Raw genomic sequence first — 72,089 nt, 5'->3', positions numbered from 1 at the left:
AAGACATTGTTTTCACTTTGAAGCCTGTTCTCATGACAGGATTTTTCTCTTTTTTCTCAAAAAAGGTCATTAAATCAGTCTTTCTTCCACCATGTATTTTAAATTTTACCTGGATAAGTAGCTCACCAATGAATTCTTTATAGGCTTCCTTTTCTGTAAAGTTGGATGTTCTAATTTTGCTTTGTTTGGTTGAGGCTTTTGATTTTCTGTTGAATTTATATTTAAGCATACAGGCTTCTTTTTTTGAGATTTTAAAGTGCTCAGTTCCCTAAGCCATCAGTAGATAACACTGCATTTCTCCATGGTCTGGTTTGCACAGATTGAGTTTTGTAGTTTGAAACTCCCTTATGCCTAAACAATCCCTGAATTTCACTTAACAGGCTATTAAAATTATCGCATAATTGTATAGAAGGGAACAATTTATCTATTTTTTTTGAAGAAAACAAACATCATTTGGAACTGTTTTTCTTTAAATTCAAGAGAACCTCTTGGTGGACAGAACAAAACAGTATAATTAAAGCAGTCCCTTTTCTTATGCAAATTCAATTTAGGGCTGGAACAAATATTCATCTTGGAAATATGCATTATGTATTAGGTATTCTAACACACAGCACTTCTTTTGTCCTAAGTAATTGCATCACACGTGTAATCTCTGGCAAATTTCTGGTTTGTGTGTTTTTTCAACTCTGCTATAGAAGTAAGATATCTCACAGGTTTTGTATTGCAGAAATAAGTTATCTGCCCTTCTCCCCAAAATCCTGAATAACACAGAAGGGATTCATCTTGTTCTTCCAGAGAAGACCTTTGTGGTCATACTGTGAAGTGCACCATATCTGTCTCCCACTGCCCATCTTTGCTCAGGCAGGAGATGCTGCTGGTGGCACTGGCTGTGTCTAAACAAGAGGATGCAGGTTTACCAGAGCCCAGATTTAGAAGCATATGTCACCTGTGTCCAAGATATGAGGTGGAAGCACTTCAGTTCTGTATACCACTGTTTCTATGGAACAGATACAGAGGCTGCATGGGAGTCTGTACATGCTTTAGCAAGTCTTCAGTCTGAATCACTGGCAAAACTCAACCTGAAGGTGCATACAGTAAAAGTTAGTAAAAATTCTGAGTTTCTGGTTCTTGTACATCAATTAGGACCGTGTTAGCATGACATTATTCTCAGCCAGGGCTTTGAGATCAATTTAGCTAAATTACCTGTCACAGGCTACTTCCCCACCAGGTACGGAAGCCTTTCCAGTTCAGCCAGATTCTGTTAAAAATTATTTAGGAAAATTCACCTTCTGAGGAAAATCAAAATCATTAGGTGAGACAGTAGAAATAAAAAATGTTCACACAGAATTCTTCTGCCAGCATTATCTTTGTGAGGAGATTGTAGCTTCATCAGTAGATTTATTGCAGGTTTGAGCTGAAACTCAATGGCCACTTTAGTCTGATGCCTGGGATGTCCGTAGTTTTCCTGGCTGAGACCTCCATGGCCTTTAATCCTCTTTTAATCTCCAACAACCTCTGACCACCAGAAATGCCCCTTGTCTGGACAGGTTCAGTTTGTTTCTTCTTGGGGGCGAGGAAGGGAGCTCCTTGGTAGGAAGGGAATGACTGGCAAAAGAGTACCTCTTTATTCAATTGCATATGCTAACTAAGTCCAAAGCAGTCAAGAGGCAGACTTGACATAGCCCTGCCCAGACAAGAACCCATTTCAGGAACTTAACTCTGTATGTATGCATTGCACTCTGTCATTTCCAAAAGGACTTTCCGTACCATCCAAAAATAAAAACTGTGGAGAAGATTAGGTTCAGAGTGAAAAAAAAACACAGCTAAATTAAATTATTTAGTTCATGGAGCCTTCTACATTAACCCAGCAATTTCAGTGGTCTGCCCCTCATGAATATGTGTGTGTCCCACAAGGATTTCTTCCATCATCCAGGGACAACGCTGTAACACAGCCTAATCTGCACTAACAATTCTATTTTCCAAGCCAGTTCAGAATCACAGGATCACAGAATGACTAAGGAAACAGAAAGTTTGTTCCCTGGAGTCACAATTCCATGCAGCACAAGGAAAAGCCTTCATAAAGATTTGCCTTCTTTTAGGTACTCTGGAGGCATAATCCACTTCTAATTATCCCAAGATTTAAGCTTTCTCAAAGCCAGAGATTAGGAAAAATAAATATTTAGCTTCTGGCCCAATGCAATTAAGATATGAAAGGCACACAGGTGCAAAATCAATTGAAGAAAACCTATTTCACAGATTTATTAGAGCTGAGTCACCATCCCTGGAGGTATTTAAAAGACATGCAAATATGGCACTTAGGAACATGCTTCAGTGGTGGACTTGGTAGTGTTCCAGTAAGGATTTTTTGAGGAATACATCTGGAGCAGATAGTTTGGTCTGCAAGCTGCAGCAGCCCCTGGGTGCAAGGCTGAGAGGAGAGGACATGATCCATCAGCCCTTTCCATAACAAGGGGCATGAAGACCAGTGTCACTGGCCAGCAATTGGACAGGTGAAGACATGGCAGGAGCTGAAGACCCAGGAAGAAGAGCAAGACTTGGGCATGCTTAGACTGTGAGGGTATAAAAGCCCGGAGGTTTCATTGATGGGGGTCCCTCCTTGGAGGACCCAGCTCGAGCAGTTTCTGTGTTACTGCACCCTGAATGAATTGCTTTATGGAACAAGATATCCAAGACTCCTCAGAGGGAAACCTGGCGCCAAACCAGTAAGGAAACCTTGTCCTTCCACGTGAGTGTGGGGGGTGTAGGGAGTCAAGCAGGGATTCTTTGTCTCCTTTAAGCTGCCCACTGCAAAGGGGCTTTTGTCCCAGCAATTTTGACTGCCATGACTCTCTGGGATGGCCAGAATGCAATTTCTTTAACAAACTGAGCTCAATTACCTTAGTGGCCTTCTCCAGCCTAAACTATTCCATTATTCTATTATTCTAGATACTGCAAAGGCTTCCAGATAAGGGACAGGAAGAGCCTGACCCATGTCTTAAAAGTAAGAATAGAGAAGAGGGCTATCTCTCTTGCAAACATTGAAGCGAAAGGGAATTTGCTAAGCTTTTCTCAGACTTGCCTCCAAAAAAATTAATTGTCTGAAAAGCAATACATTTAGAATTTTGAGCTTTATCAGGTTTAGTTTTTGGGGACTGGGGGGCATTTTTGTTTTGTTGTTTGGGGTTTTTTTCCACAGACATAAAAATACACGTATGACTGAGAAGACAAGGGGACAAATGGATAATACCAGGAATTGTGTACACAAGAATAGCTCTATTTACTCTGTCTTTGAAGAAACTACCTGAGCCCACAGCAGCATTTTCAACTTTCCTGTGCTCTTAGTTATGCTCTGAGTTTTATTCATTTATTGGTCCCCACTGTGGAAGCAAGGAACAAATATGAAGGGACAGTACAGCCTCAGGGCACCATGGAGAACTACAGACAGATGGAGACATAACTTCTCAAGTTTTACCCTAGCACCTGCTCAGCTTTCCAGCAGAGTTGGAATAATTGGCCAGTCAGGAATTCAAGAGAACTGACATTGCAATGAACAAAAAGCCAGCAGTGTTCTTGCATCCCTAAAGCTGACTATAAAATATTATTCTTATTAAAATATTTTCTATACCCATCCTAACACATTGCAACTGACATGAAAAGAAAGTGATCTCAGATAACACAAAGACAAAATACCGCAATCACCAGCTGTAATAGCACCTGTAATGGCATCATTTTGAAGAAGAACAATTGTACAGAAAGACATTATATTTCCTTCTAATGTTGGCTTTCCTCTTCAGACAATATATACCTTCGGCATGTTAAGTATGAATAGAGGAGCTATTGAGAAACATAAAGGTAGGTGACATGAATTGTTAATATCCAGTTTTGTTCATCTGCCAGGAAAAAAACTAATCTCCAAAAGTCTGAGAGAAGACCCTGGGTGCTAGTAATGACTTTTCCAGCACATACTTTTGGGATTTATTCCTTGGCTTTTTTATGAAGTCTGTAAAAGAGAAAGGATAGGGTTCCTTACGTATTTATTAAGGCTTTTCAACAACAGTGTAATTTCCAGAAGAGACTAAGCTGATTAACGACAAATATATTTGGTTACTACCAGCCCAAGCTAGACAAACAAGGGGGCAGCTGGCAGAAACTGATGCACAGAAGTTCCTCCTGAATATGAGGAAGAATTTCTTTACTGCACAGGTGACCAGGAAGTGGGACAGGTTACCCAGAGAGATTGTGGAGTCTCCATCACTGAAAATACACTGTAGGAGCAGGGAGCTTGGACCAGATGACCTACTATGGTCCCTTCCAACCTGACCCATTCCATCATGCTGTGGCAGTGCTCCCCAACGTCACAGAAAGAATTTCATTGCACTGTTTTAATACATCTAACACCCCAGTTTTAGAATGGCTTCTCAGTCAGAAAAAAAAATTCCAGTGTTTTCTAAGAGTTTTAAAGTGCACATTCTAAATAGAAATTTTGAAATAATAAAAAAGTCACAAAGGCAGATGATAATATAAAAGTTTGAAGAAAAGCATTTGTGTTCCTATCACAGTTAATGATCAAAACAGGATTGAATTCACACGTGTGAATAATAAAAGAGAGTTCAGCTTCTGAAAGAGCAGATGGTGCACCAGAAATGTGGCCATACTACGATACAAAATAAAAAAGTAGCTAAGTGGATCTAGTCTAGTGGACCCATATATACTGATCTCTTTAGGCTTTTTACTTGCTTTTCTTCTTGGAAAAACACAAAGTCATGGACTGGATGATACTCAAATTTTCAGATCGTCTCTAGTACAATTGTTTTGGAAACTACAAAACTTTCCTTAGAAAAAAATGAAGTTTCTTTAAGCAGTACTTTAATATAAATACAAATTTTGACTAAAATGTCTGCGAGGACAAAAAGTGAGCCATTTCCTTTCTGCATGGGATGAATCAAGAGAAAGCAAGAGAAGGGAATAGGACCTGCATGTCCTTTGCTAAAGGAGAGCACTCCTTTAGTCTCTTAAACTTTAAATCTCCTTGGTAAAAATCAACAAAGCTTCTGTAAGAAATAAATAAAAAAAAAAAAAAGGTATCTTAGAAGGTTTTGATGTTTTTCAGTGAAAATTGCGGGAAAGTCTCTGTGGAATGCAGATCTGATTTATGGAGTTCTACCTTCCTGAGATGGATTTTGTCTTTCACTCTGAAAGGATAAAATTTCCAAGCATAAACCCAAAAATTACTCTTATTCCATTCACTACGTGCTTATCCTTCTATTCAGTGTTTCCTGATTCCCAGTGTCCCAATTTTCTGTCACTTCTACTCTATCCACTACTTTCCCTTGTAGTTTCCAGAGGAGAAGGGAGAGTAAAACTTTTTTTGTGACTCCCATGCTTTCTCCAGAAATAAAAAACTCACAATTTTACCATCTGATCTCTCAGTCCCCTCCTGGGCTAGATTCATCATTATGGGAGAGAGTAGAGAGGGGAAATTTTAGCATTGACTTTCAGTCTTTGCAGCTCTTTATACAATCCATAAATAATGGATAGATTAATTAATACTGGGGAAAGATTCAGATACAGCAGTGATAAATGCTTGCAGAAAATCTTATTCATTAGAATGCATTCAGAGCCATTAATCCAACTTTGGAGAGCAAAGTCTGCCCTGAAAGACAAACAGGAACCAGAACATATTTCCACTGGAGTCAGACAAGGAGACAAAAAAAAAAAATAGGTTAAGTTTTTTGTCCTTTAAGCTTGCCTCAAAAGAAATTAGGTCAAGCATTAATATCAATAATTATTATATTATTAATTTATTTTTAATACATCTGGCACAAAAATAGTTATCTTACCACCATCAGAATTGTGATGGTTAAAAAAATATGGATTCAAGTGTGCTTCCAGTAGAATATTTTGAGCAATTTGCAGTTAGTTGATACTGTACCATTTTATTTATTGGATAGAATGCTAATCAGATGCATTGTACTTAAAGTCTAAAGATAACATAATTCATTGTGGGGATACATAAAATACATAAAATACAATTGAAATATTTATTATGAAATTTTCTCAGCTGCTGATTTTACAGTGAAATTTCTGAAACACCTTAGGAATCTGGGAAGAAAGCTGTCACTTTTGAAATATATGGTCAAGATGCAACTACAAGGCAAAGATTAACCACTTATAGAAGCTATAAATCAGCACATGGATATATATTTCTGAAGAAAGAACAGTCTGGGCATAATTAATGATCAAGCTGGTAAAATGTCACAGATTATTACAGGTCTAGATTTAGAATGTGTGAGCTTCTTATTCCTCTGTATTCCTCTATGCTTCTTCTAGATCCATTTTTTAAAGTATAAAAAATGTCTATTTCAACTGATATAATAGAAATTATTGTACAGTGATATAAACATATTTATTTGTGCTAGTGTTTATATGACTGGTTAATTAAGTGCAGATTGTAAAAACAAATTATGATTAAGATACAACTTTAAAACATCTACAGACAAGGGAATTTCTGAATAAACTCAGCCTTACGTTATATAACTATAGCACACTCAGTTTTATCTTAGGTGGCAAAAGTTATCCGAGTTCAAAATCAGAGCAGGGTTATTTTGAGTGCTTTATCTAGACAAATTACTTTTGCCAATATCAACATGGAAAGAGACCTGCTTAAACAGGTATACAACTGGATAATGAACAGTCTCCTTTCTCATGGCCAGCCTCACAGTGATACATGAAAAGTTAGAGAAATAAGAATGTAATAACTCTACCTGACTATGTATGACTTAGTGAAACAGAAAGGCATTGTGATATGAGTTGTTACAGAAGGATGGGTTTTCCTCACAAATCATAGTTTACTATCAATACAGAGTAGCTCACAGAGTACAGCCAGGTAATTGTAAAATCTTTCTTAAAAAGGTAAGGATTTGGGAGTGTTAGTGGAAACAAGCTAATCTTTAAGTTTTTTCCAAGGTCAAACCACAAAAGCATTCTTAGAGAAAAACTGCTTTCCAATTCTATGTAGTGTCATTGATTACCTTCAAAATAAACTGTGAGACAGTTTACTGCCAAACGTTTCTCTCTTTTCCTAAAAAGTAGATTTCTAACCACTGAAACACAAAAACCTGGGAGTGAGAAAAAGGCCCAGCTGACTACAGGATAAACATTTTGGGAACCATAGAAATACAATAATGCAAATACAGGAGAAGGTCCCAACGAGTGTCTGTCTGCGCCCTATGCAAGGAAACTGAGGTTTTAGCTCTTCTGCTGATTCATAGAGACACATGTTGGGTGTGTGCATCCTGCCAGCAGATTGGCAAGAAACGCTTTTTCCTCCTCATGCCTTCCCAGTTCTCTCTCCAAATGTGCACTTGAGCAAGTGCAGAGGGCGGGGGGCCAAGGTGAAGAGTTAGAGCTGCATGGGAAAGCTGCGCTGTGGAAAGGTCCTACTGCACAGGCTAATAGGGATGAACACCCTGCATCTGTAATTGTGCCTAGCGTTTCACTCTTTGGTTCACATTTGCCATTCACAACTGAAACATATTAGATGATAGAAAGCAAAATTTCCCCACAAAGCCAACCATTTTTCTTCTGAAAAAGAGATCACATTGAAGGACAAGGTTTAAAAAACCCTTTCTAAGAATCATGACTTCTGCTTTCTTGTTTCTTATTTTCTGTGTCATGCCTCTCTCAAGCCTTCATGGTTCACACTTTCCCTACCTCTGAGGATGTACCAGGAAAATGTGAATATTTAAATATCATCATCCCCACATCTGTCTTCCAAACTGAGTACTACCCTTGTTGGAGACAACTCGGTGCCATCTCTCACAATCACTGAAACCCCTGTGTTTAATGTTTTTCATCTGCTTGAATTTGTCTTTTGTTATTACACCTCTAAGTTTCAATTTTTTGGTTGAGGGAATTTTTGTTCTTATTAGCAATGCTACTATTTTGCTTCAATATAAGCATGAAAACAGCCTTCCTGCCAGCTTCCATGCTTTCAGTGAGAAGATTTTGCAACACTTGGGGGCTCAAAGGGAGATATTACTGCTGGCTGCGAGAAACTGGGGGGAAAAAGGTGTGATGCAGGAGCTTATTCCTTCATTGTCCTCCCTGTTCACAAATAACCCTTTCTGTAACAATGTGCAGTAATACTCTTACTGACTGGTTCAAGCTCCCAGAGTGCTCATGTTTCTGCCAAATCTGACAAAATGTCCCCTTTCTTACTCAGCATTTTTATCCACATTGTAACAATAGGAAATCTTTTTTCTCTGTGACTCCTTATTTTTGACTCCTTTCTTCCCTCCTTGCCCAAGGCCATGGGCCCATCCAAGCACCAGGAGAAGAGAACAGCCCTTTGCATGATGCTGTTCTGGTCTTTGCCTCAAAGGGTTTCAGGTTCTATGGATCAGGAACTGCATGGTTTTTGTGGTGCCACAGTCTGACATGCCAGACTGCCGTGCCCCAGGAATTCTTCCTGGACATTGCTGCAAAACAAGTGCCCTCAAGTAATAGAACAAATTTTGCTTCCTCATGCCTCTACCTGCATTCTTCTTAGTCAGGACAACGCAGGTTTTGTTCCACTTAGAGACCATTGTCTGGTTTCATGATTTGTACAACATTTCTAGGGCCTGAAGGTAGTGTTAATTTATTTAATTTATAAAATTTCCGATAAAACATAAATTCACTATGTTTGTGTAAAAAAAAATCTTTATACATGAAATAAATTAATTCATTAAAACAAAACAAAACAAAAAACCTGACTAGTGTTTCTTTAACCACGGAAACAGTAATTAATAAAATTATTAATTTTTTTAGATATTTCAAAATGGAGACTGCTTTCTGAAGGATTAGGCCTAGTATAAATATAAAGCTAAAAATAATATATAAGTAATGTGTTCCCTTACATAGACTGTACAAAGATTAAAGACTCTTAAGAATTAATTGATGGCGTGGATTTTCAAAAGGGCTCTGGCAAATATACTTTAAGACGTAGAGAATTAATATCTTATGTGTGATGCACTGCCTTTAATAGTGCCCAAGGTCTCAAAACAGCCAAACACCTGTAGTAAAGCAGAGTTTTAGCTCAGATTTACCTCAGACTTAAGGTAAAGCTGAAAATTTTATTTAAAGGCTTCAGGAACTTACACTCCATTCTTTGCAAAACCTGCTCAGCTTTTGGCATTTTGTGTGTCACTGTCCACACTTACAAAATGGTCAGGCATGTATATTTGAAGCAGTGCTGCTCCTGACCCTGACCCAGACTCAGGCCACATCCCTCTTCTACACCAGCATGTGACCCAGCCAAGGACCACCAAGTACTGCCTGACACAATTTCATGGAAGAGCAAACTAGAATGCACAAGGAAGGCAAAAGACATAATATTTGCCATCAAGTTCCAGGCCCACACAGCTGAAAACAGGAATTAATGACATATCATAAAATATGATATGTCATTAAACAAATCCAAAAGCATCTGTGGGTAGTCTCCTCAGTGGCAAGAGTCTAGACTAAAATTCATTTAAATATTTAAAACCATTTGACAATGTTATTCTAATTTAATTTTGAAAATAGTACTAGTAGTAGTAATAGTAATTTTGAAAAAACCAACTCACAGTCAAAGTCCTTTTATTCTTGCACACTTTTGATACATTCTTGAAAAAAAGCTGGAAACCACTATTATCTCCCCTTCCTGCTAACTGATCCCCATTTCTACTCCAACTGTTTATTCTCAGAGCGTGTTTTGGGGAATTAATAATTCCACTTCCTTAGTAATTTTTTTAATTTATTTAGAATTGACCAATGAATTTCAAAGTTCTGTCAGCCAGAGGTTTATATGTGTATGCATGCTTTTGTGAATGTGTATGTCAAGGGACCACATGAGCTTAATTAATTTAGGAAAAAAGTCTAACCTTTTTTTTTTAATAAACTGAAGACTTCAGGAACAGGCAGTTGGCTGTTCACTGTGAGGTTTTTTCCATATGATATTTAATCACAAAATTTAATTAACTTTAAATTTAAGTGATTTTGAAGTATTTGTGAAATATTGATTTAAAAGGAGATAAATGGCCAGTTTATCATCTATCAGTTGCATCCCTCCCCACCTTTAGTCTGCAAGTTCACTTTAAAGTGAGAGGTTAGATAGATCCCATTCCTTATACTAGTTCTTATTCCTCTTATGTTCTTGGCAGAGGAATAGAAATCAGCATATTTGGAGGAGCAGCTGCAAGATGCTGCTGTGGGAAATATCTGCTTAATTTGTTGCTGCAAGCAGATTCCATTATTTGATTAAAAATAAAGTGGTTATTCTTCATCCCCATGATTGACTGTTCTCTGTAGACATCCTTTTGGCCCAACTTGGTAAAACAGAGAGGAAGCTGAAAGCACTCTCATAGTGGAAACAAGTGTGGGAAACATTTACAAGCACTGCCCCTGTTTTTGGGGGGAGTTGGGGGTGTTTGTTTGTATAGATTACCTTAGCTTTTCCTATGGCACAGTTAGGTCACTGAATCTGCTTAAACTTACACTGTTGAATCATAAAGCCTTATGGAAAAGGCTGCAGGGGATGGAGCAGAAGCTGGGTTGGGGTGGAGCTGGTGCTTTAATCTGGGAATTTCTCAGGCATAATATCTTAGCTGGTGTAGGGATGATACTTTCATTTCTTAGTGATCAATCACACTCCAGGCAGCTAGCACCGAGTCAGAACTGATGATATCCCTTCACAGCATATTGTTCTCTGCAGCAAAATAGAACTCAGTTTTAAATTCTCCTCATCTTTTCATCCATCAGAAGACAAAAACAGGAGCTCAGGATGAAGCAGAGCTCAAGTAATTTTTACAGCGGAGCAGACATCAATACTTATAGACCTACTCATGGTTTACAAACACTGCACAGTAGGGCATCTCAAACAGAATTGGCTAAGGATCAAAACAGGTTATAAGACATAATTAGCCAGGAAAACCAATGTGTCTGGCAATATGGAATTACTCATAACATTAATCATTTTGAACACCAAGGGGGTACATAGGCCAGCTTTGGAAATAGAGACAGAAAAAAAGTCTCAGGAAGCAGCATGTGTAAACAGTCTCCTCTTACCACATCCCCTGCACTTGCTGGACAGTAATTCTGGCTACCAGTGCATGTCCATACATATGGCATTTTGTTGTGTTGGCTTTCCTGCATCAGCTCTCCCTCACCCTGGTAAAACCCAGGCAGCCTCCACAAAAGCCAGTACAGGCCACTGATGCCCAGCCCACACACAAAGGCAGGACGAAGAGCACAGACAAGAATGCGCAACATCAGCATTCATGCCACAGACCTACCACTTTGAGAAAATCTCCCTTTGCAGTTCTGTTTATACAGTAGCTAATGACAATAAATATACAGTCTGATACCACAATAGTATACTACTAAACCCACATGAGTGAGCAAAATTGTGCACAGCTCACCTTCTCAAGACCTGTGATTAACCAGAGGTGGAACACTAAACAGCACATACTCCTGTCTCTCCCATTTCTCCTACTCATTTGGAGCTTTTAGACTGCATTTTATCCTTGAATAGCAGCATAAGCCCACAGATACTTTATTGTAGGACTCCTACAATGCAGTGCCTTCTTTGGACCCACAGGTCACACACTATCAGTCTTCCCGTGCTTGACGGTGTCTTCAGATAGTGAGATCTGAAGACTGACACCGAAAATCATGGTAAGACTAGACTTATTTTAAATGCCAGTAATCACTGAATGGATTGTAGTTTTATGTCTTTATGTCTCTTTTCTTTAAGGGTTGTAGCACTGATTGACTAATAGAAGATAGACTATAATGGTAAAAGTAGCTATTGTAACTGAAGCAACAGCATATTTTATTGGAGCAGATGTTCTGCGAATGAGCAGGGAATAAGGAGAGCAGTCTTTTTTGATGCTGTTTAAAGGGCAAGAGTGCTGCCAATCATAATTACCATCTGCTATAGTACATAAAGTATCCATATGGTCTTTAGATGGCCCCAAAATTGATTTGAACTGCCACACTGAGATTTCTCATTTGAGGACACGATAGCTCTATATACCCTTATTAGCTCCTGACTGACAAGAGTCTTCTGAGCAGTTAAGAAAAATGTTTCAAAATCCTGGCTCAAGTAGTCACAGATTAAATTTAGAGCAGACCAACCTTTGTCATTCTTTCTTGGATCTTCTGCCATGATAACATTTACCATCTGAAGCCTAAGCATGCCAGGCAGCTGTTCAAAAACATAAACCAAATCTACAAATCCTCACTGCTGTACTCTGCAGGGTTTGCAACGTTTCTCATTGTTCTAAAAATGTCATGTTAGAGCCCACACTCTTCTGGGCATTGGCTCAGAAACCAACTATGTAGTTAACCTTCTGTCCCTCAGCTTCCAACTGAAAAGTGGGTTCTTTCAGCTGAGTGCATTTCCAGCAATATTTCACATAGTTAAAAGAAAGACCTCTCACATTTATCCAACATGCAGAGGAAAAAGTATTTTTAACCTTGCAAATCCATTGACTTCTTCATACTTTGCAAATCGCTTGTACATGAGCTTTCCAGCAAAATTTTATGTCAACTGAGTTACCAAATGTTATCACAAATCCAGGAAAGAAGTTTAAATTCATCTATAACAGGATACTAAAATGCTGTCTTAACTCAGACTCCATCTTAAATTTAGAACTATTTTCATTTGCACAGAAAATAAAAAAAACATATCAGCTATGGAGATACAGTGATCATCCATTCGTTCACACGTTTTTCCTACAGCAGTCCAAATAACAGATGTCTGAAAAAGTGGTGCCATACCCTATATAAAGTAACTAATTCAAATGATGTTTTGTTGCAAAGCACAGCCTGTTAGCAACAGGCTTGTTCTGCAAAGGAATTTAGTTTACATTTACCCCCTCTTCTGTTTTTTTACCAGACATGTTTTCTTTGTCATGTGATTGTCTAGTTTTGGAACCCACCTGTGATTTAGTTGGCAGCAAAACTTACAGAATGAGGTTAAGACATTTCACATCACTGGATTTAAACACACAATCACAGATCAGGGTATATCCTTGCTGCTATGTACATGATAAGGTGTGAAAAGGAAAATTTTTAGAGTGGTAGGGGGTTTCTGTCATTGTTTTGGGGTTTTTGTTGTTGTTGTTGTTTTTAATTTCTTCTTTTGAGGCTGAAAGCAACTTATGGTGTTTAGTTGTTTTTGAGATATGTTAACTCAGACTCAGGGTTTTAAGTGATCAGTTCAATGCCAGCATGCAAGAATCTGGGTAGGGTTCCTTCAATTTTTAATGACATCTGAGAGACTCCATTAAGGTTTTCCTGGCACAGACACATCCCTGTGTTCTTCAGGGACTATTATTGAAATGCCCTGGGGGGAAATAAAGCAGTTCCCTGGGTTTCTTCCTTTTCCCTTAATCCTTTATAAGGAGTTATCACAATTCCCCTTTCGTATTTTTATTTTAGTTATTTCCCTCTTAGGCATAAGGATGGACATTTCAAAGGGAAACAACTCTCTTTAAATTAGGGATAAAAGACATGTCACCATCTTCTACAAATAGCAGCAGAGTTACCATGCAACCTTCCACATTCTGCTCCAGTAGCAAAATGGCATAACTTTTAACATGAACATGCAGAAAAAATGAGTACACTAATAGAGATTGTGAGAGAGGAAATCTTACAAATATAACAGTAATATAAATACTATTACTCTCCTTCAGGAAAGGATGAGACAGAAAATTGTTCTCAGGTTATTCGTCACATTACATAATGCTAGAGGGCATTCAGCAACAATAGTGATCCAGTGATGAAGCTGGAAAAGAACTATTGCAGAGGGTGTGCTGGTGTTGTATGCATGCTTTGTGTTGAAAGTAGTAAAATCCTAAACAGAAAATGTCAAGATAACTGCTACTACAACTCTTGCAATGTGCAGCTCCTTTGTATGATCATTATACTTTGAAGGCACTCTATTTTCTTTAGTTTATTTTGCTTTACTAATCTGTGAGTAACAAGCTATAAATTTATGTGTGAGAAGTTTTACAGAGCCCATTTCATTTTATGTTAACATGTATGCCTGGTATTAGGATATTGCTCATTGCTAATTTTTATCTGCAATATGGTTTCCAAAAGCTTAACTAATATTTTTTGCTGGGCTGGAATATTACATTATATTGTTCTTTATGCCAAATGCACGGAATTTTATTTATAGCATAACTGTGACATAGAAGTTGTCTGTAAGACCTAAAAAGTAGTGAGAATACATTGATGATTTACATTAACATTCATTATCATTCTAAAAAGCAGCATAAAGATAGTTATGGGGTTCATAAAATTTCACTGTAATAATTTTAATTTACTGTAATTAAGATACTAAAAAAAAAAAATCAGTGAAAGAAAGTCATAACATCCTTTCTATACCAGTAAAAGAACCACACTCTTGCATTTATAAGCTGTTATTTACCCTGTCCTGAGTGAGCAGGACAAAGGCACAAAAGACACTCTGATATTAAGAAAATCATTTCCGTATTTGCATAGGTGTTCAGAGGAATAATATTTAAAATATATTTGTGTCCCTGCATTTTGTCCTTCTTCAAAGGTCATCACCAACATTAAAAGCGATGGTGTCAGAGATTGAATTGTTATGATGAATGGTTTAAACATTGCTATGAAGGAATTTTTCCCCATTATGGCAAACCTCTATAAAGAAGCTGCAACCACCAAGGCCCACCCCACCCTGAATGTGCCTCCTGAGGGAGCTTTGGTGAGTTAAGCCACCTAAGGGAACTCGAGGTAAGACAAAGATGACACTATTGTCCAATAATCTCAGGTCTAGAAAGAAGTGAGCAAGACTGAGGGAAAAGAATATATCCACAAGAAAGTCAAACCCAGCGGCTGTCCTGGGAATCATCTCTGGCTGGCTGGGCTCAGGGTGGGGAGGCCGTAGCCCACAGCCCATCTGCTGGGGCCAGGGCTGCACACACTCCCTGCAAACAGGACAGGGAAGGAGGGGGCTTTGCGTATGTGCCATCACATCAGGTCGGAGGCAGTGACACCCATCATCTCTTACACAGATTGGCTCAGTGGTAAGCACCCCCACACCTTAGGAAGGCCACATCCATGGGACAGTCACATGAGAGTCAGCTGGGAAAGTGCCATAGTCCATAAAGACACCCCAGACTCATTCCTGAGGCTTTGCACCAGGCAACTGCATATGATGCAAAGTGATGCAACAGAGAGAGTTCTTGCAAGAGACAGTGTCAAACTTCCTCTACCCGGGGAAAGTACCTGGGCATTCCCACCTGGCCCAAATGTATATTAATCCATTGAACTCTCTGTTTGGTGGAACCCTTAGCACCAAGAAGACTAGATGGAGAGGATCAACAGGATGCCGTCAGGATCTACTGAGTGGTGATATTTTCTACTTAATCTGTCTTTGTCACTCTTCCTCTCCCTCCCTCACCTCTTTTTCTACTTCTTTCTCTTTCTGTCTCTCTCCCTCTCTCTCTCTCTGTGCCTCTCTCTCTGTCTCTCCCTCTCTCTCTCTTGCTCACATTTATGTTAAGCAAAATGCATACTGTTGACTTTGGCATAGTCTCGTTTGCACCGTAATTCAGGCTGAGGCATCTCTCTAAAAATTTTAACAGCTGAATCCTAAACCAGAGGCGAAACCCTGGATGAGATCTCAATGGCCCTAGCTGCATTTACAGTCACAAGCAAGTGACTGTAACCAAGTTGATTCCCCATTACGTTCAACTGTGTAATTAGGTGACTGTCCTGATCTCTTCTTTGGACTCTTACGATCCATGAATACACCTGAACATTCATCAACCAGCCAACACCTGGGGGGTATACCCATTTTCTGTTGCATGTTTTTCTATAGGAAAAACATGGCATTGAGCCATCTTTTACACACATGATGCAGCTCAATACCAGAATGACTCCTGTGTTTAATTTTAAACTAATCACTTAAAACAGTGCTAACAGGCTCACAAAGCTACTGTTGATGAGTATTTAAAAGTTTAACTGTCAAGTGTAGAAAGAGGAATAAAAAGCTTTTCTTTTTTTTTTTTTTTTTTAATGCACGAAGGACAATGAAATACCGGGCTCTCTTAGAATCATTTCACATTGACTGACACCATTGTTCAAAGTGCAGGATGGGTGCGTGCCCTCTTGCCTTATGTAAACAGCCCAGGACTTAGAGTCAAGGTTGGAAAGGTCAGGAATCATCAGTTTCTTATTTTGAGAGGTGAAGATGCACATGAGGAACTCAAAGAAGAGGACAGGAAGGGATGGTGCCAGGATAACACCTTCATTACTCAAACCTGGATGCTTCAAACCAGCTGTCTGAATCCTTTTGTCAAAAATAGCTCATTTCTGAATACCCTTCGATCCAGTCCCTTCTGCTACTGTACAAAATCCTTGGCAATTTGTCCCTGCTCTTGGCTTAAATTATTTCCAGCCCATTTGTCTCAGATGTTACACAACAGGTATTATGAATTTCTTATGCTTCCAAAGGGCTATATGATCTTCAGTTGAAAACCACTAAATGCAAACTATCATTCAATATAGTAAAGAAAGTAATATGTAAAATAGGACTGAAAAAGCTTTCATAATATAGAACAGGAAAAGAGAATGTCATTTTCTTGACAGGTCATGATTCCTTTTTAAAGTATAATCACTAGTTTAGACATAGAGTTCCCTTTTTATGAATGTCAAAGAATGATAGGACAAGAGGAAAATATCTAAAAGAGCAGGTCAGAGAGAGCCAGTAATTCAGGGTCTAAGCAGCTGAGTGGCAGGGGAAAAAATCCACTGAATTTAGAAAGTTTCTCAGTACTTAAAAGTCCTTCTAAATGTATCAAGTCTGGCATGTCCAAGACTTAAGATAAATTTTGTCACATTATGTGACCCGGACATTTTAGGTTTCTAAATATTCGCCGTAATCAATGTATGTATCTATACCTAATACTGCACATATAGATGCCTAAGTAAATGTTTTACAATATTTTTTACAATGTTATACAGTATTTCATACATTTTTATACAGTATTTTATACAACAGCAATTTTTATACAAATTTTATACAGTGAAGTTGATTATATATCGGTAGGAAAGAAATCCAGATTTAGCTGATTGACTAAGGAGATCAACTGGTTCTCTAGGAATCAGAACATGTCCACCACAAGCAAAAGCCTTCAGGCTGAAAGCAGTATCAGGGACAGGTTTGTGCTTTGGACAAGTGGATAAATCTCTCTAAATCAAAACTTTTCATGTGTACAGATATTTTCTCCCCTTTTACTTGTCTGTCCTACTGACAGTGTAAAACAAACCATATTAAGCACAGTGGGATTCCTTACTTTAAGGGGATCATGAAGCACCGATACAACACAAATGAGGGAAAATGATAAAACAGGTTAGCTATGTTTTACAGAAGTTTCCAGCTTGCTAAGAACGTGCATGTGCATCGCAGCCTGGCATGCTTCCTGCTGTCAGCATGCACCAAGATGCAACATGCCTGCCAGGAAAAGGCACCCACGGAGCTGTAAGATGGCCTGGGAACTGCCAGCCCCGCACGGGTGGCTGGCACAGATCTTCAGCACACAGCACAGCCTCCCAGCAGTGAGGCAGGTACCCCATTCAATGCCTTTGGGGCTCAGACCCCCAGTAATTATCATATCCAATGGAAACCTGTTTGACAGCACTGAGGCTTGCAAATCTCAGGGCCTGGATCTCTGGTAAATCTACTTTCCTGTCATCTTCAGGGAAGACAAAACAATTGACAAGAAGATAAGTAGAGATTACTAATAAAATAAGCATGTTAAGAGTATTTAAATGGGTTCATACCTCAATGTAAGGCATATGCATACATGGACAGAAGTACTTTTCCTGAAGCAACAAGTAAATAGTCACTTAAGCCTAGGCAACACTGCAGAAAATCTTCCTACAGACTCCTGCTGCAGACCACTGCAAGTTTATGTGAATTACATAAGACAGAATGGACAAAATGTCTGAAAAATCACAATTTGCTCTTTACAATTTAAATTTCTATTTCCAGAATTTCTAATTCCCATTAAAAACAGATTTCAGAAAGCCAAAAAATAATTACCTGCAGGTTTTCATTCTCCTTGAAGAAAAATCTGTTTCATGTGTACACTCTGCTATTCATCAAAAAAGTTATTAAACAGTGTAATGCAAAGGATGGCATATCTAGTTTCTTATTCAAGTGGAATATCTCTACTCCCAGTCTTTCTATCCACATGCATAAGTTTTGTCAGCAACTACTTCAAGCGCATTGAACATGCACATTCCCACCCAAATTAGCCTGAAATAAAGGCCATTGAGTTTTAAAAGTCCCTCACATTCCTATTGAAAGAAAAGTCTTGGAGGCTGAGCGGGATGAATTTCAAATAAAGGGATGTTCATATGAGGATGTCTTTGATAGCTACATCCCAAATCCGGGCTCAAAGTCACTTAACATGTACTTTGTTCCAACTGCCAGCACACAGTAGGTTTGGCATCAGTTGTTGTGTTTACCTCTCCAGCAAGACCAATACTTTGGCTTTATTTTACATACATTGACAAACTTATCCCACTTACGATCCCTTGCTCAACATGATGTGCTCCCTGAATTATTTAAACCTGTCTTCTGGGACACAGATTTTACTTGTGTACTATGCAGGTAGAAAAAATATATCCGCAATGATTGATAGCTATCAGCAATACAGAAAAAGATTGTAAAAAAGAAAGAAAAAGTGATATAATGAGGGGTCTGTGTCTTTTCTCTGACAGGGTTTATGCCCTGTAATTACAGAAAAATGCTTTCTCTCTCTCTGCTATCTCCCCTTTTTAATAACAGGAAGATAATATTTCACATGTGAAAGAAATGAAAAAGATTTAATTAAATAGCAACATTTCTTGGGAGTAAATATACCCTGAGATACTGATATCTTATCTTTAGTCAGGCCAAATGGACTTTTGGTGGGGGAAATTGTTTGCAAACTGTAATCCATCAGACAGTGCTTATAGGGTTTAGCACCACAGACCCGCATATAACAGCTCATCACAAAATAGCAAACACCACAAAGCATGCCTCGAAGAGTGAATGAGACATAAAAATGAGATGCAGCCTGCTGAGACTGTGGCAATGCATTTTAATAAGCTGAAGTCAATCTCCATGTGATTGTTGAAATGCTTGGGAAAAGAACTCTTTTTTTTTTATTCATTCCAAATTATTTTTCTTCTTGTTTCTTGGGTCTGCTGAACTTAAGGTCTGAGATCTTGGGAAGAGAGGGAGAGACCATGTTTCACTTCATGTTTCACTTAGTTTGAAACCGAAAAGTTGGCTACTATTATTCTTAAAGAAGCTAGAATGGATTCACATTTATACTATAATTAAAAGTCCCAAATACAGACTTTTTTTCCTTCTTTGGGGCAGATTCTAAGTAAGTTGTAAGTAATACTTCATGAGGCACTACTACAAAGCAACTACTGCAAACTTTTATTAATCTCACATACAAACACGGTGATGAATGGATGTGTTTACAAACAGACAAGGAAGGAAGACAAGGAAACGGATTGTCTGGAACCCTAATAGAAAGTAATTTGTGGTAAAAACTAGTAATCAAAAAAACACCTCTAACCCAGGTGAGACCACAGTCAGAATTTCCACCTGCCCCAGGAGTTGTGATGGCAAACACTTATGAAACTCTATGCAAACTAGTTGAAATATTTGACAAACTCCTTTTAAATTTATAAGATTGTTTTGGAGTATTTTTAATTTACATTAGTTTTTTGTGCTATTCTTGAGTTTCTTTGAGGTGAGAGCTTTGTTTGCCACAATCAAATTATGTTTTATTTGTAGTAGAATTTTTAAAAATGTAATACAATATATTGTTTCAATTTACTTAAAAGTCAAAGAAAAAATCATTCATCGAAAGTTATTTTTAAACACATATTTATTAAGAATGGAATATAGAAATATCTGCACATTTCTAAATCTTAAAACAAAAATATACTTTTTTGATACTAAAGGCTTAACAATGCATTTTCCAATATACATGCTAAATATACTCTAATTTATATTGAATTATGTTATAATTCGAAGCAATTTAGGTTTGATTATGGAACAATTATAAAAATACATAACATTTGAAAAGTTGTGGCTGTCAGGTGAAATCCCAGGTGACTGGAAAAGGGAAAACATTGTACTCATCTTTTAAAAGGGTAGAAAGGAGGACCCCTGGAACAGCTGACCTGTGAGCATCACCTCTGTGCCTGGGAAAATCATGGAACAGATCCTGCTGGAAGCTGTGCTTAGGCACATGGAGGACAGGGAGGTGATTTGGGACAGCCAGCATGGCTTTACCAAGGGCAAGTCCTGCCTGGCCAGCCTGCAGGCCCTCTGTGATGGAGTGACTCCACTTGTGGACAAGGGAAAGGCAGCAGATGTCATTTATCAGGACTTTGACATGGCTCCCCACAACATCCTTCTATCTAAATTTATGTCTTGGTTTATAACAAAAACCAGGTTAGAAACTCAAAAATTGGTTACTTTCCTATAGTTTTAACCACTTCCCTTTCATCAATAAAAAGAGATTAGTTCATTCCTCATAGGCGCAGTGCTTGATGCCTCTGATCATCTTGGTGTCCCTCCTCTGGACTCACTCCAGCAGTTCCATGTCCTCCCTGTGCTGTGACCCCAGAGCTGGATGCAGGTTCCAGGTGGGCTCTCCCCAGAGCAGAGCAGAGGGGCAGAATCCCCTCCCTCCCCTGCTGCCCATGCTGTGCTGAAAAACTTGTGGAGGGAGGGTCAAACTTTGGGGATTGATGTAGAGGAAGTATGGAATATACAATTTTTTTTCTTTTAGGGGTTCCCTTGTTTACCTAGTACAATTGAATAGGAATTGATTTGCCAAGAGTTCTGTCAGATGAATACTGTCAGGAACTGGCTGCACTGTCACATCCAGAAGATAGTGGCCAATAGACTGCTAGTTGTGTCCTCACCTGCATCCAAAGCAGCGTGGGAGGGAGAGCAGGGAGGGGATTCTGCCGCTCTGCTCTGATGAGAGCACACCTGGAACCTGCATCCAGGTCTGGGGTCCCAGAGCAGGGTAGTCATGGACCTGTTGGAGTGAATCCACTAGGGAGGCTACCAAGACAATCAGAAGCACCCCTCCTATGAGGAACAACTGAGACAATTGGGATTGCTAAATTTGGAGAAAGGAAGGGTTCAGAGTGACCCTACCGTGGTCTTCCAGTACCCAAAGGGAGTGATCAAGAAAGGCAGCGAGGGACTTTTTACAAGGGCATGCAGTGATATGACAAGAAGGAATGGTTTCATACAAAGAGAGTAAGTGTAGATTAGGTATTAGGAAGGAGTTATTTTCTGTGAGGAAGGTAAGGCACAGGAACACATTGTTCAGGGAAGTTGTTAAATCAGCAGTTATATACCAAGGGCTAGATTTTCCAGTTATACAGATATCCTTTTTACAATATCCTGCATACTCTAAGGTTTTTAATTGGGCATAAATTACATTTGTAGTCCCTTCAGGATACCTTTAGCTTTCTGAAATGATGACAGTTGGTTTTGCATAAATGAAAACCCAGCCACCAAACTCATTATTGTACTTGGATTGAAGCCTTCTCAGCAAATCCAGTTTGCTATAGAATATACCAGTTCACAGTCTGTTACTCTTGCTCTCTGCATCTCTTTTCCTCTGTATTTCCACAAAATTTCAGCCCAGCCCCTGACAACTTGACCCTCCACACACCAACACTGTATGGCAGCAAATGAAATTTTGTCATGGAAGAGGAAGTTGCACAGGATCAAAATGTAAAACAGAAAAATATTTATTTAAAAAGAGTTCCTTCCCCTTGAGTAAATTTCAAACTAGGGAAAGGCAATATTATGTGTTCTAAAATTTACATGACTAGAAATTGGAAATAAGTTAATAAGCTGAACTTTTACATTGACTCTTTTTTCAACTGTGCTGTTGTCTCCCTGCCATGCAACTGACACTACAGCGGCCTGAGATAACCTTCTCTTCCCACATGCATATATATATATATGCATATCACTGATTTGTGTGTATGCATCCAGAATGTGACCCCTTGTGAGCAATTTTTCTGTTTGAATTAGAAACCCCAGGCTAACATCTTCTGGATGTCAGAAGAATTTCATGCATGTGAGCCACTAACCAATGTCTACATGAAATTCCTGCAAAATTCTATTATTTAAACTGAAAATATTCAATATGCAAGCTTCTTTCTTTTCCCCTCTTTTACTTTATGTATCAAAATTATTGCTGAGCCTCAACACAGTATGCATTGTCACTATTCCACCTTCATTTGCATTCTTCCTACATTTTGCGGCATGAAAATTAGAGTTAAAAGGAAGTGAAACATTTATTAGTAATGGCAAACACTTACATGTGTAGTTATTTTGCCTATGATTACATAAGCCAGACTGTTTAACTTGTGAAATGGCCTAAATTTACATTTATATAGTAATGATCTTGTTTCTGTCCTATACCTCACATTCTAAGCCGCTTGATTTGAATTACTGTGCTTACACTGGAATAAAGAAGGAATGTACGGGTTTTTTGTTTAAATTGAATAAAATTAATAGTTTATGCTATCTCTTTTTAAAACACAGATACACACTCCTGTGTGTTATGAAGATCCCTTCTCTAAAGTTCTCCTTTCCAACTTGCAAAAGGTAGAATTTGCACAAGAATAGGTCTGAAGTAATGCTCCACAGAGTGTTGGTGGGAAGGTGTTTGTGTTTTGGTAATACCTTGGCTGAACCATAACTCTTGAACAGGAGCATATATGTCAAAAATGGATTTAAATTGCCTTTTGCGCCCTTCAGCAAAATTGGCTTCATTGCATCATTTTAGATGGATTTTTAACAAAACTAGGTTTAAAGTGGTGCATAGTTTCTGCTGGCTACAATATGGGATTTAGAAAAATCCTGTATTAAAGAAACTTTTCACTAAAAGTGGTAGTTTGAATTGTTATAAGAGTAGAATATATATCTTCCCTTTCACTGTGGAAAAAAAAAAAACCACACACATTTTTGGTTGGCTAATCATATATATCATTTGAGACAGTCCAAAAACTTTCCAATAATTCCATCATTTATTTCTAATTTGAACTTCTAGTCACAAGACTTCATTTTGCCTTTGTCTGAGAGATTAGATTCCTCAAGTACTATTAATCTTCTCCCTGCAGATATATTTCTCTATTGATGATACTTATCCAGCCCCCATTATCCAAGAAAGAGAAGAATGTGCTCAAGATCACAAAGATAACTTTGATAATGAAGGCAACTGCCAATTGCTTCTGAGTAAAACCTTAACTTCAGGACCACTCTTCATGTGTGGAGATCACCATTTTGCAACCAAATAAAACTATCTTAAGAGGTAAAAATAGAAAAAAATATCAAAACATTCTTACTGTATCGTGTTTTATGCTGATTTTCCCAAAGGTGCAGAGTTAGGCTGGGCCTTACTGTCTCTCCTGTCCTAGACAGACACACACAGACAGAACCTTTAAAGAAATTATTAATTTCTCAAGGTGTTTTGAATAGTGTTGTATTTACATGGTAAACTGAAGCTCTCACATACATGGGGCATTTGCTGTCCAGATGTTGATGGGAGGTCCCATTGCAAGCGTCTGTGTGGCATCTTCAGCAGAATTAAACAGAATTTACCAAACCACAGTTCTGGATCATTGTTACAACCCAGCTCACCTATGGCCCTATGCCCTCAAGCACACACACGACCATTTACTATTGATCATCTCCAGCTGCTTGTAGAAACCTGTCTTACGGGACCCTGTCTGCATGAGCAGGGACAGTTTCTTCTGAGTATTTGAAATCTGCATATGACTTGTTCACAGCCTTGTTCCTCATCAGGAACAGCCTGGGGATACCCCTGCTGTAGACTGTCACAGACATCCCCACTGAGGTGACTAATGAAGGCATACAAACAGTGCCTAACAGGGAGCCTGAGCACAGTGGGGCTCCCCCAGGGCAGGGAGTGATTCAGGACTGTCCACAAGTTCCTTTAGCATGTTTCCTGTTCCTCTGCTGTGAAGGTCCCCGTGAAAAGCTCCTTTGCCTCTTGTTGGCCTATCTGTCTTGAACCAGCCTGGTGTGCAAAACACACAGAGAGGAAATGAGGACTGACAGGGCAGGGATACAGGCAGAGCCCTGGAACACAGATACACCACAGCTTTCACTGTGTCCATCAAACTTGAATTTCAGTCTTGTATCACAGTTGTAGCTTCAGCAGTAGAGACAGTGCCTCACTTGTCAAAATCACAATAAATTCTTGTGATTTATTGCAAAAGAGATTTTTTGCCCCTTACATAAATAGTCACCACAGATTAGCAAATATGTTCTATTTTCACCTTAAGGAAATATGAACAGTTGACAGAATTCATAAGACAAATATTGCAGTTGGAGCAATATTAATTATATGAATGTAAAATGAGACATCATCTGCCTGGTTTCCTTCACTCTGATATCCGTCTACCTAAAGTATAATGTTCTCCTCTTTTCTGCTCATCATCCTCAGAGTCTGACTTCAGGGAAAGCCAGCACCAAGAAACTAAGTAAGGATATTAAGGGAAAAAATATGATGTAAAGCAGGAGTTGAACAACAGGAGCAAAGCAAATGTTTTCTCTATCACTGCATGAATTGACAAGACAAAATAAAGGACTTCCCAAGACTGCTGGAGAGTGGCAGGGTTATGGGAGAACAACCAGTCAGCCAGGAAAAGTGAAAAATAAGAAGTAAAAATGAGACTATTTCAGCTGAGTGATCAAATAAAATATTGGAAGGAATTGTATAGTGAATGTAAGTCCGTGACAAACAGTTCAAAAGTGATATATCTCCTCTTATTTTAGGAATCTAAAATACTGTCCAATTCATCTTCCTTTACATGTAACAAAAAGAATTGTGCAGTTCCATGGTGCGATGCATTTTGCCTATTGCAGGTATTTTTTAGCATGTGATGAATTATCACTGTATATGTTATCCCCCATCAGCAAGACACGTAGCACAGCACGCAACACTGTTGTAGAGGACTACAGGCAGCTATCCCAATTTAGCAAGGTAAACTCAATCCTCTGGAGCCAAGGATGTTTCTTCTGAAGGAGACATTATGGGGGAAAAACACTTAGCCCTTTTTGTAAAAATTTGATTTTTTGGCCGATTGTTCTGATTACAGCAGACTGATCTAATTCCTAATCTGCAGAAGTAGAAATTCAAGCATAAGGGCTTTAATCTTCACTCACCATAGTACTGTTATAGTCACTGATTAAAAATATTCAGCTCTACCTGTAGGTAATTAAACCATCTCTTCCGCTGGGTTTCCTTCATACAAGTGAAATCTGCTGATTTACTGGGACTGACTTACAGCAGTCAGAATTTCCTATTCACAGCAAGAGCTCTAGCCAACGTCATTGGCAAGCTGTTCTTTTAAACAGACAGCTGCTTCTTCCAGTATAACACTTTCATACTAGAATGAAATAGCCTTCCAAGGGAAAACCCATTCTCCTAATTCTAGCAGACTGAATATTTTCACTTTCCCACTCATATTGTTGGTCATCACATCTTTTATAGCACAATAATTCTTCAAAAGGTCAATTGTGATTCTTACAAGTCCTTTGAACTGTATTCCATGATTTATTCATGCTGAGAATTGCTTCTTTTCTTATGAACTTCAAACTGATGAGCTAAACAAATTCATGAAACTTTACTTTGCACAAGGTATTGCCTTTCTAATATCTGTATCCAAGAAAGTGTAGTAGTCTGGAAAGACATGCAATGGCAGCCATTGGTTTGAAGCTGGTAATTCTGCTAGAGATAAGATCTATAATAAAAATTTTTAAGCACTTGTAAGCCTAACACATGAGGTAATAAAGGGTCTCTTTGATGTTATTTTCATATGAAAGCTTGTACTGTCATGCTTAATTTGAGTCCTGCAGAGCTTTCTGCCTATTGTTGGTAATATTCATCTTCTTTGTTGGTTGAAAGTCTCTCTCACATTGCACTCTCTGCAGCTGACAGCTATACTCAGCAGGCTGTTGTGCAATCTGCTTTACCTGATGCAGTACAGGTGTGTTGAGGAAGCTTGCCATGAAAATGTTGTGCCATCAAACGGAATAGCAGTTGTCTGTCTGCCCTCATTTTCCAGAGCACAACACAGCATAGCTTCAGCCTGCCAAAGAGTTTCCTAGGCATGGCAACCAACTGCAACAGTCAGATCTTCCTATTCTTCACAGGACTTCAGCCTTCAGTTGACAAGTCATAGCATTGCTCAAAATTTCAGGCTTGCAGAAAACAGAATAGGCTGGTTTTTTTTTAATTGGGTCACAACAAGAATGCTGGCACATTCTAGCCTTTCTGGTAGGAAGGCAAAAAAGGTTGTTCTGAGAGAAAAGGGTAAGACTACATCCATCAACCTGCTGCCAGCAGTCCCACTTTTAAATTTCATTCATCAAGGAGAAATGGTACAACTCTTTTACATCTTTCTTTTGTCATCTTACCTGTGAAATATTCAAGTGGTCCGTTATTTTTTAGGCAAGAAGGTCACTAGAAGAAAGATAAACATCTATGCAACTTACATGAAGCTATCCTATTGCGCTGCATCTTGCTGAACTTGAGTTCCATCTCTTAAAAGCTGTTGTGCAAAAAATTCCCACACAAATACAGATAAAAATGCTGAAATAAGGGAAGACAGAAAATTATAACCTGTTAAATTGAGAGCAGCTTTTTACTAGGTTGGAGGCTGTTATGAACATTAAGTCTTTCAGTCTACCAATAAAAAGAAATCCCTCCTCTCAACTAAACTATTTGGTTGGCAAAGCATGGAAGAGTGTAAAAAAAAAAGAAAAAAAAAAGAAAAAAAAAAGACTCAGTATGAGCAGTAATTCTTCAGCACCCCTGCTGGAAACTATGCAGTACCCTAGTTAATTTCAGATGGGTCTGGCACAAAGTAGCTGAAGGACTATCTTTCACCCCACAAATTCTGACACTTTTTACACTATATTCTCTATTTTTAAGCTTTTTTAAAGCAACCAGTCTATCTGTGGATTTAGGTATTGATCTAGGCTCAGTGGTGCTGAGACATCAATGTACTAATCAGTGTCTGCTATGCTTTATATTACTTTTCATTGCTCCCTCTATGCAGCAAAAATAGCTCAATTATTTCAGAAGCAGTACAGAAGGTGATGTTATTCTGTATGGTGGCAGAATGAATTTCTGCCTCCAAGGTGTTTAACAGCAATCATTTTCCAGGCATTTTATTAAATGCAAGTTTTTCCTTTTCAGCAAGATTTTCAAAATGGGAATATGTTGAGTACAGAGGAAGGAGGGTCTAGTCTGAACTGCTTGCCAGACCTCTGGGGACAGGAAGGGCTGAGAGATAAAGCTCGGAAAATTCAGATGCATCTCTAAATTAGCAAAACATTTTTGGATGGCTGCCCCTCTCTGCTTACCTGGCCTTCATTTGGCGCTCCTCCAGCAGCACTGCAGCACTTCTCTGCAGAGCTGCAGCTGAGGGTTATTGCTCTGAGCTTCTACAATAGGGCTGTAGCAGGAACAAAAAGAGAAAAATCAGAGACAATACAGCAAGAAGGAGAAGGAAAGGTTTTGCAGTGGTGGGATTTGTCTGTGATTTTGCCAATCTAAGTAGCAGGACAAGATCTCTGAAGAGCCTGCTGTGATGTTAAGTAAGTCACCAGCCCCAAGGTTTCCCTCTGTCTTATGCAGACCAAGCTGTGAGAGTAACTCACATTGAAATTTACTGAATCCCCTCATAAACTTCTCTGAAAAGCAAAGCTATTTTGAACTTACTCTAAAACCCTCTTATTCCTCTCCCTCTTCCTCCCTTTTTACATCTTAATTTGAGGCATATACTAACCAAAATTAGATACAGATAGAAAAAGCTGAAGATTTTAAGATAATTTTTTTCTCAATATTTTATGACAGTAGAATTAACATGTTCATTTCAAAAATGTAAAAATCAAACAGTTTTTCTTTCTCATTTTTCTCTTACCTACTATCATTGAAACCATTCAAAGATTAAAAACTGTTTCAGAAGCTCAAGAGAAATTCAGTCCTATGCATTAGATAAGCACCTCAGCCTGTCACCTGGCTTAAACTAACTGGTTTCTATCTCTCCTGAGGGATGTGAATGAGAAGGAGAGAGAGAAAAGCGTGGTTAAGGCACTCATTATTTCAGAGGGAGAAGTACTTCTATTGAACACAAAGAAAGTGATGCTGTCTCTCTTGGTATATGAGAACTTGAGGAATAAAAGTAAAGTCAAACTGTAAATTACCACAGGTAGAAGTTTAGTAGATGCAGGGTGAATTTGTTTTCCCCTCTAGTAATTCTAACTGCACCATGTGCTGAAGAAGCATGTCAAAACCTAATATGTACCTGTTAAGGGTTGTCTGCATCTTGCTCTATACTAGCATAGATTTCCTATGAGAATACAACGTTTCAAATAATTGCCTTTGCCAGCTGTACCTTGGAACATCAGCGTAGCAATGCCCCAGATACAGGCTGTGCTCTGCCAACTGAAATGAGAAATAAAAGCTGGGAATGGCAAAATGAAGAACCCATTGATGACAGGGTACGATACTCTGCGGATGGAGGATAACAAAATTTTCCTCATTCTGAGCACTCAGGGAACAGACAAGAAAAGGGGACCTCCACCCAACCCAATTCAGATTCAGCAGCTTCATAAAAACAGCTCAACTTGTTAAGGAATTTGTTTCTTCCTTTTATATGCTAATGTTGAAAATTAACAGCAAAAGATCATATTCTGAGGAATCACAACCCACCTCCAAATATGCACTCACTCACTAGAATACCTGGAAGAGAAGTCAAACAGACCTCCGTGAGGCTAACATAGACCTACATGACAAATTCTTAAAAACAAAAATGTGGAGATTTATTAAAAAATGCAAAAAAAAGTAAGTAGTATCCATTTGAAGATATATAGAAAAGGCAAAACACTGTCCCAACTCAAGTTGTACTCAACAAAACCAGTACATCTCACTGCTCCAGCTAATATTGAGGAACAATTCAGTACAGGCAGCTCAGGTGCAGCTTTGCTGGGAGTTGCAGGTTCAGTTCTGGGTGGGAGCCCAAGGCAAGATTCCAGGAACTGCCAACCCTTGGCCCAACAAAGTGCCCTGGGACCTGCAGCATCAGCCAGGGGCCAGACACTGAGGCACAGCACGAGCTGATGGCTCACGAGGAGCAGAGATAGTTTTGCCCTTGGACTGTGAGAGTATAAAAGCCCACGGGTTCCTTTGTTGGGGGTCTCTCCTTGGAGGAACCAGCTGGAGCTGTTACTGTGTTACTGCACCCTGAATAAACTGCTTTATGGAACAAGACATCTGAGGCTCTCCTAAGAGAAACCTGGTGTCAAGCTGGTAAGGAAACCTTGTCTGACCATGTGAGAGTGGGGTGTGTGGGGTGTCTTTTTCAAAGGGATTTCAGTCTCAGCAGTTGAAGTCTGTGGAAGTGGAATTGTGACTGTCAGAGTCCTCCTGAATGGTCAGATGGGGAAGTTTCCTTAACACTGGCTCCTGGTAAATGTCCCTTGTATTTGATGAGATCCATGAAATTGTACATTACATTTGACTTACATGTCATTTACCAGGTTGGATACTCCATGCTTCCAATTTTAATCCAAATTCAACAGATTTATAGCTACTGTACCAACAGGTTGATCCTTAAATCAGAGGGGAAACAGCACTTCAGATTGCTGAGGGCCTTGAAAAATAATTTTCTTATTTGTTTGGGCTTCAGTAAGACTCTTTCAGCCGATTTGTTTCCCAGCTCTCACAACAGGTTAAGCAAAAAACACCCAGATATTTAAACTGGACCAGGTAATAAGGAGGGATGATTTGCACACTGGAGAGTAATATTGATCTTTCTACCATTTACCTACCAGCTACCTGAAGTATTATTTAGCTGAATTAGATCTTTAAAGGTCAGAAGTAACAGAAATACAGCAAAAGACAGTAAGAATCTGTAGTGAAGATTTCTGACAAAAGCCATAAATCACACCAGATGCTTGAACAGCTGTGGGGGAAGGGGACGGAGAAGAAGGGATTGGGACACCCTGGGATGAAGCCATCAATCATATGTAACTCACACCCATTGTTCCAGAAAGTTCCCTGTTCCCCACCTTTCCATTGGGTCTCTTCCCTAAGAACACCCTCTCCCCGTTTCCTTATTGGAGTGCCCTTGTCACCCCACCTCTGTACCCCCTTCCTAGTACCCCAGTCCCACCTACCCCTGCCCCTTACAAACCCCGTTCCCCCTGGGTTCAGGGCTCGGCGCCCCAGCTCCAGTACCCTTCAATAGAGCTGTACCCCACTTTCCTCCCTGTGAAAAATGCACGTATTTTATGATTGGCTTTTTGCAAACATTAAAATGAATATTATGTGTGTTGTGTTAGAAAGAAATGCTGTATTAATTCTCTTAAGTACTGTGTTAAATATAGATTTAGGTTATAAAAATTGTTAAAATAGAAACTATGCTATGTAAGATGCTTTGTTTAACAGAAAGGACTTGCAGCGAGATAGCAGCCACAAGACACCTAAATCTTTCAGAGAAAGGGAATTTATTGCCTTCTTATCAGAAGAAACAAACTTCTTCCCGTCTTGGAGGTGCTGTTAGGATTAGAAGGAAGAAGTTGACGCTGACCAGACAGAATCCTGTGTTTGAATGGAATTTATGCATAATGTATGAAGTGTATGAATATGCAATGGGCTATTGTTCTTAAGGGTTAATCCTTTGTTAACGTGGGCCCTTTTTCGGGCTCGTGATGCCCAGAAAAAGGTACCCGGACGTCCGTAACTCTTTGCATTTATTGTCTCATATTGTCCTAATTCAATTTGTCCAAATCGTTATTATTGTGTCACTATTCTTTTTAACCATTTTATTACTATTAAACTTTCAAAAATTTTAAAAACAAGTGACTGGCGTTTCTCACACTCCCCGCCTGTGCCCTCGGACTTCCCGAAAATGAAGCCTATTGGAGCTACACGGGAGTCTCCGTGCCCTCCCTTACCTGGCCACCCCAACATGTCACCATCCAGGACTGTGTGTGAATGTCTGTTGTCAGCTCTATTTAATAAGTTGGGCAGGAGTCACTGATGTGATGCAGGCTCTGGATGGGGACCTGAACAAACTAGATTGATCCACTGAGGTCAGTTCTGTGATGTTCAACAAGGCAAAGTGCCAAATCTGTCCTCTGGCCACAGCAACCCCATGCAGCACTACAGGCTTGGGGAAAAGTGTTTGGAAAGGAAAAGTCAGCAGGAAAGGAGCTTGGAGTGCTGGTGGACAGCACCTGAACATGAGCCATGAGTGTGCCCAGGAAGGCCAATGGCATCCTCAGCAATGACGTGGTCAGTAGGACCAGGGGGGTGATTGTCCCCCTGTGCTCATCACTGTGGAGGTCACACCTTGCATCCTTTGTTTAGTTCTGGACTCCTCAGTACAAGAAGGACGTTGAGGGCCTTGGAGCATGTCCAGAGAAGGGCAACAGAGCTGGGAAGGGTCTGAAGCACAAGACTAATGAGAGGAGGCTGAGGGAGCTTGGGGTGTTCAGCCTGGGAAATACAAGGCTGAGGGATGACCTTATCACTCTCTACAGCCTCATGAAGGGAGGGTGTAGCCAGGTGGGGATTGGTTGGTGCACCCAGGTTACACATAACAACACAAGGGGAAATGGCATCAAGTTGAGCTAGGGGAGTTGTACATAGCATATAAGGAAATATTTCTTCACAAAAAGGGTTTGCCAAGTTCTGGAATGAGCTGTCAAGGAAAGTGGATGAGTCATGATTCCTGGAAGTATCTAAAAGACATGTAGATATGGTGCTTAGGGATATGCTTTGGTGGGGCATTTGACAGAGGCAGATCAACAGTAGAGTATGATGATCCTAAAGGTCTTTTCTAACCTAACTGATGCTATTATTTTATCAGTTAATAAGAAAATTAGATATTACCAGGACTTCCCATTGGCAAAGATGAAATAAACCCAGATGGGTGATAAGTAGCCAATAAACCACATTAATTTTTATTTACTACATTGCAATCTTCAACATCCTCACAAGGGAGGCGGAGGAGCAGGTACCAATCTCTTCAGTCTTGTGACCATTTACAGCACTCAAGGAAACAGCATGGAACTGATTCAGAGAAGGTTTAGGTCAGATGTTAGAAATTGTTTTTCTTCAGCAGGGTGGCTGGGCACCAGAACAGGATCTCCAGGAAAGTGGTCGTAACACCAAACCTGACAGAGCTGAAGAAGGCATTCAGACAATGCTCTCAAGGCACACAGAGTGCATCGTAGGGCTGTCCTGCGCAGGGCAAGGAGCTGACTCTATAGTCCTGATGGGTCCCTTTCAACTCAGCATTTTCTATAATTCTATATAGTGAGAAGCAAGATCATATGAAGATTTCCAGTTAACACATATGATTTTGTTACAGGGATTATATAATCTGTGTTATCCATTTGGTCACATTGAATGTGCTATTGAATCTATTCTGTTACATAATCTGCTGTTATTTTCTACACAAACATAACAAAAGAAGCACCCCATCCCACAATTTTGTTGTTTTGCACATGAAACCATGTGTATCCATTAAGTCCTGTCAGGAAGAACTTGAAATCTTCTTCATAGTCATGGACATTGTAATAGTTACATTATAGTCATAGTGCGTGGCTTTGGTAAGAGAGAACCACTCCTTCCTTTGGAAAGAAACAGTCTTGATTTTACAAATCTATTTGCCTGTGTTTTTCACATTTGTTTCCTGTTTTCATTCCGTGACTAGTCATCAAATATTTGAATGTTTCCTGCATATGCTTCATTGTAGCACAGAATTTTGCTATATTCTGTCAAAATTCTGTGAAATTCTGGGAATTCTGTGAAAATTGTTTCACTTTTTATGTACTCAGTGTTTTGAATGATTAAACTGATGGTTAAATTATTTAGATTCTGGTGGGTTTTTTAAACTCTTGTAATTTTCCGAGTAATTTCTGTGAAGTATCAAATGCATTTATTCTCCCCTCAGTTGAAATTAAAGCTCACAGGGAGGCTTATGTGTGAAAAAATGTATTCTGACTTCCTATTTGGTGAGTTATTGTTATACTCATGTGGAATCATATACAAGAATAACTCAGATGAGATCATTTGAAGTTGCTGTCTACAAATCCAACTAAAAGTAGCAGGCCTTTTGCCTCAAAATGCTACTGGTACATTCAGTTTGGATTATACTTCATGAGAATGAGGTTTCCAAGTACTTTCTAGTGTGGGAGAAAATGGTGGCATTATCCACAAAATCAAGATCAAATGTTTGAAAAATAGTGATGTAATAATCAAGAATAACATATACTAAGTGAAGTAGAGCAAGATACTAGTTATTAATTTAGATCATAATATATTTTATATATGCAGAACATTCAGTTTAAAACTAGAATATACTGGTTAAATATAGTTTCAACTAAATTTCAAACAAGGAAATTAAGGGGCAAAATAGAAGTTCCATGCAACAGAAGAAAGGACATACTCTTGTTTTGTCCAGCACAGGTGTGATTCCACCCAAACTGTCATGTCTTCACAGTATGTATCCACCCAAACATAAAAGTCTTCTGAACTACACACACAGGCATATAGCTTACAAATCTGATTGTCTGACAAATATATCCTGCTCAGAATCAGACTACTGCAAAGAATACAAGAAGTATTATAGTTTCATTTTAAGATCTTGGGAAAGGGTAAAGGAAAGGTCACGGTGGAAGGAAGATTTTACTTATCTTTTACTGTAGGATATTTTTACTTTACTTACCTTTTACTGTAGGATATTTTTTCTCTTTTCTTGCTTATGCCCACTTAGATCTACATATTTGTGACAAAATCAAGCCTACTTCTTTTCATCCTTGACAAGCCATTAAAACAGACTGGTTTGAAATACCAAGAGTATATACCCTTAAATGCTTCCCGAACCTCCTAGACAGAATCACTTATTGTTGTAATTAAGGCCAAGAATAAAAGGTACAACCCTGCTTATAGTTGTCTTAGACTGTGGAACTGACTGAAATTTTAAAAGACACTTAATGAACTACAGTTCAGGCAGTGACTGTGAGGAGCATTTTTTAGTCACCTGCATTCCTGCACTTCATTTCCTGTGTTTGGAAACACTTCTTCCACATTTGGAGTTTTGGCTGTCATGGCTGCAGCTTTGTCCTGACAGCTACCTTTGTTACAGCAAACCCACCACCACCCCACACACACCTTCTGAACTGCTTCAATTTAAAATGTGGAAGTAAAATAGAAAGTTATGTCTTCCCACTCAGGGTGCTACTTACATGATGACAAAATATTTCTTACACCAAAGCAGTCAGAATATTCAATACACTGTTAAGCACAATTTCTTGAGAGGAATGCCATCATCTTTAAAACCTCTGGAATGAATGCAGACTGTGAAAAGAAAAAATGTTGTTTCATTGTGCCTTTTTAAAAATAGGCATTATTCACTATTTTGATGCACATCACAAAATATCTGAGCAAATAAAGTTCAGAAAATAGGATCATTTGCTTTGATTAGTTTGTATTGACTCTTTTGAATTAAATTAAGCCTATCCAGTCACTATGAATATCTAAGGTTCCTTCTCTCAGTCCCCAAGAATACATATATCACAACCTAGAAGATATTGCCCAAAATAGAGTTTTTCCATTAAAGTCTTGGGTAAGTGGTGCTTCTTCTTATTTGCAATCCATAAAACAAGAATTACATATTCATCAAGTTTGGACACCAGCAAAACTTTATCTCAACACTCTTTGACAAAGAGCTCTGCCATGGAACTTGGCCTTGTCTGAAAACCTAATTCAAGCAGTAGCGACTTTTGTTTTCGTCACTCTATCTTCTCAGACACAAATCAGATTATCATGCATCTGTCTTCTAGCTCTGAGACGCATCATTAGCCAAATTCTTTTTCCAGAAAGTTTTATAATATCCCGACTGAACCATTCATAAAGCTACTCATTGCACCAGGGACTTCTTCATTAACAGTAATTATGCAAACCAGCATGCCACATAAGAGACTGAGACTACCAGGTGGATAGCCTGCTATGCAGGGATGATTCTCCTAATTTCTGGAAACTGATTAACATTCTGCTTCTGGCTTAGAAAGAATAATAGATGTACAGTTATCCTTGCCTTAATTATTATTTTGCTATTTTCATAATCAAATAATCACATTAGGCTTACAGCAAATATTTCTAGGTTCAGATCTCCTTACATTTCTATAAATTATTCCAGCACACACTATAGCTCAGTTTCCCTTTTTTAATTACTTGTGTCCAATTGCATTATGTGATATTATTAATTGTATATAAGAACTAATCAAGCTAGATTTCTGAGACAGACAATCATGCTGGCCCTTTCATTGTAACAGGCAGGAATTCATAAATGCCTATACGTGGAAACACACTCTTCATTAAAATCTGACACACTTCTGAAAGCCTGCATCAGCGCCCTGCGCTTACACAAGTAAACCACTGCTGGTGGCTGGGTTCTTTGGTGTTCCTGAATCACATTCCTGGGGCTGTGGCGCAACATCTCCAGGTCAGCTTCCAAGCATATTTGTCAAGAGCATGACCTCTGGGTCTGTGCTGCTTTTGGACCAAGAGATCAGCACCACTGTGGGTAGCTCTGCACTCTGCCCAGTGGAAAGCCAAGGCTCCCTCACAAATGGTTCTGATCTGGATTTAGAAAGTATTTGGTCCACCTCTCCATGGAAATTGCCCCTTCTCAGGGAAGGGGGAAAAGAAACTACTCCTGTGAGAAATTTAGAAAATAAATGCATGCATGTAGCTTATAAAAATTAGCTTTACTTAAGTCATCAGGAATCAGTTTAGCAAATGAGCAAAGATTCAAATAGTCTCCTAGAGACCTCAAGTTGGTGGTAGTCTTTGTTGAAAACAGAGTTTAATTTTACAAAATGTTACCTGGCACAGCTACTCCACTTGTCTGCAGAGCAACATGTGGTGCAAAGGCATCTCAGCTTGATCAAAATTAATTTTTGAAAAGAAAAAATACATATCTTTTCATTCTCTTTCAAGACACATCAGTCAAAAAGAGATATGTAGAAAAGGGAGATATGTAAAAAAGATCATAGGCATATTGTCCAGATGTATTTTTGAGCTTTGCTTCTACCTGAGGAAAACAGGAGCAAGAGTGACAAGAAGGATGGAAACAGTGCTATCAGTGATACAAACTAATAAGAAGTACCTGTAGGCAGAAGTTGAATAAAAGGTTAATAGCAATTTTTTTGGCTCCCTCAGGCAAACGTGTTACTACACTGAAGTAATGATTCTGCCACTGACTTACTGAAAACTGAATTTTATTTTTTACATTGGTTGTTTCAGAAACTGGATCTTGGGTTCAGACCACAAGCTGTATAATCTGCTCAAGAATATCATATTACAAAAGTTACAGTGAATGTACAATTTCTGAAGTCAACGGGGAATGTAAATAAATCATAAAGATCACTTTTAAGAAAATCTTGAAGAGGTAACAAAGTAAATGCAATCATGACATCTTGTGGGAGAGGATTTCAGTGTTTCTGCAGCAGTCAGTGCCATAGATCTTCCACCATGAATGGTTTTGACCAAAACCACACTTCAGCTAGGTGCCCTTCTGCCTTTTTATAATGTGAAACACTTGCTAGATGGAACTGCTTGCTGGGATAAACAGAATTTTCCATTTTTTCCCCCCTTAGGACATTAAGAATTTGTGTTAACTATTTTAAAAGTGAGATTCATTTTAATTCAATGTTCCAATCAAGGTCATGAATGTAATGCTGCATTCTGGACAAACCTTGCTGAAAAGGCTGTGTTTTATTCTGTGCTGTCATTGAATATAATCTCATTGTTCAGAAGCCCAGTGTCAACACAACCACAAGCAAAGGCTTTTTTGTAATCTGGTAAAACAAGAGAGTACAATTGCTTCTGTAAATGTTTACAGATTGTTTACAAGCTATTAATACATAATTTCTAATTTCATTACCTCTAGACAGATTAAATAGATAATCCCAACCAAATGGATAAAAGGCTACCTGGTCTAACATACATTGAGAAATAACTAAGAAAAAAGTGGATTTCAGCACCTGCTGCCTTATCTTTTTCTCTGATTTATCTGCCTTTTTATACACAACAGTGGATTACAGCTGGGAACTTTTCACCTCTATCAATCCTACATTCCCAAGGCCTTCCAGATGGGTAGATAGGTAGATAGACTGAAAAAATTATTGTCAATTTTTAAGAGAGAAGGATTCCTAATGCATATTTCCAAGCCATTCTTGAAATCCAAAGTCACACCAATGCTTCCAGAAATGTTGCATAAGGTTATAACAGAATTATTAATAAATTTTATTTAGCATCTGGTATTACATATCCAGATTTCAAAGAATTATGTTTAACTAAAAAATGAAATATGAAGACTTTTTTTGATAGCACAATGAAGGTGAAAAGCAAACAATGCTGTTATTAACTTTCTCTGCTATGACAAGGTAGCTATGCTGAAAGTATCACCAATTAAACAACCTGCACTATGTAATTATCATTGTTTATGCCAGCGTAACATTGTGGTGCATCAGATTCATTAAAACACAGCATTCTTTCTGTAGCTTTGTACAGAATTCCCAGAAACCAAATACTGAAAACAAACCAGCTGGTGATGGATGATGGTCTCTTACTCGCTCAAGTAGCTGAATTCAATAAATGTCTCTTAAATAGGTGGTCCCATACAGCCATGTTAATTCTCCCCATCACAAAACACTAAAAAAACCACAAACCAGAACATAACCTCCACCTCTAAGTCTCTCACTTAGTCTAGTTGTTGATGCTGTTTCAAAGTCCAGGACCTATAATAAGAAAATTTTGTTCCCACATAGTTTGATATCATGATATCTCTCCCAGACAGCCTGTCCAGTTGTGTTAGCTGAACTCGAGTGCTGTAAAACCACATCTGGAGGCATTCAGCACCATAAAAAGCAGCTCTAAAGTGCTTAGAGTCTGCTGAGCAGACCTCATGCCTTAGCAGATCTTTAATGACGGCAAACAGCACACAGCAAGATGAAAATCCAAAACCAAAGAAAACAGCAGTAAAAGTGACTGCTGAAAATAGGAGGCAAGGGAAGTGAACAGGGGAAAGTGAACACAACTGGAAAAAAAAAACACTGAGAACTTTACTGGGAGGTTTTCAAATCACGTATTAGTCCACTGAGTAGCATTAGAAGGGTAGCATGGTTGGCATCTCCATGGGTACAAGTCTGTTCTCATTCTTCACCAACAAGTAATCCTCCACTGGTCTCCAGTATGTTGAACTCTCCCTGTTCACCCTGAGACATTGAGCTATAAAAACAATCCTTAAATTCCCCTTTTATTTTCTGCATATTTAAGTCCTTTTCCATTTCATTTACATAAAAATGCCACAGGTTAGTGGTGGTGTGGCTAATTTTCCACTTCTTTTGCCTCAGAACTAGCTACTGCTTCATTGTCTCTGTTCTTTCTGTTTAATTAAATCATTTTGTTGTCTTGTATCTTTTTCTTTTCAAATAGATCTACTTCAAATGTTTTGTAAACAAAATCTACAATTAAACAGTTGGGATTTTTTTCATGTAGATAGAATTCATATAATATTCATAATGCATTACCTATTGCTCATGTGTAACACAGCACTGTAATTAAATTATTTTCCAAAATTAACTTTGGCTATGTAGTAGCTGGAATGCAAGATCAAATTTAATATTAGATTAGTGAAACATCTCCTCCAGGGATAGATTTTAGAGAGCTAACAGAACTCCTCCACTCTACTTACAAACGCTGTGAGGATTGGCATGCTCCACTGACTGCAGCAGGCAGCAGTCAAACTACTTGGTTCCTTGTTCACAGCCCTAGAAATTGAAAAGAAACAAGGAAAAGAGATATCCTCTGTTGCCTTCTAGATCAAGGCAGGCGACCTGGTTCTGAGGTACAGCTCGACAGCCCTCTCTCTAGGGCCGTTCGGGCCAATGACATACGCAGACACCAATGTGGTGGACGGTCAAAAGGCCTTTATTACTTCTTCTCATGGGGTCTTATAGTCTTAGGGGTCTCTACGTCAAAAAGGGGTTTGTCCTTCTTACCTATGGTTAGTAGGGGATGGAAAAGTACTGGGTAAGGGATGGAAAGTTACTGGCTTCAGTGGGGCAACATTCCTATTGTTAGTGGGACCACATTCCTATGTTAATTTCTTATCTATGAGTACCTGAGGGTCTTATCTATGGGGAACCGAGGGTCCTGGCTTTCCGTGACATCGCGAAATCTTCCGCAGCGCCTCTTCCCTAGCTACCACAATCCTCTGGAGCAAGCAGTGTAAAAAAATATCCTTTTGTACCAAATAAAACAGGAAAAAAGCCACATGTCATGGCTTTTTTGTGCAGGTGCAAATCCAGGCTCTGTGGTGAGTGCTCAAATATTTTTACAGCCAATGCATTTGAAGCAGTTCCCCCTGTTCTCCTCACCCTCATATCTGTCACATTTGGGTCAGATTATAAAACCCAAAAGATGCTGGGAGCATCACAAGAGTGAATCAGCCTGGAAAAAGTACCAGTGCCTGCCTGGAAGGGAATGAGGACAAGGGAGTTGGACAGTGCCCAGCTGCTGTTAAGGTGGTGACTGGGGTGAAGGCAAACCTGCCATTGAGCACGGGTGGGCATCCACAGAGAGAGAGAAATGCTGAGAAACAATGGATGTCTTCCACTAGGACAGACAACACCAAAGATTTTAAAAGCCTCGCAAATACATCTCCACAGTAATAAAAGTTGCCACTTAATGTTCTGCATATTTGTATCCAGCCAATGAAAATACTAGCGCAATACTGAAGTAATAAGGATTTCCATGAGCCACTTTTATACTGAGGTAAAATTGCAAGAAGAAGTTCATGTCTAAGCAGTTGATATTGCAAACCAAAATGACCTGCCAATTTCCAAGTGCTGTGCAGGTATTTTAACATCAGAACACAAAGCACTCATATTGAAAAGAAAATAAATTATGTTTAAAGAAAGTAAAACTTTAAACTTTAAACTTTACAGATGACAAAATCTAGTTAGGAGATAATGTCTAATGGAGATAGGTGCTTCCCCTCTGCTTAAAGCATGAATGACAAATATGACTCATACTGAAGTGTACAAAAAATGAAGACTCAGGACAAAAGGGGAAAGGTATGCTGCATCCCTTTTAAACTTTCAACATTATAAACATTATTCCTGGAAACCCCTCCTGCCAAAGTTTTGTTCCCTCTTATACATTTTTGTGTTATTAAGCATGGAAAGCTGTCTCTAAACTTCTGTCCCATGGCATGTCATTTCTGTGCTCCACATCATTGCATTATGTCTCATTAAACGACTCTCACAATATATTATTATCATAGCTTTTGTGCTTTTCTTTCAGGGTAAATTTTAAGGTGTCACATGTTCATATTTCTGTTTACTCTTATGATGAGAATACTTTATCAACACCCATACAGGACTGAAATACTCACAGGGTATGAGAATAATTTTGGCTGCTGTGCTAAAATAAATTAAACAGGAGTCAGTGTGTTTTTTGAATAGCAGCTGAATATCCAGGATCTGCATTTGTAATGCTTTTTCAACTTATTCTGGTTCATTCTCACGAAAAATAAATAACAATTTTTGAAGTAATTGTTTTAGTTGCATAACTCGTCAAGTGTCTTCATTTGGTGCCAGATGATTGTTGCAGGTGGCAGAGTGCATTGTCTCCATGGTGCGAGTCATCCCTCCAGGAAAGAGATGGACTGTCCTTTATGGAATCATGCTTTTGAATTCATGTGCATACAGATTTGCACACGATCTACTGTTGCAGTCTGCAGAAATGCTCCCTTTAGGCTGCACAAAAGCAGAAATCTTGCAAAAGGATGCAAATTGGCTTTCTGCTAAATAAAGGTTCAATGTAATCTTCTGACTTGGAGTGTTTCATATTCCTTGATGCATGGAAAATTTCTTCTGTGAGCTATTAACTGAACAGCTGAGCAAAATTCCCTCTGGTTGCACAAATAGCTGATAATACTACAGCTCCATTCTGGGGCAACAAACATGTCGGGTGGACCCCACTGGATTATTAGGATTGCTATTGGGTATGACAAAATAGAGGCAAGGATATCTTCCGAAATTTAGGTCCAGAAGGCACCCATATAATGTCTTGAGTCAGACCTTTCAGTTAATACAGTTGCTCTCCTGCATTTTGAGGTGTGCCAACATTTAGAACAATCTCTAGATGATTTACAGGTATAGATGTACTTTCAGGAGGTACAGACATGTTGATTTGATAGGCATCACCACTCTGAGCTGTCTATCTAATGTTCAGAGTAGAAATAAAAGTAGAGCTGCTGGCATTACTTGGAATATAATGAGGCAGAAGTTCATTTTTACCTCCATCTCCAGCTATGGGAAGAAAATAGATCTTTACAGAGCAGTCCATTCTTATAAATTGAATGATAATATAACTCAGAAAATCCAGTTTCAGCATTCTCTGCTTTTTAATAGCTGGCTCCCTAATTTTCTCTTTTGACATCTGGAGAAAAGGATGACACTCTATATATAGTGAATTAAAAGTAATAAGAAAATCTTTGCTGAAGGACACAACTGCACTGACAACTTGCTGTTCAGGGTGTCATTTGAACAGCAGAAAAAATTCAGGATGTTCCGAAACCATGCAAAGAGATACTGTAAGCAAAAACTCCCCCTTTTTTATCCTCTGGGAAGACTTCTGGTCCTACTATTGAGAAAGACCCAAACAGATTGTGTCCAATGGTTATTGCAAAGTGATGAAATGCCAATAGCTAAAAGCTCAGTGCCTTGCAATTGTTCTGACCCACAAAGCCAGAGAAGCATTACTTGCGATTTATCACCTAAGGTACACCATGAAGGCACAAAGAACTATCCTGTCTGTATAAAGCTACCACTACCCTTTTAAAAAGGAGTCAGTCTTCAAATAAGATGAAAAATAAACAATTTCAAGAAACATGCATTAATTCTTCTCTCCGGTGCCTATTACTTTATTTTGCACTACTTCTAACAGACACAAAATGGTGAAATTGCGGAATACTGGGACATTTTATTGCCTAGAACACCATACCAATACATGCATAGTAGCAAACCTCAATTCTAATTTCTCACATGCATTTAGTTTCATTCCTTGGTGCTGCTTGTGTGTAGGGAGTTTATTTTGCAGTTAAACTGTGCAATCTATTGCTTAAGGTGCATCAGATCCTTTAAAATCTCTGAATCCATGACAGTCTAACAGCCTCACTCACATCTCCATTTCTGTAGCTGTAGATAGGGAGTCTGAATTTACATACAGGTTTCTTTTGCTTTCTGCTGTAGGTACTCAAGATTTCTTTTAAAACATTATCACTCTTGCTCTTGTTTTTATTAATCAGCCATGTTTCTCAGATTTACAGAGCTTTTATGCTACAAAACAGTTTTCACTTCAGAGACCTAAAAACATTTCAGAAGCTCCAGAGTTTTATGTCTACCTCTGTAAAAGGAGTTATTGTCATTCTTGCAGTGTGTGCTGTTCTAAGTTTCTTATTTGAGCTTTTCAATTAAAACATGCCTTCTTAGTGTCCGACATAGATATGTGGAAACAGACGAGGTTCTCAGTTTCCAGTAAAATAAGTAAAAGTAGGAGATATAAAGATAGATAGATAGATAGATAGATAGATAGATAGATAGATAGATAGATAGATAGATAGATAGATAGATAGAAATAGATAGATATATGTCCAGTACAATTCACTTAATGCACCACTGGCCATGTTGCTTATATGTGGAACCTAAGACAGCCAAAGTATTGTGCCAAAATGCAAGGTCCCAAACTTGCATTAAGAGAACTAACAATATTCTTGAAAGGAGAAAAAAGTAGTGTGGTAGCCATGTAAGACAGAGACAGAGCCATGTAAGAAAAGGATTGAGCTGGAATTATTCTAGTGCCACTTTAAAGATTCTTGCCTCTTCTACAGCCTTTTGTCAACAGCACTCATCAGATCAACAGAGCTGTACAACCTGAGAAATGGAAGCCATCCCAGATCATCAGCAATCATCAGCATCCATTTTCCCAGGTTACGTTCCTACTTAATTTCCTGACTATGGGAAGAGACAAAAGTGAGTAAACTCAGATCAACACATGAAAACAAAGACACATTTTTAATTTCTTGAAAACACACCCAAAAAAATAATTTGCATAATCAGAAGCAGGACATTTCTAATGCATACAGATCCCTCAGGAGTATGTTGCTTTGCCAATGACTGTTGAAGATCCTTGGAGTGGTTCACACTGACAGAAAATACAGTTGGTAGAAGACCACAGGTACTTACAGTTGACTGCTCAGGGTGCAACCAAACTTTCTCCAGTCTCAGGAATCATTTCTTCACAGTGGCCTTCAGCGATCTTTAAACACAGTGCTTACCAACACCAAAAACCCTTCCAAAAGAACTTAAAGTTCAAGGATTTCCAGAGCCAGACGTAATTTTGTAGTAGTACATAGTAGACTTAGCAGAGTTTTCTTGCATGAACTTGTCCTGTCTCCCTCTATACTATGAAAGCCCAGGAAATCCCATAACAAGATATACACAGCTCCACATCCACAGCAAGAAATCCACGAAAGTCATCTCCTTTTCTTTCTTTTGTACATATCTCCTACTGACTTCACGTGATGCCTGCCATAATGTGAAAGTGATGGAACAAGGAACCATGTGCAGGCAACATGCCACTGGGAAGTAGTTCTGTGACTACCTTCTTTTTATTTTCTGAGTATTTTCTCCACAATTTTTATTTCTGATCATTACCACTGATTCAAATACAGTAGAAAAGACTTTCATAAAAGCAGTTTGACTTAAAAAGCCAGGAGATAAATTGATAAGTGCATAAAGTTCTTCCAAAAATAATATCAGAAATGTATTAATCTTAGAATTGCCAAAGGTAATTTTCCAAAACAACAAATTCATGGCTAAAATGCATTCCTCTTCAGTAAGGTGCCACAAATACCACTCATCCCTTAACCAAGCTCAAGACCAAAGCTTAACTGGGGCTTAAGCTGAAATGAGTCTTGAGTTTCCTTCTGTATTAGATATTAATTCGCATTAGTTTATGCAATTGCCCAAAAAGAAGTAAAACTATTTAGTATGTAAATATAAGTACATCAGATTCCTGACTGGTTAGTGGCAGGGTAAAGCACAGTCTCAAGTAGATTAAAGTTATACAAGACAACAACACTAAACTGGGTACTCTAGTGTTCCCAATGTTTTGAGGTTGTCCTCCTTTCAGCCCAGAAAATGTAGGCATTGCTCACCTAAACAGTTAATCATTTTACTGGAGAATAATTATGTGGCTCATAATTAAACCATTAACATTCTGTGCCAGTTTGAGTTGAAGTAGAATTAGTTAGTTAGCTACTTACTAGTGGCTAGTATGGGGCTGATTTGAATTTGTGCAGAACCCAGAGTTGATAATATAATGATGTTTTAATTATTGATGAGCATGGCTTAGAAAGAGCCAAGGCCTTTCCTGCTTTTCATACTGCCAAGCGGGCAAGGATGTTGGGGGTGCCTGGAAAGCTGGGAGGAGATACAGCCGGGACAGGTGACCTAAACAGGCCAAAGGGATTTTCCAGATTATTTAATATCATGCTCAGTATTTAAAGTAGAGGGAAGAGGAAGGAAGGGCAGGGCACTTGGAGTGGTGGTGCTGATCTTCCCAAATAACTGTTACACATGATGGAGCCCTGCTTTCTTGAGGATGGACATGAGCCTGCGCTTGGGAAGTGGTGAGACATTTGTGAGACATTTCCTTGCTTTGTTTTGCTGTGGGCATGGTGTTTTGCTTTTCTCATTAAACTGTATCTCAACCCACCAGTTTCCTCTATTTTACGCTTTCAATTCTCTCCCCCATCCTCCTGGTGCAGAAGTGAGTGAGTGACTGTGTGGTACTTGGTTGCTGGCTGGGGCTAAACCATGACACATATAACAGAAAGGGTGGCCTTACTGACACCCCAAAGCAAAAGGCAATAAAAGATATATATTAGGACATTAACCAAGGCAATACCAGCTTTTTACCTTTAAAGATTGCTGGAGGCTATTCACTTTCTTCCTAGATTTATTTAAGATTCATGTCTGGACCCTGTATAGTGCTGCTGTGAGGATCTGCACATTCAGTTGAATTAAATTATATCTAAATTTCAAATAGGCTGTTATTATGCCATGTTTTCCTACTGTTAATTTTGTTTGTTTGCCTGCACACGCGTTGTGTAAATTTATATATACATTTATATATATACATTACATTTTCCAATTCTTCGGCCATATTACAGAACAGGTAAAAAACTAGAGAAAAAACACCAGACTTCAAACACATTCATATCTGAGTCTCCTGGGGTACTTATGTACTTTTGCTGAGTGCTACATGCTCAGAAATTATATTACTTTTGTGCATATATATATATATATATATATATATATATTAGTATGTATTTATTTTTAGTCTCATTTGCAAAAAGAAAACAAAGATGCAAGTTTAAAAAATCATTAGATAGAAAGGTCAGCTGAAAACAACAGTGAAACAAACGTGATTACAAAATATCACCGTGCTTTTCCAGTTCTATCAGATACTCTTGTAGGAAAAATATATTGATAGAAGATTATGAGTAATTTTGTAATTTTTTAATATTAATGCCATACAATGGTAATGTAGCAGTTTTAAATCTCCCCAGTGAGAAACAAAACCCAGTTTTTTTATCAAGTAACAGAAGCATGAAGTCAAAATGGTGATAGATAAGTGCAGCCCAATATGAACTAGGAACATTCCAAAAGGTCGAGTTTTTGTATGTATGGTAAGTAACATCCATTTTAAAATGTTTAAATAAATTTAAAAACTAGCTAAGAATACTTCCTTTTCACTCAACACACACACCCATTACTATGACAAAGTCTGAAAAACAGTTAAAATAAAATAAAAAACCATAGAAGGTGTCCCTCAGAGACAATATTTCAAACTTATTGTCCAGACTCCACCAATCCAATTAGATTATTTGAAGTGATAGCTCATAAATTGTTAATATATTGCTCTGAAAGTGAAGAAAAATACTAATTTTTGCAGCCTGCTGGCTCAGTTTCTGCACTTTGCAATAATTTGTTACAAAATTTTCATTTTTCCATTACTTTTTATTGTTAGTTCAGAAATAAAATCCTATTAACAGAGGATTTATGATGACAAGATAACTATAGTGTGGATAACTACAGGAGTAGAGAGGGTGTGAGTTTGATGACACACAAATAAAGTTTAATGAAATATTATGAAATGGAAATAACACAGAGTCTGAATAAGTCTCACTGGTAACTATGTATTATAACTGTAGGAAAAGAAAATTCATAAAAGAAAAAGGCTGTAAATATAAAGAAAAACAGTACCCTAAGCAAAGAGCAGAACTATTCAATATGGTAGCACTATTCAGATTTTAATTCTTAAATATTTCCTCAAAAAATTCTTGAATGTGGTATTTCTATACCAGGCTCCATTTTTTTCTCTCAGTTTGCAGAAGGGCATCTGCCAATTAAAATGAAATTAATTAATAAAATATCAAAACACCTAAATGATACAGATTACGTATTCAAACCTATTCAGAATGGAAACTGTCAAGGAGATGGGATATTGCAATGAACCATGTAATAAAGGAATGTGGATCAAATGCTCTTTTCAAGGAGCTGATTTACTTTAAACCATCACTAAAATTGTCATCACTAAAATGTGTGAAAAAAATCCCACATATTTTTAAAGTACTGAACATAAAAACATGCACTGGAAGGAGGGAATTTTCAGCACATCTAACATAAATCTAACATAAACAATGTATATCATCTATCATCTAACATAAACAAGGTATATGGTAATTTATACTTAAGGAGGACAGGACATGAAACCCAAACATTGGGAAAGCTAAAGGTAAGTTAAAAAGCAGCATAAAATATTGATAGTAAAGAATTTCCAATTTAAAGTTAGTTAATAACCTTCATTTTCTATTTTTTTTCCCTTTACACAGTCCTTGAAAAGAATATTTCTAGCAAAGCTGTGCTGTTCCGTAATGTGCATATCTTCTTTCTCTTTCTATGACTGTCTCTGCAAGATCAATTGTTTCAAGTCATCCAAAGACAGGGATGCAAGTACCAGCCTATTGCCAAATTTGACTCCATTTGGGGCTTGGAGGGAGCTGCAGCTGTTATTCATATATTCATATCTCTGTCCTACCATTGTAGTCTCACTTGTTACATTGTGTTGCTGCAAATCATCTTCTACTCTGCAGAGAAATTACCTCTAAGATGTCTCTCCTGCCCATATTAAAACTCAGACATTGCTTAAGGATTAAATCAGATGCAGTGTCTGAGTCACAGAAAATTGTATACAAGCTCTGCTAATTATAAATTCCTAGATGGCCAGAATTATTTGCAAATTCTTCAGCTAGATAATTTATAGAGAAGAGACAATTCACATAATAATTAGTTCAGTTATTCATTATAAACTTTTAACAATGTACTATATAACCACATGTCACATATAAATCTCACTTTGGAGACAGTAAGTTTTCTTTGAATTTGGCAAAACAAAATAATATTTCTAGATTAAAAATAAGGTAATTGTACTTCAATTCACTGAGAAGGCTTGAGACAAAGAACATTACCAAGTGTAACTATAGATCAGTACGCCCATTTTTGTAGAAATTATTTGTTGCGTAGAATTCCCTGTTCCTTAGGGAAATTATAAGTTTACTTATAATAAATATAACATATCTATCAATAAAATTTTCAAAACTGATCTATTATTTCTGTTTGCCAAAGATGGAATATCTTTCTTCCTTTGGAAGCATGGTAGTGCTCCTAAATATTGCTGTTGATCAATATCGGTTAATAAGATAGACCCAGTATGGTTTGAGCATGCTATTCTAGTAGTAATATTATCATGTCTCTTAATAGAAGATAATTTTAAAATACTTATACCATTTAGCAAAAACATTTCTGAAGATAACAAGCTCATAAGTTTTGGAAGAATGACATTTAGGTTTCTCCTAGGTCTTTTGCAGCTACCCTTATTATTTTTGAAACACAATGAAAGATTCGCAAGAGTCTTACATCAGGAAAACTGTGGCTTCCTGCTGTCCTTCCACTTCCCCTAATGCTTTCCAATTTTCTAACCTAAAAAGGCCTCCAGTCTAAAGCCTTGATATAGTCTCTGTAATTTTAAAAACGATTTCTTATTTATTTAACTTTTGGGTTGCAGTCCAAAAGGAGTCCTACAACAGAAACAAACTGCACTGGAACAAAACCAGGACCTTTTTTTTATTATTTTGTCTTAAACTCGCAAAAAAGGTGAAAAATTTGCATCAATCAATTAAATTCAATATACTGGAGGTGTGCCAACACCAGGGAAGATTTTTGAAAGAGTCTGTTTGTCAAGTTCATAAGGCTGATGCTATTGATAACATGTATTTTACTGTCCTGTAAGCTTTGGACAAGACTATGCATTGAAAGGCAGTCTAGGAAGAGAAGGATTAATATCTAGAAAAATAAAGGAAAAAGCATTAAAAATTACCAAGGAGACAAAACAAAGAGTGAAAAAATGTTTCTCTTTCTACTATATGGAATCAGAGTATGAAACTACATCACCAGATAGAATGGGTGCCAAAAGTAAATATGTTCAAAAAAGCAAGCAGAAGAGTTTGCAGAAGAAAATCCCTTCCAGAGTTCAAGTCACAAAGGTGTCCCCCAATTTTGAAAGGAATTTTTTTGTTACATATTAAAGGTAAGATTTAGAAGGGAAGTTAATTCTGTCATATCCTTTCTATCTTTTCTACCTTTTCCTCTCCTCTTTTTCTACCAAGAATAATTTGCACATCCTTCCCTTTAAAAGTCACTCATATTTTTTAAATTTTCCCTGGTATATTTTTGCATTATGTCAAGGTTTAGGAATGGTATTCCCCAATTTAGTAATTCCACTAAAAAAGAAACTACAAACCGCTCCCCTCCCCACTCCAGCAAGAGACACAAGAGGTAGAGATTAAAGATTGAGATAAAAGCAATTTACTGGAAACAGCAATAAAATAAGAAAACAAACCGTAACAGCAACAATGTTGGTACCAACAGTGTACAAAAGAGAGGATGATTTACATGCAAAATGTTCAGGAAGTCCTGGAAAATGAAAAACAATGGCAGACAGACTCTGTACGCTGCCATGGGTTTTTTTTGAGGTTGCAAGCCACACGCACCTTTTTCTCAGGAGTGGGAATCCCTTGCTCTTGCCACTGGTGGTGACCTAAATGGTATAGAATAACCTTGGCAAGCTTGCATAGCTCCAGGCTCCACTTTCTCATAGCTGCTGTGAAAAAAATAATTCTGTCCTGGAAAAAAACAGAAAAATTGCCTATGTTCTTGCACTGAAATATCTTTATTTTTCTGGTTTGGTTTTATGGGAGCAGTTGGAAATACTTTATGTCAATACTTTTGCTTGATAAAATGTTTTAATTGCTGATTAAGTGCTTTTTTTTTTTTCTTCCACGGTACCTGATGTTTTTCACCTCTAAATCAGTGAGAAAATGCCTGTCTCTGCAACCCATTGAGAAGCCCCTGTTAATCAAGAGATATTTTTTGTAAGTTTCTTCCCCACCCAACATTCATTATGGTACCAGCCTATTTATGAAAGCTTCGCCTAAATTCCTGCTACTTCTCTCTCTCAATTGTCCACTGAAAAGTTTACCCCTGGAGAGCCGGAATGCCAAAGCTTAGGAGTTCACAGAGAAGACTCATTTCAAACAGTTTTTAATTCACTCAGACCCTTGAGCATCTGCCAATGTGTGCAGTGAGTTAATCCTCTTTGGCAGGCAGCTGGGCTATGAAGCAATCCCTTTTTGCCATGGAGTGCTGCTCATTTTGTGGGACTGTAAGGGTTTCCCTTAAGCTGAAGGATCTGTCATCATGCAAAAATAAAATTTAATATAAACAAGTGCAAATTCTTCCACTGTTATAAAATGTTTCTACATTTCTGCATATCTTTTATGTTAAAATGAATGCAAAATTTTATGGAACCTGTGGTCATCCCCACTCCAGTTACTATAGGATTACCTGACACGTAAGAAATTGAGAACTAGGAAATCTAGTTCCTGTTTGAATCAGCAGATTCCAATCCTCAGCTGAAATCTGTAATTCTTATAGTACCTCTACAGAGCTGATTTGGGGTAAGAAGAAGATGGATAGGGGAACTGGGTCTTATTTTGACAGGCACAAATATAGTACTCCAGTATAAATTATTATGACGCCTAGAAAAAAAAAAGAGAGAAGCTTTTTTTCAGATGGAGTCTTGCATCCAGTTTTTACTTTGTTTAAGTTGCCTTTTGAGGGTGAGTACAAAGAAGAAAGGATAAAAAGGAAAAGAGGAGTTAGGAAAGAGTGACATAGGTAATTACAAATCTGCATGTGTAGATCTTAACTTCAGCGTGTACCTGTTTTAAAATGTGCCCATATTTTATTTGGCTTTTTCTATTGTAATTAAAAGTGAATCTTATTATTATGAGTAGAACAGCTGCCCATTTTTTTAAAAGGTTGCAGAGTTCACAGGTTGGGCCAGTTCCTGCCAGTGGAGATGGTGGAGTTCTAACTGTTATTGTAATCACCAGTTGTTAGCTACCTGTTGTTAATGGTTGAGAATTCCCCTTTTTTCGAGTGGCACCCTGCTGCTTCCGGGAGGATGGGGACCCAAATGGTGAAGAGGAGGGGACATCGGAGTTAGCATGCAAATGACATCAGAACCAGCATGCAATGGGAGGGACCCTTCACCAAACCTATCCAAAAACCACTAAAAACAATGAGCCAACACAAAATTGACAAATCAAAGTGATGACTATACATGAGGAACAGAATCTAGTATCTGCTAAGACCCTTTTTACCCCTCACCCTCACCTCAAAAGATGTCTGCTAGACAGAGGACCACAAATGTTGACCCCCCCCCCCCCCCCCCCCATAGCTTATTTCATTATCACCCTCAAAAGTTCTATTGCGATGATAAAAGTACCTTGAATACAAAGAAACTTTACTCAAATTTGAATGAACCTATTCATAACTTTTTAAAACCTGTTGAAAGAAGAGCGGAGTGTGCAGGGAGATTTGTATAGTTTTGTGTAACTTCTAGCATTTTCTTCTGTTACACGTTTCAAGAATATCTTCCTTTCCTATTAAAAATGTTTGGGATGAGAAATACCAATTCAGTGGCGGTCACAGGTTTTATACAGCTAATGAATATGAAGTTCATATTGTAGTATATGGTAGAGATAATTCATGCTATTAATGTATAAAATAAAATCCAAGTTATGTCTTTTGACCACCCCAGCTGGGAGCAGAGTCCTATTTTTACTCAATTAGTTCCTGGACAACATTAAGATAATATCGAGTTTTGTAAACGTATGCATAGAACCTTCCTGAGCGATGATCACCAACTTCCCTGGAATGCAGGAGTGATCTCGCACCTCGAAGATTGCATCTACTGCACTGGGTACCGGCGCCACCCTGTCACATGTGAATGCCGACTTCTCCGGAGTGCTCTGACATCATCTGGACACCTGGACTGGACTTTTGTCTAACTCTGCCTAACATGTATGGCCCCAGTTCTGCATGTGAAGGGACACAAAGGAACATTCGGGCATCTCTGCCTCAGGCAGAATGAACTGTATAAAAGCTCGCTGGGTGAAGCAGCCGGGGTGAACCGAGGGGGAGACTCTGACATTTTGGCGGTCAGATCCAGGTTCACCCAGCACCGATCCCGGAGTTGACGCTGCCCTTGGCTGTGGTGGTTTTTTTCCTGATCGAAATTCTGTTTTGCTGACAATCTAATAAATCATTGCTAAATTTCCTTATCAATTTGGCTCCTGATTTTATCATTTATAACAATATTAATCTGTATTCTATGATACTCAGTTCAGCCTCCTCTGTATTCTCATGTTCTTAGTCACCTGTTTTCAGCAACTATGTAAGTGAAAACTAATTAATATACAAATTCTTTTAAATGCAATAGAAGCTATGAAATTAGGCACTATTCATGTCGCATACCAAACATGAGAATACTTCCTTACCAGTGTACAATAAGAAAATAAAAGGGCTTTGCAGAAGTACCTTTGTGCTCCTTGAGAGCAGATATCTTTAAGTTCTCTGATTTCAGTGTCTTTGTGGCTAGTCAAACATTTCCCTTGGACTGACACAATCAATCTTTTATCAAGAACATTTAGAAAGTGGCTTGAGATATTTCTAGGATTGTAAATCACCTACTGTTCATTTATCACAGTCTCTACAAGTTTGAAGCTCTAATTTCAGATTTCAGCCTTTATGTTAAAGCTGTCCTGTTTGAGATTATGTCATTACCCACATTTTCAGAAAGAAATTGCAATCATTATATTCTTGCTGCATGCAAAGTTGTCAGTTTCAGCTTTCTGAGGCATCCTTTGGTCTTAAAGAAAAAATTTTGCTTTATATCTTCATCTTGCTCTGCTCCAAATTTCCTGTGTGAGCTTCACACTCTCCTTGCAAAAGGTCAAGCCAGAACAGCTCAAACAAGCAAATCTGCCACTTTACAGAATTTCAGAACCAAACACTAACCAACATTTTGCCACCGAGGCTTCAATTTTTTTATTCTTCTTTTTCACTAATATATTTCTTTCTTAGACCACTTATGACACTAGTCCTTCTAAGATGTCTCTAGGAGCTCTCTCCATTGGAAGAGCAAGCCAGTCAAAAAATGCGAAGTAGATATATTAGAAAAGGAGTGCATGTATAATGTGTTCCTGTTTCATAGGATCCCCTGCTATTCCTACATTTCCAAGGCCAAATTTTTTAGCCATTGCCTTTGCCCTTGCCAGCTGCCATCTCCTGTGTGTCTGTTACTCCCCACTGTCAAACACATACTCACTTCTGACTGACAGTAGGCCACTCAGACAGAAGCAGAAGTGTGCTTCTGCTATATATGTACTGTAAGTATACTATTTAAGTATATTCAAGTATAATAACCATCATTTAAAGTGCGGATTAAGTGTAATCACAATAAATTGTCTTTTCACAGTTCTGTGTTTACTTTCTATTGCATTAAACAGATGTTTGGCAAGAAAACACACTTCAAAACAATTTTTTTAAAGAATCCATACTGAAAGGCTGAGACTTTTCAAATACAAAAAACACATAATCCAGAATTTGAAAATTATGGGCTTCTTTGAAAGTGTTATACATCAATACCTACTCCCTTTGCACTTCTAGAAATGTCCAAGAGAAAAATACTGTAACTCAGACACAGGATTTACTGAGATACATCCAAGACCAATCTGGCTCATAGGAAGGAATGATCCATGACACCCAGATTAAGATTCATAATTTTTTCAAATAATGTTCTGTAGTCCCTGCTTTAAAAGCATTGTTAAGCGTTTCAGCAGGAAACATTTCATCCCTGTAGCATTCCACAGGGTTTTGATTTTGATACAGCTGTTCGCAAGCTCATTGACTGTGTGAGACATTAATTGTCCTTAAATTTGGCTATTAACATATATTTAAAAACTGGGGGGTTTTAGTTATATGTGAGCCTCCACAATTTACAGCACCCAAAGTGAGGACTAATTATGTTAAATATCTGGGGATATCCTCTTACAAAAATTTCTGGTAGGAAATCACACTTCCCAAAGGTAAGCCTTCAAGGCTTCACCCTTAAGTGATTCAATGATCAGAAATTACATACAGCTGCCTTCATTCAAGTTTTGTTCATAGCTGCCATAAAACCAGTTATTTGTGCTGCAGCAGCAACTGGATAACCCAGAAATTTCATTAACAAGTTATGAATCTTTAGGAAGTTTAGGACTTAGCTTGATTCAGCAGGAGATTTAAGAATACCTATCTCTACAGTGAGAGGGCATACAGAGATGTTGGAGGGTTGCTCGGGTTTTTGCTATTTTGACACAGGATTTACAGTTCTGTACTGAGAGTGGCCATTGACTGTAATCAGTCGCCATAAACCCCAGGAAAGGACAGCACATAACACTCAGCCTTACAGGTCTGATACCTGCTCTACAGGTCACTGGTTTTCTGACCTGCTGGTGCTAAGGCTCAGCTTAGAAGGTATTTGATGCTGCCGTGGCCATGCCTCCCAGAAAGATACATTCCTCATGGCAGAGGCAGACCCAGACTCAGTCACCCTTCATGTCCTTCCTGCCCCACCACGGTGTTTGGGCCTCTCTGGGGTCCCTGATAGCTCATGGCCTCTTCTTAGGGTATCAGGTTCCTCCTGCTCTCCTACCTCATGGTTTTTCTCTCCGACAGCTCGCTCCCTTCACCTTTCCCCAGTCCAATAACCCTGTTACCCCAGCCACAAGGAAGAGATTTCACTCATCCCACTCCCAGCTCAGGCTTCCCTCTTTCACTTTTTCTCATGGGTCTGACCATGAGGAAATTATGGTCATTAATCATAAAACACGCATGAGATTGCTGATTCATGTAACACATAAAATCTTAGCTAACATAAAAACATTTCCAGCTGATTTTTTTTTTTAATAAAAACTTGTCATTTTCCAGCAATGCAAAGAACAGCAAATTTTGATCAAATGTTCTTTAGCTATAAAATGAATGAACTTTAGCAGCACAGTCATTGGTCAGGTTTGTTTCACTCCTGACTCATTCAGTCTTTGGTTACAGCATTTTAACACACGCTCTATCACATTTATTGATCTGAGAATTAAATTAATATGTTGCTAGTGCAACTGCCCTCTTTTCTGATTAGAGCCCATGCATACAGTCCAACAAATACACTGCCTATTGATCTGCCACACAAACAAGTATAAAATCTCATTCCTCTGAATTGCATGGAAATGGCTTTCTCTTCTGTTTTTACAAATAATTTGATTACACATTTGTGAAAGGAGGAGTGTAAACAAGCCTCTGTGGTACCAGAAATAAGGAAAACACATCCTTATGATAAGTCAAATGAGTCAAGAAGCAGGGTTTAAGTGAAACAACATCTCAAAACAAACTGAAGATTAAAAAAAGAAAATAAAAAGTAATGGAAAAACCATGTAGAAAAGGGCAAACTTTGAGTTTAGGGACAAAGCAGAGAAATACAATGGCACAAACCATCTGGAAAAAAAAAGAAATTTAAAATACCCTTTTTTTAAAAGACTTAGAAATTGAGGAGTCAAGTCACCCCTTAAACCTTATGAAGTTTCATACTCAGGAACACAACTATTCAAGGACAAGAGAAAACAGGCACAGCTGCAAGTTCTACTCATACCTAAACAAATGTCTCAAAAGTAATACTCTCTGAAAGCTTTCTGAAGAGAATGAATGGCTTAATACATTCTTGTAAGTATAGTTTTTGAAAAAGAGAAGCTTCATTTATATTCCTAACACAAATACTTAAGAACTGATGGGAACACTCTAGCTGGCTTTGGTGAGTTTGGAGTCAGCTTTCACAAAGGAAAGGTTCTTGAAGATCAATTGCACCCAGTAGAGTATGCAAAGTTCAGTGTTTTGTACATGACTGTAGTTTCACACAGAGGGGACTATGGCATGCAAGTGTAGGTCACAGTACTTGGTTTGGTTAGCTCTATAAATCTTTAATCCTCACCTGTGTTCAAAGGAAGGCCCTGCAATATATAAGGGAACACCATTAGATCTTGCTGTAAAAGGTGTGAATTCTTTATTCTCTTTAAAGTAAGACTGCTCTCCAAATCTTAACATGAATGAAGTGTATATGTCTGCATCACTGGAACAAGAGGATATTATCAAGTTATATTATATTTTAAAGAGTGATAAGTCACTGTGATAAATCACTGAATTTATCAGTGTAATGTGATAAATCACATCACACTGATAAATTCAATGTGTACAACTATCTCAATATGTTATGATTACAGGTAACATCATCTGCTCTATTTGATCACTTAGGTGTAATTCGTGTCAAGGTGATCTTCTGCCATGTGCAACTTAGAATCATGGAATGGATTGCAGAGATCATCTGCTTTCAAACCCCTGACATGGGCAGGCAACCTTCCATCAGAACTGGTTGTTCATTGGATCACAGACAAGACGCTTCACTTTATCAAAAACTAAACAAACCAAACTTATTCTCCGAATTAAAAAGTCCTCTTTTTTTTTCCTGACTATTTCTAGTTATTGCACATGTGTAGCTCCATCTCATGAACTCCAACTGACAGGTGACCTGACCAGTCTTACTTCCATGTCATTGAAAATAATAGAGGTAATTCTAAATAAATCACAAACATTTAAAATTGTTAATGAACTATTTTAATGCATTAGTTATGCTGATATCTTAGTATGAAAGTATTATTATTGTCATAATTTTTCCTCAGAAAAATATTTCAGATTCAGCACAAAGAAAAAAAAAATGTAATCTTATTAATAGGCACTGTATCTTGTGTTGATAATGCAGAAGCTAAAAGTACTCAGGAGAGCTGGCAGATTATAAAGTGAACTATAAGAAAGCATGACACAAAAGTTTCCCTCAAAAAAGTGAAAAAGACAAAAAATTACAAGATACAGGTATGACCAAATTTTAAGACATCTTTGAAAATCAAAACATAACTCAGAAAAATACCAGGGGAACAAAAAAGAGTAGTGCAGAAACCATAAGGATGGAGGTACAAATTAGAAGTGCCCAAAGATACTCAGCATATGAACAAAAACGCTATACTGCATTTACAGAATTGAAAAAGAGTAAATTAAAAATATAGGCTCATTGATTATAGAGCACGAGAGAAAATAGCCATTGAAAGAAAAGGTTATGAAGTATTAAAATACCTTATTAGTAGTGTTTTGAAAACAAAACTAATTACACAATTGACTAAGAACAACAAGTCAATTAATTATAAGAATATTCAAATGTTTTGAAAATAATGGAGTTAACTGAGAACAAGCTCATAAAAATATATGGAAAAGAGGCAGTTGTTAATCATTGTGGACTTGTTTTCTGCTGGTCAGTCCATATTTGAAAAAGGTCAATTCCATCAGGGAGAATTGAGAAAATTGAGATAATTTCATAACCAATTAAACTCTTTAAGCATGGGTATCAGTAGTTTTCTATCACTTTTAAAGGACACACAAGTGGCTTTCTTCGACATAATCAATCTTTTTGCTTATCATCTTTTTGCTAACTTTTGAGTGATACAACACTTTAAGCAGTAATATTAGGAAGCTTTATATGTTTCAGAGCTAATGCAGAAAACAGTCATAAAAATCCTCATATGTCGAGAAGAAAGTGTCAAACGGGAAAAAAGAAATTTAAAATAAGTAGATAGGAAAAGGATAACTCTTGGCAATAATAATGCTGTGAAAGAAAACCTTCCCATTTACACTAGCCAGCAAACTCATTTTAAGTTAATGATGCTGTTCCATGAAAAGCAGATCTCAGTCAAGACAATCTTAGTCAAGAAAGTCTTACTGTCAGCTGTAATTTCTGGAAGGCATGGAAGATAACCATTCAGCCATACAGAGCAGTGTAAAAGCACTGGATGAGGTGTTGCCTCAGGTTTTGTCTTTGTACTTAAAAGGGGGAGAAAATCCAGCAAAGAAATTGCAACAAAGGTCTTGAACTGTGGGAAAATACTAAAAGATCAGTTTTATTTTGCCTGGAAAAAGAACTATTATATTGGAAATGCTAACTGTGTTATAGTTCTGGTGTAATAAAGGGATAATAAATCATTATTTTACCATTTGGAGTGGATAGCTGAACAGTTTTCTCCAACTGCAAAAACAACAGGTTGGGTAAGGGAAAAAGGTAACTAAAAATAGCACCATATATATAGTGATCAGAAGATCAATTAATTTAGCAGTTTGTTTTCATTATTGAATATTATGTTCAGAAAGCAAACAGCAGCTCCAAAATTACTCTGCTACTTCTATAGGCTCCAAAGTTTTGATAAAAATCTGCACATATAAGGGGGAAAGTATTCTTAATTCACAACTGCTTTAGCAATATAACTTTCTATTTGCAATTATTAAAATAAACAATTATAACCTGCCTTTTGCAAGGTAAAAATGACCTCCTGTACACAGTGTATAATCCTTAATCTGAAATTAAAATACTAACACTTGTTTTGTGTCTATTTTACCAGCACACTTTAATATCACCTGTATATGTAAAAGTATGCATTTTTAGTTTCTAGATGACTCACTTCTGAGAAACACTTTAGCAACAGCCACTGTACAACTTCATTGTATGCCTAATTGAGTAAAATATTGCACACACCTCCAACAAGTGGGAAACATTTATGTCAGGGGCAGCAACTCTCTTAAGACAAACCAACAGCAAGAACAGAATAAATTAGGAACAATTATCATTCCAAAGACAAATACTTATATATGAAATATTTCTATAATTAAACTAACTCTGTTCTATTTTCTACAAAACTCTACAGCCTTCCCACCAAAAGTGATAAATTTACCCATAATGAGGTAATACATGAAAGTAATCTCCTGATGCAAAATTTTTATTAATACAGTAATTCTTTCTAAAGTCAGTAGAGCTGGTGTTTCCTCTGCACAATTAAGGAACAGCTTCTTGTATATTTAATACACTCATACAATTTTCTGCTTAGCCCAGCTAAGCAAAAGTGTTGCTCAAGAAAACTTCAAGCTCATCGATCATTATGAAGAAAATAACAGAGTCCCCTCCCAACTGCATTTCTTACCATTAACAACATTTTGCTTGAAAGCAGAGTTCTGTTACGGCACAAAATGCATTAGAGTAGCAATGGATGCCTGTTAAAAGAATAACAATAACAGAAAAGAAAAGATGATCTGGGATAACTCTAAAAAACAATACAAACTCCACTCACTGAGCATATTAATTAAGTTTCAAAGATCCAGCAAAGGGCAGATAAAATCTGCTAAAGTGGCTGTGTCTTTGGCAGATATGCTTTAGTGAGTTACAAAATAGCAAAAATCAAAGCAGGCTCTGAATTAGCTAAGTATTGGGGATTTTTGTTATGTCAGAGCTTTCTAAATTAATTATTTGAGAGTTCTTTATAGAAATTCACACAATTTGGGAAAGAAAAGGAAGAAATTAGGTCATTTAGGTTGCAAAGGATAGAGTGTTAAGTGGAGGTAGAGTATAAGAAGTGAGAAAGGAAGGCAAACGGGAGAAAGAAACCCCATCCCCAAACCTTTCTTTGGCTTACCCAAAGGAGACTACAGTCATACCAGACCTGTTCTGATGTAAGTGAAGAAGTTTTAAGGTTCTCTGAGTGACTGAGGATAACATAAAATCCCTAGCTATATTTAGACTTCAGACTAGTCTGAGGAGTAAATAAGACAAATCAAGAGACAAAATTCCTATAAGTTTCCTGTTTTTGCTCAGAAAAGACAACCAAGAAAATAAGGTTGTCCACCAACAGTTTTGGTGACATGATGAGTCTTTAAATAAAAAAAAAAGTTACTATGTGTGATGTATATTAGAGTTAAAATGCCTTCATTCAGTTCTGTTGAAGGAGCAGAGAATGTAGAATTTTCTGCTTTCAAACGCTATTTTCTTAATCAAAACAAGGCTTCAATCAGCAATATGGGCCATCTCTACAGGACTAAACAAACAAAATTTGGATAGAGGAATATATATGTGTGTGTCAGAGATTTATATTTTTATATATATATATACATATATATAATTTTATATATATATATATTTGTGTGTGTATGTGTGGGTGTGTGGGTGTGTGCGCGCGCGCGTGTGTGTGTGTGTGTGTATGTGTGTGGTGTCCATATATGTGTGTGTATATATATAAAGGTAACAAAGGAATTAATTTTGCAGATTGGCATAATTATAAAATCTCAAGTCTTTGAAAACATCTGTATTAACTACAAAAATAACTGTCATTTTCTTCTGAAGCATACTTCACATAGCATCTTCTCAGCTCTGGAAGACATAATGTGTTTGGCTAGATTTTGGTTCAGGTATTCTGACATTCTAAACAAAGGAACTAATAATATATCCGTATATTTTGGGTTTCAGCTTACTTCAAAGACAGCTTTCTGTCAAACCAATAGTACTAAAGAGGGACAAATAACAATCCAAGCTTGCGAAAATGTCTCTGTAGATTAGGATCTCATTCAACTTCAACAAGAAATGGCACATAAAGTTGGCTTAAGTAGTAAGTGTGGCAGGTTTTCTAAGATATCATTTAAAAAATAAACCATTGGATGAAAAAAGAACAATATGCACAATGTTGAGAAGCTATCTGGATTACAACTTAAAATAATGTTTCATGATTGTGGCTTGATATCCTTTCAACAGGAAAAAATATTAATGGAGCATATGATGCACATGATAAGATTAATTTACTCAGTAGAAGATGATAATGGTTAAGAGAACAGTGGGAGGCTTGGTGAAATTCACTTTTACAGAGCTTTTACAAGCTCTGTAAAAGTACTTGAGGGGATTAAAAACTGAGATCCGTTGCTGAAGTTACAGACCCTGTAAAAAGACCACTTAAGCATTTGGTGGTTAAATAGATGAGGGATTTTGCATTCAAATCCTAAAGAGATTTTGTGTTGTCGTAGTATCATAGGATTAGTTAGGTTGGAAAAGACCTTTAAAATCATCAAGTCCAACCATTAACCCAGAATTCCCAAGTGGACCACTAAAGCATCTACTACTCGTTTAAATACCTCTAGGGATGGTGACTCAACCACTTCCCAGGACAGCCATTCTAATGCTGAATAACATTTTTGGTGAAGAAATTTCCTAACATCTGATCTAAACCTCCTCTGGGTGTTCCTTGAAGCCATTTTCTCTTGTTGTATCACCTGTTACCTGGAGGGCATTGACATCCTCCTCAACAGTAGAGGTAGCAGTAGAGAGCATGAGGGCTGCTCTCCAGGATAAACAACCCCAGTTCCTTCAGCTTCTCCTTATAAAACTTGCATCATTGTTCTTCTTTTAACATGTTCCATCACCTCAGTACCCCAGGCTCCTTTTTAACTGAGTTTGCAGCCACTGTGCCCCAAGCTATGCATGGGGTGACTGTTGAACTTCATACCGTTGGCCTTGGCCCATCAATCCAGCCGGCCCAGGTCTCTGTAGAGCCTTCCTACTATCCAGCAGATCAACACTCCTGACCAATTTAGTGTCCCTGCAAAGTGCCTGAGGATGCATTCAATCCTCTAATCCAGATCACTGATAAAGATATTAAACAGGATGGCTCCATGGGGAGCCCCCTAAATGACCAGTCAAAAACTGGTCGTGGCAAGATTCACCAGCTCTTTCTGGGCCCACCCATCCTGCCAAGTTTTAACCCAGAGCGTAACTGCCCAAGCCATGAGCAGCTATTTGTAATACAGTAGCTACTGCAGCACTCAACAAAGACCACTGTTCTCTGACCTTTCTACTGGACAAGATTTATTGCCTCCTCCAGGATATTGGTGACTTGGAGTAAAACCTGTTTTGTGACTAGATAATTCGTACAGATCATCAGAGCCATCCAGACATCCATTCTCCTATGTCTCCTATAGCTACTTCTGTATTCTTCAGCTTTCTCCTATCCATACTTCCTGAACAATAAGACCTTTCATTTTATAGAAATTCTTGCTGCACTATAATTATTTCTTGCTTTCCTCAATCAGTTCACTGATGTAGGAATAAATTAAGCAGGTGTTTATTAAAACATTATGAACCAGCAACATATTAACCACTGTAGAACCACATTTATAGAATTGCTATATGCTGTTCTAGAGAATGGCAGGACATAGCACCAATTCCTCTGCTCCTGCTATGCCAGTGCAAAAGGTTACATAGTGATGTAATCAATAGTCCTGTGTGCACTTCAGTGTGTCCTGGCAGCCAGGAGAGCCACCCGTGTGCTGGGGTGCATCAGGCACAGCATCACAGCCAGGCAAGGGAGGGGATTGTCCTGCTCTGCTCTGCTCTGCTCTGCTCTGCTCTGCTCTGCTCTGCTCTGCTCTGCTCTGGGGCAGCCTCACCTCCAGTGCTGGGGGCAGTTCTGGGTACTACAGATAAAGAAGGACATTGAGCTGTCAAGAGAGTGTGCAAAGGAGGGCAACAGAGATGGTGAAAGGCTTTGAAGTGAAGCCATGTGAGGAGTGGCTGAGGTCACTTGGTCTGTTCAGCCTGGTAAAAACTGAGGGGAAAGCTCACTGCAGTTGCACCTTCCTTGCAAGGGAAGAGGAGGGACAGGCACTGATCTCTTCGCTGTGGTGAGCATCAACAGGACTGAAGCAAATGGCCTGACAATGATTTAGGGGAGATTTAGGCTGGATATCAAGAAAAAGTTTGTCACCTAGAGGGTGGCTGGGCACTGAAATGGGCTCCTCACAGAAGGAAGTGCACCACCCCTGGCCACAGCACCGCCCCTGACAGAGCTCAAGAAACATTTGGACAAAGCTTTCAGGTACATGTGTGATATTGGAGGATGTCCTGTCCTGGGTGAAGAGTTGGACTTTGATGATCATCCTGGGTCCCTTCCAACCCAGCATAATATTCTCTGATTCTGTGAAAACAATAATTTCTGCAAAATTCCCTGTTTCTAATTCATGAACTGCCAGTTTCTCCTTAATGGATAACATTTATATATAGTGGCCAATGAACCATACTCAAATAAAGAGAAATTATATGTTCTTCCAGAACAATTTCTTCATTCTGTCCACTAAATGTTTTAAAGCACATAAACATTACCTAAATGAACAGTTCATTCCTGAAACATTAAATTCTCAATTACAGTGGAACAAAAATTACTCTGTCTTCTGTTTTCAAGTCAGGCATTTAGGTATCTTTGTTTAAACTGAGCCACTACTATCTCAATTTTATGGCATCCTTTCAGTAAGGGTAGCAATGATGTATATTAACAATGATGTATATTAACATTAACAAATGTAAGGGTAAAGAAAAATATAAGGTCAGTTAAAGAATGACAGAAATAAAATTCCACTCATTTTTTTTATTTCTCAGCAGATCCTTCCAAACCTAAAGAAAGGCATATAATATAATAAATAAGTCATCCTAAGACTTTACTCGTTTAAATCTAATGACAAATAATTAGTTATGCATGAACCTTCCAGTCTGAGCATGCTTTAAGGTCATGGGCTAAGAATTACAATGCTGGTGTACTCCTGCACAGGGTACATTAGCTACTCCAGTGTCCCAGACTACTTTAAGAGATAGAAGGGCAAAAGTCTAGTGAAAAATTGTGCTGAGAGAAACTGCACTCACTCTAGGAATACTGGCTTTAATGTTGTAGATATCCAACTATTTTATACTTGTATGTAGCAGTTTAGAACAACTCTGAAACAACCAAATGGCTTCAAACTCTGCTGCTTCACAACTACTGCAAAAAAAAATTAACTCTGTCCTGACCAAAAACACTGGACACTCTACTGTTATGATTTTAATTACAATGGGTCAAGATACTTATTTTCAGCATATTAGTAGCTGCTTTCAGCATATCAGTATCTGTACATCCATAGAGATTACAAATATAAGTTTGCAGATGAGACCAGCAGCATCACTTGCTTGAAGGAAAATACAACCGCTGGGTTGTGTACTTGCTGTAAGACAACACCTCATAGTTTAGATAACAGACCTTCACAGCTTTCTGAGTTGGGCTTTACAACTGGTTTATAATACCCAATATCTACCAGTGCATCTATTTTCCAGTATCTCTTCCACCGACCTTTTGAAGAACAACTAGAAATTAAATTTGTAAGGATGACATGATGTAAAATAATATTAATTTTCTTATTTTAAACTAGCTATTCAATGAGTTTATTGGCTATTTCATGAAGGTGCAGTATCACAAGGAATAATTGCCTCTTTTATTGAATGACTAAAAGCCTTTAAAATTTTTAACTAAATAAAAGAAAGGTATTCTGTGTTTAAATAAACAAATAAGGAAAAAGTTTGTGAGAGGAGAAGTGCAACCCCAATATATTACGCCATATCTCAGAATAGATTTTAAACTTATTTTTGGACATTTTTTCACAATCCTAGATCTAATGTGCAGTCGCAGCTCACAAAAAAAAATTTGGCTTCTAGAAATCAGATACTGAGAACAAGACAAGGGTTATAATTCTTCTGTTATACTCACATATTTATAATAGTCATATGTTGTGCTTGCATATTGTCAACAGAAAGAAACAGCTGTCCTAAGATTAACACCAGGAAAGGATGACATCATTGGCTTTAGCAATAAGTCTGACACTGTTTATAAATTTTCTAAAAAACAAAAGTGAGAAAAAATTGAGGAATCATAATTGACTGTATTCCCTTTTCCTCAAATAGACAAAAATACAAGAAAACAGCAAGATATTCACTGAAAATAGCAGAAGATCATCTCTAAATGCACAAAAATGTTCCTTTCTACAGAGGATTGCAAAATTTTAGAATGCAGCATCCAAGATCTCTGTAGAGAAAGTCAGTATTGGAAGGTTCAGATAGGGGTCAAGGCAGTTTTATTAATTGTCCCTTAAATGGATACTTAAAAGAAGGACAGATAGAGATCTGTTACATAACATGTGTGTCCACAACATCCTTTATGCAACAACTGTGAACACAGAATGGCCTATGTACAGACAAGGGAAATTGACTGTTTTGTGCCTTTTCTTGAAGCTACATTGTTGGTCTACACAAACTACTGCTCTTATTCAGCAGATATCCTTGGGCAATGGTCTGTTTAAGTGAATGAAGAACATCTCTTTCATCTCTCTTTTAGTGTGACCTGCCATCAGATAATTGCAAAATGAAGAGGTGTCCATAAGTGGACAAAAGCCAGGGGGAAAAAAATGTAGGAGACAGAAGATTATTTAATCACCAGTCATGCAGAGGTAAATTGGAATTTTTTTTTAAATAGAAAAAGAATTTAAAAGAGACACAGAAAGGAGAAGGAATTAGTGGAAAGATTTGCTGTTTTCAAAGTTGAAGCATTCCAGTCATAATCAGCAGGGCTTTGGGGTTTGGGGATTTTTGGTCGGGGGAAATGGGTAATGTGATAAAAGAAGCATCAAAATTACTCAAATTAGTCACAATTATTCTAGAAAAATATGTACTTTGGACGTAAAAACTGTCATCATTGTCAAAAGTATCTCATCTGCGGAATTGCTACTTTCAGCTAGGTCTACAAAAGTAAAACTGTCAAAACATGACACATCTAACTTTTGCTTGTCAGCTTTTATTTCCAGTTACAGGGCTATTGTGAGTTTAAACACCAGGAGAGGAGTAAATGTTATTGATAGAATACCTATTGGCTTTGAGATGTATTGTATAATTTGATTATTATACAATATATTCTCCACTCCTCAGTTTTGTAATAAAATTTTTTTTCAAAAAATAAAAGTTTTCAACCAAATTTATTTGCTTCCACAAAGTTCTAGCCTCATCCCTTTAAGCTGACCAAGTTCATTCATTGAATGTTAAATGAGAGACAGTCAAAGTAAACAGTTTGTGAATTGACTATAAAATAACCTCTCTAGTCAGCGAATACATAGCAATAGTACAACACATTTCCAGAAATTAATGCCCTTCCCTCATGGATTTAATGGGGCTTGACGTTGTTCATGCGGGCAAAGCTTGTGAATCACTAGGAGCAGAGAACAAGGGGCTGACTCCTTCATGGGTATTGTCTGCAATGAATTATTCAGTCAACTATATTTATAACCACCTGTGATGAAAATGTGCTACTAACTCCAATCAGCATTAAATTGCCTTCCCTCCCTATCTACACTCATGGTCAGAGAATATTGATGAAAACATCTACTGCAGCATTTAATGTTTATTTAATTAACAAGTGCTCCACTTGCTAATTGCAGGGTTCCCTTCATGAATCAAGGTAAGAACACTCACTGTTTAAATCTCATGAAGGTTATGTGATTTCTCAGGTTCATATCCAATGCGCATTCACCAAAATGAGCCAACTCCATTCCAACAGTGCAACTATTCTCTCAAAAAACTCAGCTAAATGAAGAATGTGGTAAGTAATGGAAAGAGTCCATTGAGCGTATTTATGAACAAATGTCACATATGTCATATGTCATAAATACACATTGAGTGTATTTATGAACAAATGTCACATATGGAAAGAGGATTCAGTAAACTGGCAGGATTTTTGCCTTAAACTTATAACTCATGTACTCAGTGAGCATAGACATACTTAAAAAGAGGAAAGATTACTGTGGTAGCTATCAGTAAGAAAATATTATTTTGACAAGCCCACAATGAGTAGGATTTTATACACATATAGTGATAGTAATATGTAATGTACATGTATACACATATAGTAATAGTGCAAAGTAGAAGGTGGAGAAGCAGGAAAAAAATTCAAAGATTCTAAGGTTTGTAGTCTAGACATCTAAAGAAACCTCCGGGGAGTCACCAAATCAAAATGTGAAATGCTTAATTAGAAAAACATTTGGGAGAAACCTTTGCACTTTTTAGTTTCTTTTTATATGGGTTTTTTTCTTGTTATTAGCTTTTTGAAGACTGTAAGACATATTTGCTTAGATTTGCTATTAGAAACTTCAGCTTTTCTGAGTTTTCCAGTGGAAAGTATGTTGCGCAATTGCAGATATCTCAGAAGGCTTAGTCAGCCAGCCACTCACCCAGCATGTGCTTTGTTCTCTGATCAGAAAAGCATAAAGAAAGTAACACTGGTTGAGAAGAGGGAAGGAAATCAGGTGAAACCAAAGTCCTCAGCTCAGTCTTATGTCAGAGGCTCTTTCCACAGAGATGGTACTTTGTCAAAGTGAAATGCAGGGGCTGTAATAAGGGCACAAAACCAATTGGACAGCAAAGCATAAACAGAAAATCACAACCTGGAAACCACCAGCTGGAGACCACTTCAGCTGATGGCTTAAGATGCCAAGTTTCAGAGTTAATTAAATCCCTTATATTTCAATTGCACTGCAGGGTCACAAGAACTGTCATCAACTGTCATAGCCACCGCATAAGACCAATTCTCTACTGAGTACGGTTCAGACAAATAGATATTTTGGAGTTATAAACTGAGGGTTAGGGTCTGACCAGGTGAACACAGAATGTAATAAAAAGGCTCATTAGATTTCCCTGGGGTGTATAAACAGCAGGATGGACAGGGTCCAAGCCTGTTGCCCCTCTGCAACAGGCAACGTTCTCTTCAGAGTACAGGAGGTAAGAAAGCAACTCAGAATCAAAACAGCTCCACATTACTGTCAAACTACCCTAATTGTTGTCTGGAGAGCTAAGTTGCAGACTAACGGGTCCTTCTATTTAATTTTTCTGTCAACACACAGTAGAAATCTGTATTGCAGTTAGAAGAACCAGGATAGCAACCTCCGTGTGCAAGACTGCATACATAAAGGCAGCAAAGAATTATATGGTACATCAAAGTATTTCAAACCCATGAAGACAAAAGCTGTTCACCTGGGAGGAAAATATGTGATGCTGTAAACTTTCTTCTAATGTGCAAAAAGGCTGTGAGGTGCCGCTAAAGGCCAGGATGTCTTATAAACAGCCTGCCACAGACTCATACACTGGAATTTTTTAATGCAGGCTGCAAGATAAACAAGGTTTGTATCAAGAGTTTTAAATTTGTTTTGACTAATGAGGCATATAGGTTCAGATTGGCTGGATTGCCTGAGAATCTAAAACAAACTCCCAGTGCATTTGCTGTGAAGATTTCAGTAATTCCTTTCATGCACAATCAAATCTAGGGGCTCACTTCAACTAGTCACTCAAAACAGAAAGAAAAGAAGCAGGCAAGTGAAGCAATGTTGCAGTTAAATGCACCACAGGCTGTCCACAGTGACACCCAGGTCAGCTGCACACAAGTATATCATTTCAGCATTTGAATCTGTTCCACTAATTACTTCAGCTTTGGAAAAGGCAGAAAGAAAACTGATGCTGTGTAACTCCACAAGTCAAGGAAAGCCATTGTTTCTGCTCTTTGCTGTTGCTAAATATCTGCACTAAACAAACCAGAAAAACAACAAATAGGACTATTGCCTTTTTTTTCCAGGCAGAAGAAACAAACAGACAGCTTCCATTTATTAAGAGACATCTCACCAATATTAGGTGAATTGAAAAGAAACAAATTTTAAATAACAAATTGCATTCTATGTGCCTTATGCATGAATTTGGCTGCAAAGCATTTCTTGGTCTCTTTTCTCCCATGTGGCAAGTACCCATCTCCTGAAACAGAAAGGCAGTAGTTGCATGCATACGGACTTCCCAAGAGAAGAGCTTAAATTACATCACACTTGCAGTAAATGTTTGTCCAGAGGGATTCGAATTGCAATCACCACGGAGTCCTCATGCAACACAATGGCCCTGCACATGCAAACAGGAGATGGTCAATAGCTGTCTGATCTCCTTTGGCTGCAGAACTGCACAAGGAGTCAGACTTGAGACTAACACACAGACATCTGCATCTCTTCTCTACCTCCTTCCATGGAGGTACCCTTTTCAAATTGACAGGACGAACTAGGTAAGTTTACAAGGCAAGAAGGCACCTACAGAAGCTAACAGAAAATTGTGCTTAATACAGAAAAAATTAAGATACTGAATAAATAAATTGTCTCTCTAAACAGTACTCTTTGGACAGTTTTGCATGTTTACTTCCAGCCATCCATCTATAAGAACGAAATAGGTAAACAGGGGTGTTGGTGTTTGGAGAAATAAACAGAACACTGGTAATTCCTTTAGAAGAGTAATCTTTGCATAAGAGGCACCAGACTTGCGAAGTCAGGAAATAACTGCAGACTCTATGTGATTAAGAAGTATAAGTCACAAATAAAATCAGAAATTATACTCACATATATATTACAAGGGTGAACTGCTCAGCTCACAAAGCTTGAACTACATTAACATACTTCAATCAGAATGCACCTATTTTTTAGCAGCACACAAATAGCCAGCAACCAGTGAAATATACCTTCAGGACCAATACTAGCAATCCTAGACACTTTTAAAATGCTGTGAAACACCTACAAACCAGCAGACTCCCCTCTGCACTTTCTCACAGGCACTCTCATGGAGATGTGGATCCCTTTTCAATGTTCCCCCAAAGATGAAACTGGTAGTTTTACCCCATACTATTCAGTATCCTGACTTTATGCACTGAAAATCCATATCTGTCATTCAGGTAAAGCAATTTTCGTTCCATCATAAAAATTTCTGGGCATCCCAAAATAATGCAAACAGCCAAGCTGCTCCATAGATGTGACAATTCTCATGCTTGAGATGTGCATTTGGATAGCCACACAATCTGTGCAAGATTAGCTCTGGCATGCCAGCTCCTCTCGTGTTACTAGAAACCTAAGTTGCAAAATAACTGATTTAGTGTTAAAGATTTAAATTAGATTACTATTTCTACCTTCCTAATGACTCTATATTTAAGCTCTAATTTTCTGTAAAATGTTTTGATGTCAAAACCAACAAGCCAGCAAAAAGCCATATGCTATATACCCTACACTGGATTCTGCTGAAGCTCTCTGCAATTTGCTGATATTGTGACAGTTCTGATCTCCACAGTACTGAGCAGATCTAGGATTTGGTGATTTGGTCAAGACTTACAATATTGTTTGGTCTTTCATGAGGGAAATGTATTAAAATAAAATTATAAATTAGAAAGAAAAGGAATTTTCCCTCAGGGCACCTTTTTTCCACTACCACACTGCTTCTTTGCAGCTGAGTGCTGTAGCTCATAACTCTTCTCCCAAGACCACCAAACTTTAAGTGTCTTGAAAACTGTTTGCCAAAAGTACATAGATATATTGGCCAAGTCTGTCATGCAGTATTATTGCTCTCAATTTATCAGATGCAAGAAGTAATTCTTAAGTGAATAAATACCCCGATTTCTGTAGAAATGTTTACAGTTCATGATAGCATCTGTTATTAACAGGATTCCTATAATTACCAAAAATGAAATAGTCATTAATCAGATCGAAAAACTTCAGCACTCATAAATCACTGGAAAGTGCTATTCAACTTAAGGTAGTTCCTCTATTCACACTTAACCCAATGTGGAATTTAAACAAACTGCTTTGTAAGAAAAGACTGTAATGCAACTAAATACTTCCATTTCTTTTTGGAATAGCTCTTCTTCACAAAGAATGAGATTATGAATATGATGAACAGATATTCCACTTTGTGGCTTCAGATAAAATATTGGAGTGTATCGCATTTCATCTCATACCTGTCAATATGACAATATTTACTTGGGGAAATCTGGCTGGCAGGTATAAAATCATCCTTAGCAAACCCTACAGATGTTTGTGAAGAAATAGTGGCTAGCACAGAGGAGGGAGCAGGGGAATGTGCAAAGGCTTTTAGTCCAACTTCTTTACTTTTTATACCTGTCAAGCTATCCCCTCTCTCCAGCCTTGCCAATGTTAAACCACGAGCATTTCATATTTGCATGCTTCCACTGTACACAGACTAGCTCAGTCATAACCAAAATCTACCACATTTTAATGCTCTCTTCTGAAATGTTTCCACTATTTTTCTTCCAGATGAAAGAACATTTATTTATTAGTGCTTGTTCAAAGAAACAAGCAATTTCAGATGAGAAGGGCATCAACTGGAAATAAATGGAGGCAAATTATTGCTATTTGATTTGCTGACCAGAAAGATTAAAATGGAAAGAGAGGGGTTCACTGAACAAGTGATTTTTATTTCAGTTGCAATGATGTCTAATCCTGATTAAATATGGCTCGAGGTAGGAATGGGAAAAGTAACTTAACTGTGATAGTTTGGAAGAAGGTTAAACAGTACAAAGGAAAACTCCTTTCTTGGCTTTCCCTTAAAACTGTTCTGCTTTAACAGATGCAATTTTGGAATACAACTTTATGTCAAATAAAGCTATTACTGGCTTACATACTTGTAATATTTGCTCAGAAAAGTGGACTGTACTTTTAAAGGACAGAAACTAAAGTATAGAAAGAAAATCCTTCCCTTAAAGCAAAGCACCTTTCAGAAGGACAAATTAACTAAAAATTTCACTCCTGCCTATGCATTGTCTCCAGTTAAAGCAGTATCCAAGACCAAAGCAAAGTGAGAGAATCTATTTTGCTCTATATTATTCATTCTTTTGGAAGGACAGGATGAAATACCTTCTTATATGTGCAGTGCTACCACACCACAGCATAGCTCCATAAGTCTCCATCCTGCAATCCAAACCACAGGTTTATGCACCCCAATATAGGCTCAGGAATTACAATGAAACTTTGAGAGAGTCAAATCAGACACACTGAGAGAACATTTGGATAACTGGGACTGCTCATTCTTCTACATCTTGTATGAAATTTTTATCTTTCAGTGGCAATGAGAAAATATTTTTCAAAGAAGGAACAAACTGATTGTATACTCACATGAACATGAACACAAAACAAAACACTGAATGAGGAAGCTAAGGCCAGTTGTAATAGCTGAAATGTCTTCTTTTTTTTTTCCCTCAATAGGCCAGATGTCAGTTTTGGAAACATTTCAACTGTAAAGAAAGCATATTTAAAAGGGAGAAAAAACCCAAACAAAAACAGCTGCAGTTGCATGAATTCTTAAAGACTGTGCAAAGAATTATCTGACAAGTAACTGCAGTGCTCAAGAGAAGAAAAGCTGGCATGGACTGCTCACAGAGGCTGAACTCTCTGTTTCCTCACAATGCACTTGAGTCATTTTCTGGCGTTTAGCACGGGCCTTCAGGTAGAGTGCAAAACATCACCTATCATTGTGACAACCAAAGATTTTAATGAATTTTTACAGCATCCAAACACTCTAGAAACTGGAGAAAGTTTGGTCATCCCCTAAGACACCTCCCAGATCTCTCCCTAAATGCTGCTGCTAGTAAAATATTTGCATATAAAAGGGCATGATTGGAGAAGGGGGTGATACTGTCTCCTTTTGTACCATCCAGTGATGATACTTTCATTGTTAATTTTG

Source organism: Melospiza melodia, chromosome Z (assembly GCF_035770615.1).
Source record: "Melospiza melodia melodia isolate bMelMel2 chromosome Z, bMelMel2.pri, whole genome shotgun sequence".
In the NCBI taxonomy this organism is placed as follows: Eukaryota; Metazoa; Chordata; class Aves; order Passeriformes; family Passerellidae; genus Melospiza; species Melospiza melodia.
This window is presented reverse-complemented; position numbering follows the sequence as displayed.